This window comes from Pelobates fuscus, chromosome 3 (assembly GCF_036172605.1).
Source record: "Pelobates fuscus isolate aPelFus1 chromosome 3, aPelFus1.pri, whole genome shotgun sequence".
NCBI lineage: Eukaryota > Metazoa > Chordata > Amphibia > Anura > Pelobatidae > Pelobates > Pelobates fuscus.
In genome coordinates this window covers 181,281,115-181,353,203 of record NC_086319.1, presented here as the reverse complement: position 1 = coordinate 181,353,203, position 72,089 = coordinate 181,281,115, and the positions used below count along the sequence as shown (strand labels likewise).

At 45.3% G+C, this 72,089-nt stretch overlaps 2 protein-coding genes across 2 annotated transcripts; one reads left to right on the top strand and one right to left on the bottom strand.

Moving 5' to 3' along the window:
- Positions 1 to 12,137: 12,137 nt before the first annotated feature.
- On the top strand, positions 12,138 to 13,407 carry LOC134600974 (zinc finger and SCAN domain-containing protein 2-like). The gene has a single exon (XM_063445374.1). It carries the CDS (start codon positions 12,169 to 12,171, stop codon positions 13,261 to 13,263), a length of 1,095 nt encoding a protein of 364 aa, XP_063301444.1. The 5' UTR covers positions 12,138 to 12,168; the 3' UTR covers positions 13,264 to 13,407.
- A 2,802-nt stretch (positions 13,408 to 16,209) lies between these two features.
- On the bottom strand, positions 16,210 to 25,175 carry LDHB (lactate dehydrogenase B). Its single transcript, XM_063447790.1, has 8 exons — positions 25,102 to 25,175; positions 22,058 to 22,192; positions 21,018 to 21,135; positions 19,313 to 19,486; positions 17,753 to 17,926; positions 17,545 to 17,662; positions 16,753 to 16,876; positions 16,210 to 16,454 (listed from the first exon to the last, which is right to left on the bottom strand). Exons 2-8 carry the CDS (start codon positions 22,184 to 22,186, stop codon positions 16,287 to 16,289), a joined length of 1,005 nt encoding a protein of 334 aa, XP_063303860.1. The 5' UTR covers positions 22,187 to 22,192; positions 25,102 to 25,175; the 3' UTR covers positions 16,210 to 16,286.
- Positions 25,176 to 72,089: the final 46,914 nt, after the last annotated feature.

Genomic DNA, 72,089 nt, shown 5'->3' with positions numbered 1-72,089 from the left:
AGAGATCCTTCTTTGGTCATGGCTGCCTAAAATGCATCCAAACATTCAGTATCTCCTCCCTCTGCATGCAGACACTGAACTTTCCTCATAGAGATTAATTGCTTCAATTCATCTCTATGAGGAGATGCTGATTGGCCAGGGCTGTGTTTGAATCATGCTGGCTCTGCCCCTGATCTGCCTCTTTGTCAGTCTCAGCCAATCCTATGGGGAAGCATTGTGATTGGATCAGGCTACCACTTCTGTTGATGTCAGCAGACTGTTTTTTTTTTTTTTTTTTTTTTTTTTAGACAAACAGCATGCAGATCTACAGATTCTGGCTTGAATACAGCTATGTTTATGGATGCATGAGGGGCCCACGAGGGCTAGATGGTGGTTTTAACACTATAGGGTCAGGAATACATGTTTGTGTTCCTGACCCTATAGTGATCCTTTAACCATTTATGGACAAGCATATCCACAGCGGCTCACATCACCGAATGAGTTACTTTTTATAGCTTACTACTTATTGCTACATATAGACATAGGCGTGCGCAGCCTATTGCATTAGGGTGTGCACCCTAAAGCACAAACACACGGCGCATGTGTATATATGTAATATATATATATATATATATATATATATACATACATACACACACACATACACTGCTGTGTATGTGTGTGCTGCTCGTGTGCTGTGTGAGGGTGGTGTGAGGGTGCTGGTAGTGTGCTATGTGGGTGAGGGTGTGTGTGTGTGTGTGTGTTTGTTAGGGTCCTGTTACTGTGCTGTGTGAGGGTGCTGTGTGTGTGAGGGTGCCGTTTGTGTGATGTGTGCGTGTGATGGTGCCGTTTGTGTGATGTGTGTGGGTGTCGTGTATTTGTTAGGGTGCTGTTAGTGTGCTGAGTGTGAGGGTGTTGTGTGTTTGTAAAGGTGCTGTGTGTGTTTGTGAGGGTGCGGTTAGTGTACTGTGTGTGTGAGCGTGCGGGCTGTATGTTTGGAGGGATTGTGGAGGTGGGGGCAGATTAGTAAATATCCCCCCTCCCTACCTTATATAGGGAGGGGGGATCCTTGCTGCCATGTGCCATCCCTGGTGGTCCAGTGGAGAGTGAACTCTAGCATGCGGGGCTAGAGTTAACTCTCGCGAGATCTGAGTGTTGCCGTGGCAATGCTCAGATCTCGTGAGAGGAACCTGGCGGAGCTGCTGTCTAGAGCTCCCCGGGTCCTCTACTGCCTCCCTCCATGTTGCTGTGGGCTGGTGAGGTAGATCTTTGATCTCCCCGCCAGCCCATGGAGGCTTAGAGCGGAGCCGGCACTCTGATAGTGCCGACTCTGCGTGAGCCGACAGGGGAGATCCGGAGATCTCCAGTGAAGTCCTGGGGAATAAAGTGTGGGAACTCTTTTCCCACCTCCCAAAAAAAATAATATACACGTGTGTGTGTGTGTGTGTATATATATATATATATATATATATATATATATATATATATATATATGCGTGCACACACACACTGACACACATACACAGACACGCACATATATACGCGTGCACACACATACATTCACAGACACCCACACACCTACAGACACACACCCATACATACACACACACTCACAGACAGACACACACATTCAGACACACACACTCTCAGACACACACACCTACATTCACAGACACACATACACACATTCACAGACACACTCACTCACAGACACACTCACACACACACACACATACATACATTCACAGACACACACACACACATTCACAGACACAATCATTCACAGACACACACACATACATTCACAGACACACTCACTCACACACACACACATACATTCACAGACACACACACACACACACACACACACATTCACAGACACACTCACTCACAGACACACTCACACATACACACACATACATACATTCACAGACACACACATTCACAGACACAATCATTCACAGACACACACACATACATTCACAGACACACTCACTCACTCACACACACATACATTCACAGACACACACACACACACACACACATTCACAGACACACTCACTCACAGACACACTCACTCACACACACACACATACATTCACAGACACACACACACATTCACAGACACACTCACTCACAGACACACTCACACATACACACACATACATACATTCACAGACACAATCACTCACAGACACATACATACAAAGTATTATTTTTTAATTAAAAAATGTCCACCCAGCCTCCCTACCTGGAGTGCTGGCGTGGACTTGTCCCTGGGGTCCAGTGGGCCGGTCAAGCGCCGGTCTCCACTCAGCTGCGGCGAGGGAGCTGTGTGCTCTCTGCTTCCTCTCACCGCGCGGGCTGTCTGCTGTAGCTGGGAGCCGGAATATGACGTCATATTCCGGCTCCCAGCATCAGCAAACAGCGCGCGGAGAGAGGAAGCAGAGAGCACACAGCTCCCTCGCCGCAGCTGAGTGGAGACCGGCGCTTGACCGGGGGGTGGGGGTCCTTCACCTCTTGCCCCCCCCCCCCCCCCGCCCCCCATGACAGGGGGAACATAGGGGGAGCTGAGTGCCTGCAGGAACAGCGTTCCTGCTCAAATAAAAGTGCAGGAACGCTGTTCCTGCAGGACTTAATACATAGGCGTGCCATGGGGATTAGGGTGTGCCCAGGCACACCCGTCACACCCCGTGCGCACGCCTATGCATATAGATACCATTTGGTGGTGTCATTACTTATTGGTATATTATAATTGGGGAATAGCTTATCAATTTTGTATTCTTACTGCTAGCTTCCCAGTTGATTCAAAATTCAATCTGGGGTTTGCTGCTATACACTTCCTTAAATATCGCTCTATTTCTATGTACTTACCTATCACCCCCAAGGGGTGTAATATATATATATATATATATATATATATATATATATATATGTTTGATTCTTATATGGGCAACTAGAGACACTTTTACTTCAAGTCACTTATTACTCTATTCATTATGATGTTCTCAAGTTTGCCTATAATCAAGCATTAACCTATACCAATATACCTCACAGATTAAGATCTGATTCAGTATCAGACACAAACAAGCAATTTTGTTGCAATGATTTGTAACATTCTATAAAACACCAGTCTCAGTTTGTAGTGTAACTGTTGGGATTTAATTGATACAATGGTTGGTCCTATTTTAACCACTTACTATTGTTTTTCCTTTTTATTTTTTTCAACACTAGATTATTCACATTATGTTATTTAGATCTTTTTGTTTATTGCCTCATTAGGGATTAATACAATTATATTTTTCTTTTTTGTTCTAAATAAATAAAGGCATTTTAACCTATCAATGATAGAGCAGTTTCTCTGAGGGTACTAGGTCTGTTAGTGGGTTTGTCTATTTAGCTTACCCCTTCCAGCCCTTCTTTCTATTTAACTCCTAAATGGCAGAGAATGGAGCAGTGAGACTGCAGGGACATAATTTATACACCAAAACTGCTTCATTAAGCTGTTTTGGTGACTATAGTGTCCCTTTAAGTGTATCAGTGTATGTATATGTGTGTCTTTGTATCTTCATGTGTGTCAGGGTATGTATATGTGTGTCAGGGTGTGTCTGTATGTGTGTCAGGATATGTATCTATGTGTTTGTATCTGCATGTGTGTCAGGGTGTGTATCTGCATGTGTGTCAGGGTATGTATCTGTATGTGTGTGAATGTGTTGGGACTGATACAGGTCTGTATTGTGGGGGGGGGGGGGATGGAGGCAAATATAAATACTTATTTAAATTATTTTAATAAATATATATATATGTATTTAATGTTTTAAATAAAAATAAATTAACTTTATATCCCACCCCAACCGTCTTACCTTGCCATGGGAGGTGGGGATTTTACAAACCCTGGTGGTCCGGTAGTGAGTAACTCAGATCTGCAGCTCCTCCAACTGCAGGCAAGAGTTCAGTGCTCTGATCTGGTTTGAGCGTGTCCGCGGTAACTCTCCAACCTCGTGAGAGGAATTTTCAGGACCCGGCAGAGCTGCTGGCTGGAGCTCTCGGGTCCTGCCTTTGCCCTCCTCCTCACAGGATTACATTACCTGTGGGCTGGTGAGGGAGATCTTTGATCTCTCCACCGGTCCTCAAGCCACCCAGCACAGCCGGTGTTCTATCAAATTTCCTTACCCGTGAAAATCCCGTCACTTCCGGTGAGGGGAATCAGCTGGATCCTGTGCTGCACATGCGTGCAAGCACTCCTGCTACTCCTCCACAGCAAGGTTCTGGAAGGTAAGTAAAACTAGTTTTACACTTTCATTATAGTTAGTGCATTCACTAAGCTTAGGACATGGGACATTTAGGGTTAATGTTAGGGTTCTAATTAAGGTTAGATTTAGTGATATTTCACATTAGGGTATTATCACTAAATAGTGATTTATCACACTTTATTTTAACCCTTACCCCAAGAGTGTGAGAGAGGTTAAAATCACTTACCTAACCCTACTTTTTTGTCAATCTTTATTTTTGCAGTGCATGAGTAACATAAACAAGCTTGTATCGCCGCAACAGCATGTACAAGCTAAAACAGTAATACAGTGAATACAGTATTATGGCATGCAAGAATGGCACAATTTTTTTGTTTGTAAATGCAGGTTAGGTACTTAAGTTTTTTAAGTGTCTTAAGTTATAGCCTGTACTAGTTTGGTTAAAAGCGAGGTGAAAATAAGACATATTGGTTGATAATAAAGGAGTACTACCATGAAAAGCGTGTCTTAGAGCTAGCATACTCTTAGATTAAATTATTTCAGGCTAAACATACATAAAGGCTAAAGGCCGCATATTCTTCAGGGTTCGGCAAGACATATATGTAGGAGGCTTAAAAGTTGTAAACCACTAGGCTTTTGGGGCGCGTCTGCATCAAGCTAGGCATGTTAAGAAATAGACCATTGGACTGAAAAAAGAGAAAAATCATACTTTTCTAGTAAAACAAAAGCAGAATATACATTTATGGCATTGCTGGTAACATTCAGGAGGCAACATGTTTCTGCCTGTTTAGAGCTACTTATGAGTAAGTCCTGGTGTGCACGCTGTGGTACTGTATAGGAGTGTGTTTATGCGTTCATCCTATGCCCACGATCGGGAAGCTGCCAGCAGGTTGGTCTAGGGGCTGCATCCAATTTTGGCCACTCCGCCGGCCCCAGGCCTTCTCAAGGGCCCTCGTGCACTTTCCACCGCTCCGGTCACTGTCAGCACCGCAAGCGAGGTCCCGGGCGATGGTGTGATGGAAAAGTCCTGTCCGGGCATGTGGGGTAAGCAGCAGGGTGTTTCAGGCCCTCAGCCCAGGAAGGCAGATGCGAGTCTCGGATTTTATGGGCCGCCTTCTCCGCTTCGCTGGTCTCCGTTTCCTTGGTCTCCGTTTCCCAGGCGTCGTGCCAGCCACTCCAGGCGGTTTTTCCGGCAGTGAGTAATGCGGTCGTGTAGGGTTTAGCGGCTTCCTCTGGGTCTGTGCCCCTTTGTTTTGCATTCTCTGCCAGAAGTTTTCGAGGAGGTTGTCCAGGCGCTGCTCGAGTGTCTGCAGTCGGTTCAGTGTGTCTGCAGCTGGTGCAGTAGCCGCCATTTTGAGGCAGATTGCACCCCTCTATGTCTTTGCTTTAACCCCTTAAGGACACATGACATGTCTGACACGTCGTGATTCCATTTTTTTTTTTTTTTGTCAATCTTTCTTTTATTATGGCATTTGCGTTATGGGGTACAGAATGAAGAGAGGAGGCAATATGGGGTAATACAATTGGTGAAAACAAGATGGTACATAATACACTCCTTCAAAGGACTGCCATATATTTTTTTTTTTTTTTTTGAAACGTCGAGTAAACATTGTTTTACAAGCAATTGTTAATGACATGTGTAAAAGTTAACAGGTTAGTCATGCTACATGTCAAGCTGAACTCTCGTTCAGTATATGTCAACATAGTAAAGGTAGCTTACGGCCTGACAGGTCAAACGCTCTGGGAAAAGTAACTGTCTTCTACCACAAATTAATAACATTAAACATATTCATATTCACACGGGTTAAACTCAGCTGTAGCGTGCTATAGTGATAAATTACTGCTCCTATTCTAAGGCTCGATGGAGAAGAGGCTAGCTTAGTGCATCATGTGTAGAGCAAGTTAGGTATTCATCTACCTTGTCCTCGAACTATAAGCAGGCTTGTGTTGCCCTAGAAAATAGTACAGGCTAGCAATCCATAATAAGCGTGTTAGAGATGTCTAATGTGTTGTGCGAGATATCGTATAGTAAGGCATAAACATACTGTGCACTCTGGATATAAGGCATAGGTAACACTTTAGGCTGGCTGTCGGTTTAGGCTGCTTTAGGGTACATTGCATGCCTGATAAAGACATAAGGGGTCCTCATAGAAATCTGCTAAAATGCTAGGGCACGCTTATGGAGTTGTCGACATGCTTGGCAACAAAAAAAAAATTAACAATAAAAATTAAGTAAGAGGTCAGGCCTAGGTAGCGAAATTAAGAGAGGCAAACATGACTCTAGGCTTACAGTCTCATAGTATCATAGTAGTTAGGGAGCGTCCAAAGTCCAAAACGAAATATTAACTGAGTCACTATACAAAATAAGAAAAGCAGTGTGCAGGGTCTGTACGGCATAGCGGCTGCAGGGTTGTGTAGCAAACCTGCAAGTCAAGTGCAGTCCGAGCTTCAAACAGTTCAGTTATTGCCCCGAAAGGGGTGGTTGCCAGCAGGTGGGTGCTTCAGACCTGGTGTAGGTAAACCAGCGACGACATATTACAGGAATGCAGGTTTGTTCTCGAGCTTGGGCCGTCCGCCAGTGTCTCCTACTAGTGTATCAATTCCAGTCCCGAGTCAGCCGACTCCGCACAAGGGCCATGTGGGAGAGACAGTCCCTGCAACTGGGGAAGGCCACAACTCCACTCCGATTTGTTCGCGTGCGGCAAGAAGCTGTACTGCGGACTGGTAGGTGTTTGTGTTCCGGGATTTCAGAGCATAGGCATGCTGGTCAAAGGTGCTGTGTATGTTGGCCCCCAGGGTCAGGGGATCGCCTCTGGTGGCAATAGGTTGCGGATATGTGGCGGCCGCCTGCCGGCCCCAGGCTTTCGTGAAGGCCTGCACCATTAATCCACCAACTCGGTAACTCTGTGAGGCCGGGTTGATCCTCAGTCGGGAGCCGTGTTGAGCTTGGGTGTTTCGCCACCGCCTGCGGTGGCTTGCTCTCCGGCGGTGTGGTCGATGCTTGGGAGGGTTGCTCCTATTGGTCTTCGGCCCGGGAAGGCTTGTGGGGCGGCTTTTGCCAGTTGCCGCTGTAGCCCCTGACCACTGTCCCCTTTGGGGGTGGTTTGAGAAGTATGCTTGCTTGGTCAACTTCGTTGGTGGGCCATATTTACGTGGGTTGGGGATGTGGAGGGGGTTAACGCCCTGTGGGGTCCCCTTCTCCCTCTTACCCGCTTGTGGTTGCACGCTTTTCTGTTCCCCAGTTGCTGTCTTCAAATGTTCCTCTAGTTTCTCCCAGAATCGGGTGAAGTGGTCATCGATGCGTTGTAGCAAGCCATCTAGTATAGTGCTCCCGTCTAGATTGGGCTGTTGCCTGTTTCTGACGGTAAATGCGTCCGTCATGTTGTGAGGGCTCACTGGGCGGATAACGACCCTAGATGTAGCCATCAGCAGGCTGTGTGGTAGGTGAGGTGTGTTGGTGCGGACCGAGATAACCCCCGTCGGTCCAGGGGGGGGGGGAGGTGTTCCCCGAGGTGTCCAGCCGCTGTTAGTGAGTCCGGGGAGCGGCCGTCTCCCCAGGCCTCTTCCACGTGTAGGCCGCGAACCTCTTTTCAGCAACGATTTGGTCGGGAAAGGTACCGTTCGATTCGGCAGCCTCTCCCGGGTCTTGTGGGATAGTTTGCGGTAGGCAAATGTCGTTTTTGGGGCTGGATTACCCCGGATTGTGTCCCCAGATGCAGGAGCCCTAGCCGGGCACGTCTGGTCTGCTAAGCGGTTAGGCTCCGCCCCCGTGATTCCATTTAATTCCAGAAGTTTGGTCCTTAAGGGGTTAAGACGATGTGCTTGTCAGGGATGAAGCTTGGCTGTGGTGATGGTGTCGGGATAACCCCCACCGGCAGGGGGGAGAGCAGGGACCCGTATAACGTCAGCTTGTTCTGGTCGGAGAGGCAGTAGGGAGATCGGCCGCTTCTCCCAGGCTCTCACCTAGAGGTAGGCCTCAGTGGCGGTGTGGGCTCAATCTGCTTGTCGGACGCCTGGAAACCCTTGTGCTGTAGCAGAATAGCTTGCAGGTAGGTATCAGTGCAAATTTAGCTGTTTGTTTGCTTTCAAAATACTGTTTTTAGGCGTTAATTGTCACTTTTTGTACAGAGCCCACCCTGCATGCAGCCTTTCAGTTTGGCAGCCAGGCACCGCCCCCCCCCAACCCTAATTTGAACCCTCACTTAACCCTAAATGTCCCGTGTGCCTAAGCTTAGTGAATGCACTCTCTTCTTCGCCCTGCTGTACCTCCTCCACCTACTAACTTGACTGCCTCAGACTTTGCAACTCACTTCACTGACAAGATCTCTACAATCAGAGAAGAGATCTCTCATCTTTCTCCTCCCCCTTGCAATACTTCCCCTAACTTCACTCCCTCTGCTGTTCTATGTTTATTCGCACCCGCTACATTGGAAGAGGTTTCTGCTCTGCAGTCCTCCCGCCCCACCACCTGCTCCCTAGATCCAATTCCCTCGCATCTCATCCGTACTCTGTCTTCTTCTCTTTCTCCACCTCTCACTAAAATTCTCAATCTCTCTCTCTCCTCTGGTATATTTCCATCGCCCTTCAAACATGCAACTGTAACCCCAATTCTAAAGAAGCCCAATCTTGACCCTAACTCCCCATCCAACTATCGTCCTATCTTGCTACTGCCTTTTGCATCCAAGATCCTTGAAAGAATTGTGTATGCGAGATTGACAGACTTCCTCGAATCAAACTCTCTGCTAGACCCGCTTCAGTCTGGTTTCCGCGCTAAGCACTCTGTGGAAACGGCACTGACCAAAGTATCCAATGATCTACTCGCTGCAAAATCTTGTGGTCACTACTCTATCCTAATTCTCCTTGACCTGTCTGCGGCTTTTGACACTGTTGATCATCAACAGCTTCTTGTCGTCCTTAGCAATATCGGTCTACAAGATATTGCTCTCTTCTGGTGCTCCTCCTACCTCTCCCAGAGCTCTTTCAGTGTTCATTTCTCTGGCTCTGCTTCTTCTCCCCAACTCCTATCTGTTGATGTCCCTCAAGGTTCAGTCCTTGGTCCTCTACTGTTCTTCATCTATACTGCCTCCCTTGGTAAACTCTTTAGCTCCTTTGGCTTCCAATATCATTTCTATGCAGATGACACGCAAATCTACCTGTCCTCTCCTGATCTCTCCCCGTCCCTCTTGACTAGTGTCTCTGACTGCCTCTCTGCTGTTTCTAACTGGATTGCTGCCCACTTCCTTAAACTAAACTTGACCAAAACTGAAATTCTGGTATTTCCTCCCTCAAGTGTTGTTACTCCTGTGTCTGTCTCTCTCCAAGTCAATGGTGCTACCATCAGCTCCACCACGCAGGCTAGCTGCCTAGGTGTTCTCTTTGACTCCGAACTCTCCTTCAAGCCTCATGTTCACTCTATCGCCAAATCCTGTCATTTCCATCTCAAAAACATTGCGCGCATCCGCCCCTACTTAACGCCAGATGCGACTTAGGTGTTGGTCCATTCCACTGTACTTTCTCGCCTTGACTACTGTAATCCGCTTCTCTGTGGTCTTACGTGCTCCCCACTTGCGCCGTTACAGTCCATAATGAATGCGGTGGCGAGGCTCATCTTCCTGTCCGCCCGCACCTCCCATGCCTCACCCTTCTGTCAGTCCCTACATTGGCTTCCTATAAAATATAGAGCTCAATTTAAAATTCTGGTTCTTGCTTTCAAATGTCTACATAATGCTGCTCCCACCTATCTATCCTCCCTTATACACAAGTATGTCCCGTCTAGGCCCTTACGATCTGCTGAAGACTTACGCCTATCTTCTGTCCGTACTCCCACCTCTGATGCTCGCCTTCAAGACTTCTCGAGGGCTGCACCGTTCCTGTGGAACTCGCTTCCCTCCTCCGTTAGATGCTCAACCAGTCTCCACTCCTTCAAAAAAATCATTAAAAACCCACTTCTTCATAAAAGCGTATCAATTAAACTCTTAATAGCTCCCAACTGATTCCTCTTCTGCAACTGTCACTAGTCTAATACTATCCTTGCCTTTTGTGTCATTTTACCCCACTCCCTCTAGCATGTAAGCTCATTGAGCAGGGCCCTCAACCCCTCTGTTCCTGTGTGTCCAACTTGTCTGGTTACAACTACATGTCTGTTCGTCCACCCATTGTAAAGCGCTGCGGAATTTGACGGCGCTCTATAAATAATATAATAATAATAATAATGCACTAACTATAATGAAAGTTTAAAACAAGTTTTACTTACCTTCCAGAACCTTGCTGTGGAGGAGTAGCAGGAGTGCTAGCAAGCATGTGCAGCACAGGATCCAGCTGATTCCCCTCACCGGAAGTGACGAGGGTAGGGGATTTTCACGATGTAGAATTTGATAGAACACCAGCACTGCTCTGCATGGGTTGGCCTCACCCCAAGGCCAACATGGCCCATCGGGCATTTGCCTGGTGTGCCCGATGGCCAGTCTAGGTTTGGTTTGCATAGTATGCCCTTAGTTGGGCAGCCTGCATGATTGGCAGGCAGCTTGACATGCATTCACGCAAGGATGGCCTTTCAATTCTTTGGCAGACATGATTTGGGCACATTCGTCCTTTTGGGCAGTTATGGTTAGAAACATAGAAACAGAATGTGATGGCAGACAAGAACCATTCGGCCCATCTAGTCTGCCCAGTTTTCTAAATACTTTCATTAGTCCCTGGCATTATCTTATAGTTAGGATAGCCTTATGCCTATCCCACGCATGCTTAAACTCCTTTACTGTGTTAACCTCTACCACTTCAGCTGGAATGCTATTCCATGCATCCACTACCCTCTCAGTAAAGTAATACTTCCTGATATTATTTTTAAACCTTTGTCCCTCTAATTTAACACTATGTCCTCTTGTTGTGGTAGTTTTTCTTCTTTTTTTAGTCTCCTCCTTTACTGTGTTGATTCCCTTTATGTATTTAAATGTTTCTATCATATCCCCCCTGTCTCGTCTTTCCACCAAGCTATACATGTTAAGATCCTTTAACCTTTCCTGGTAAGTTTTATCCTGCAATCCATGAACCAGTTTAGTAGCCCTTCTTTGAACTCTCTCTAAGGTATCAATATCCTTCTGAAGATATGGTCTCCAGTACTGTGTACAGTACTCCAAGTGAGGTCTCACCAGTGTTCTGTACAATGGCATGAGCACTTCCCTCTTTCTACTGCTAATACCTCTCCCTATACAACCAAGCATTCTGCTAGCATTTCCTGCTGCTCTATTACATTGTCTGCCTACCTTTAAGTCCTCAGAAATAATCACCCCTAAATCCCTTTCCTCAGATGTTGAGGTTAGGACTCTTTCAAATATTCTGTACTCTGGCGTGTGAGATCAAAAGTGGAGGTCGCGCATGTGCAAGAATCGCACGGCAGCTTGGCAAGTGACTTAATTGATTAAAAAAAAAAAAAAGAGGTATAATTCTAGGAGCACAGGTCTGGTGCTGCCTGGTGCAGATAGTGAAAATAGTTGCTGTCAGCTCGTGGACTATCATCTACCTACCTCAAGTCACATATATCGATTTGAGTTTACTTTGCCTCAAGTTCAGACATCCACATGGAGCAAAGCCCCTCCTCGTTGAATATGTCAGGCTCTTTGAAAAAAATGATGAAAAAACACAGGGATGTGAAAACACAAAAGATTTTAAATATTACCCTAGAGATTATCTACCTTTTAACTGGAGAGGATTATATAGTTGTCAAGAAGCCTTGCAAACGTGTCAAAAACAGAGGTTCTCATGTATCCGAGGGATCACCAACTCCCTTGAAAAACAGAAGCACTGATAAGAAGATATTGGCATTAACAAACAAAATTATTCACCTGCTGGCTGATGTGTGCTTTGTATCTGTTTTTTTTTTTGTTTTGTTTTTTAGCAGTGGGACTATTTGGAAGGTCCATGGGATGTACTTAAAGGAAAGATGATGGCGAATCAGAAATTTACAAGCTCATTTGGTGACTCGATGGGAGAGGACAACACTGAAGATCTTCATATGCCTGTTTCTTCAAATGATATTATAGGCGAAGATAGTCATGTCTTTCACAGCAATCACGAATCAAAATGCTGGGGTATAAGTAAAATAAGGAAAAGACCGCACAAATCTATAGACAACAAAAGAAGGAAAGTGGATGAATGTTTAGAAAGAAATTTAACAGATGAAAATAATGCCACAGAAAATACACAGCCCGAAAATATATTAACTCATATTAAGGAGGAATCGGACTCAAGTGATGAAGGAAATAGATCAGACACTGACTTTTATTCATCTACAGAACCTCTGCAGTCAGGAAAATCAGTCTTATATGAAGATAGTAGTTTTACAGATACTGACTATAATGCAGCAGGTTATACATCTTCAAAAGACGAATCAGACCTGTGCGAAGAAGATACAATAGAATCTAGAATTTCTACACCCACAGAACATCTCAGCGATGAGATTACATTTCCTATTGGGAAAAACTTTCCTCAGTTAGAGAATACATCCCAGCAAGCAACACATGCCACAGAAAGAATGTTTAGGTGCAAAGAGTGTCACCAGTGCTTTACTAATAACTCAGATCTTGTTCAGCACCTACATTTTCACAAAGAGAACAAGTTGACTTGTTCTGACTGTGGTAAACAATTCACATATAAGTCAGATCTTGTTCTACATCAGCGATATCACACAGGTGAAAAATTGTTTGTATGCCCTGAATGTGGTAAATGTTTTACTAAGAATTCTGTTCTCACCAGTCATCTAAGGATCCACACAGGGGAGAAGCCATTCTCATGTTCTGTATGTGGTAAATCATTTACTGAAAACTCTGGTCTTGTAAAACATAAACGGATTCATACAGGTGAGAGGCCATTCACATGCTCTCACTGTGGAAAAAGTTTTAGCAACAGCTCCAACCTAATAAAACATCAGAGAATTCACACAGGGGAGAAGCCATTTGCATGCACTTTATGTGGAAAAAGGTTTCACCAAAAACCACAGCTTGTATCACATCAGAGGATTCACATTGGACAAAAGTAATATACATGTTATAAATGTGAAGCTGTTTTTCCCCGCAATAGCTCACATGCTGTTCCATGACGTGAGAATCATGACGAGCAGGGGCAATCTCTTGATTGGAATCTTAGATGCTATTTTTGGTTTAGAGTACTTGCTTGGCCTGCATAAAAGCATGTATTAAATATTATGTTAAGTTGCAAAAAAAAAAATAAAAAAAATATTCTGTACTCTGCCCTTGGGTTTTTACGTCCAAGATGCATTATCTTGCACTTATCCACATTAAATGTCAGTTGCCACAACTCTGACCATTTTTCTAGTTTACCTAAATCATTTGCCATTTGGTTTATCCCTCCTGGAACATCAACCCTGTTACATATCTTAGTATCATCTGCAAAAAGACACACCTTACCATCAAGACCTTCTGCAATATCACTAATAAAAATATTAAAGAGAATGGGTCCAAGTACAGATCCCTGAGGTACCCCACTGGTGACAAGCCCAAGCTTCGAATATACTCCATTGACTACAACCCTCTGTTGCATGTCACTCAGCCACTGCCTTACCCATTCAACAATATTGGAATCCAAACTCAAAGATTGCAGTTTATTGATAAGCCTTCTATGTGCAACAGTGTCAAAAGCCTTACTGAAATCTAGGTAAGCAATGTCTACTGCACCACCCGGATCTATAATTTTAGTTACCCAATCAAAAAAATCAATAAGATTAGTTTGGCATGATCTCCCTGAAGTAAACCCATGTTGTCTCTGATCTTGAAATAATGTGTTTTTAGATGTTCAACAATCCTATCCTTAACATGGTTTCCATCACTTTCCCCACTACTGGAGTAAGGCTTACTGGCCTATAGTTGCCCGACTCCTCCCTATTACTTTTCTTGTGAATGGGCACAACATTCGCTAACTTCCAATCTTCTGGGACTACCCCTGTTAACAATGATTGGTTAAATAAATCTGTTAATGGTTTTGCTAGTACACCACTAAGCTCTTTTAATAGCTTTGGGTGTATTCCATCAGGTCCCATTGACTTATTTGTCTTTACTTTTGACAGTTGAAATAGAACCTCTTCCTCTGTAAACGCACGTGTAATAAATGACTCATTTATCCTTTTTTTTAACGGAGGTCCCTTTCCTTCATTTTCAGCTGTAAATACCGAACAAAAATATTCATTGAGGCAGTCAGCTAGACCTTTATCCTCATCTACATACCTTCCTTCTTTTGTTTTTAATCTAACTAATCCTTGTTTTACTTTTCTTTTCTCATTTATGTATCTAAAAAAAGTTTTGTCCCCCTTTTTTACTGACTGTGCTATTTTCTCTTCTGTGTGTGATTTGGAAGCTCTTATAACTTGCTTAGCCTCTTTCTGCCTAATCTTATAGGTCATTCTGTCTTCCTCACTCTGTTTTTTTTTATAATTACTAAATGCTAACTTTTTGTTTTTTACTATTTTGGCCACATCTGCGGAGTACCACAGTGGTTTCTTGTAATTTTTGGCAGATGGATTACTGTAGGATCTGGTACCACCCTTTTACCCAACCCACCGACATCCTGCTTCACTGGACACTGCTGTTAAGGGGTATGGATTTACTTGAGTGAGAGATTAGCATAGGGCATGTGTTTTCTTATAGCTGCATCCTGTGAGCTTCCCTTCAGCACCACCTCTGCCAGATAAATGACTCTAGAGCGATATGACTGTTTTAGTGTTTTCTGTCGATAAAATTCTGTAATTAGGCCTATCATAACTGTCAGCACCAGGCCTAATGAACTCTTAATCTGGCCCTGATTATGGGGAAGGTTACACATCAATCCAAGTGACTGGAATGATGTGTGTGAAAGAGGCCAACTTTTAACTTTACCTAAATGGCTGAGAAAGCCAATAGGGGTGTTTTCTTGGTAATATGGTACCTGTAGGATATATGGATATGGCATAAACTATAGTTTTAGTAAGAATGAATTGTGTTTGGAATGTGCCTTTACGTCTTCACACAGACACTAATTTGCTATTATTTATATGAATGTGCAAATGCACTGATTTCTTTAATCTAGATCAGTGGTCTTCAACAGGTGGTCCGCAAGAATTTATTGCTGGTCCGCGAAAGATTTCACCCGACTATACCGCTACAGTGTAGCGGTATAGTTGGGTGAAAGCTTTTGCGGACCGGCAATAAATTGCCGCAAAATATTTCCCCGGTGCTATGATTATAGCACCGGGAACTGTGCCTCCCTCTCCCCTGCCGGTTCTCTCCAGCCTGTTAGCAGTGTCATGGGAGAGAGGACCCAGGGGAGCTCTAACCTCAGCTCTGCCGGGTTCTCCTCTCCCGAGCTCCGAGCGTTGCCTTGGTTACCACGGCAACACTCAGAATCTTGCGAAAGTGAACTCTAGCAGCTCCTGAGGCTGCTAGAGTTCACTCTCACCACTTAGACCACCAGGGATTGCCTTGTACTGTCCCCCCTCCCAAGCAAAGGTAAGCAGGAAGGGGGGGATATCAAAATTATGTTTTTTTTAATTAAACAAAAATTATATTTATTAATCTACCCTCCAACCCACAATAATTCTCCCCCATACACACACATTGCCCCCTCCCCCCAAACACACACACTGCCCCCATACACACACACTGCACTCCTCACACACACTGCATCCTTCACACAAAACATTGGTTTCTATTTCTGTCTGACGCCGGTCCACAAAATATTTCTCCTCCGGGCCGCGGGTGTTAAAAGGTGGCAGAACACGCATATAGATGACTAGAATAATGTTTTAAAACTGCTAAGTGGTAACTTCTGACCGCAGGATTTTACTTTTAATACACAAAGAATCTTCAAACCCAGAAACCCACTGGTCCCCCCAAATGTTGAAGATCTGACATAGAAAAAAACCTCCAAAAAAATAAAATAAAAAAACATACCACTGAAGAATTTTTCATAAAACAATTACAGCTTTGAGACTGTGCAGTTTTCAGGTTTTTATTCTGACAACTATTTCTCTACAAATCAGTATATAATATTAAAGACAATTATACATTAGAATTACAGATCTTTCAAATCGCTCTGGATAGACCACAAAGTGGCTGCACTCTTCTGCAGTTGGGCAACTTCATCATCCTTCAGCTTTTGGTTAACAACGGACACCAGGCCATTTGAGTTGAGGACACATGGCAGACTCAGGAAAACTTCATTTTCTATGCCGTACATTCCCTAAACAAAAATAAAGAAGTTCAGTGTAACTGTTGTTTACTCTTCCATCTGCATATCATTTCTGCTTCCCACTAGAGTTTTATGTATGATTCCACCAATGTTAATTCAGAATTGACTAGTTGAAATCATACTAGTAAAGTAGTTCAATTCAAATGCAACTATGTGTTTAAAACAGAATAGGCTCATTGTTAACCAGTAATGAGATGTCCAAAATATTCCACAAGAACATCCCAATCAGGTAGGACTGACATAGAACTTGTTACTCATGCGACAAGGCCGGCAACATGAAGCTTCATACCTTGACCATTGTAGACACAGGATGGACTCTTGACAAGTTCTTCACAATGGATTCCGCCAGATCTGCGACACTGAAGCCAATAGCCCAGTTGGTGTATCCCTTCAGTTTGATCACTTCATAGGCACTAGAAGTTAGATAATGCAGTGGGATAAGTTATTTTAACAATATAAAGCAGTAAAATTCTTGAAAAGACAAACACTTCTTTCTGACAGACTGTTTATAATGCCAGAAACTGGACAGTCTTCATTTGATCACGTTTATCCATCATATGCTTGCCTGGGCTCCTCTGACTGATTGACTAAGGCAGAGTTACAGTTCACCTTATGCCAAATCAGTGACAGCCCGAGAGCACCAGCTGAGATTTGGTAATGGGTCAAGTGCAGCATAACTGCTTTAGACATTCCTTTACAGGGGGCCAGGCAGCAGGTACCCAGGGACTCAAATTCATTGATCAGGTATTTGGTTCAATAATTAAACAGCCTGGGGACTAAATATTCAACTCTAAGCATCTTGTGTATTAAAAACACAAACCTTTCAGGTTTTTAGATGGTCCTTGGTTAACAGCATTTAGAACAACAATGGCAATAATAACAAAATGTCAAAAGTTCAAGCAATGTCCCTTTAATATGTACCATAATGTGTTTTAACTAGTTGACCCTAGCATACCTAGTTTGCTCTGCATGCAGCCTTTATATAAAATAGCAGTACTGCTGGAAAAATGTGGGTATTTTTTCCTGGTACTGATCTTGACTCAAGTTTTTATTCACAGGCAGAGACATTTGCATACATTACCTGTCAACTACTTGCTTGTGAACATCTTTCCAGTTTTCACTGTCCTGGGCTGTGCCTAATTCAGGGTTAAGGGACTGAAGTGTCACACCAGCAACATTAGCACTGCTCCAGACTGGCACTGAAATATAAGAACAAACAGAAATGGTAATGTATGCATAGAGTACAACAGATCACAAGTTACACAGTGTACATATGGTACAGTTCTTACCACTGGTATCTCCATGCTCGCCCAAAATATAGCCATGGCAGCTAGTAGGATGGACCCCAAGCTTCTCAGCCATCAGATAGCGGAATCTTGCAGAATCCAAATTAGTTCCACTTCCAATAATACGGTGTTGTGGCAGGCCACTCAGTTTCCATGTAACATAGGTCAGGATGTCCACTGTATAGAGAGAAATGTCAGTTTATCCTGGACTGGAGTAAAAGACCAATACACAGAAAAAAATTAAAAGTTTTACATAGGGGTACTTTTGCTATGAAGTAAAAATGCCGATGTTGATCTACCAGGAGGATGACTCAGTTGAATAGTGTTGTGATTGAACTAGCGGAAAACACTTATGCACAAGTCTAAAACAGACATAAAAATTCCTTTTAATCTAAATTCAAATGAATCGGCCGTCTGGGATTTACCTGTGGTGTCTTACTCAATGGAATGAGACTTCCCAGGTTAATCCTGGACGGAGGCTTTTACCTCTGACGAAGGCGCATTTAGAAGCGCTGAAACGCGCGTTAGGTAGTTAGTCAGGAGTGTTTCCAGACTTTGAGTCTTTAGTCTAGCCAGACTGTTTGTTCTTTTATCGGAACACTTGAGGTTTACTAAAAGGGGTTCCAGGGGTTAGGAGTCTCTGTTGGCTAAACAGTTAGCCGAGTTTAGACTTTTTCTGCTCTATATGGGTGGTCTCCTAGATGCATATTGAATGGAAGTTTGGAGTTTCAGCTGGCGATTTAGTTAACCGAGTTTAGACTCACTGCCTCTGCTCTATGTGGGTGGTCTCCTGTATGTACAATGCATGGGAGCTCCAAAGGGTATAGGGTTTTGCTACAAGTGTATATCTTACAGTGCTACTTTATAATAGAACCCACTTGTTAGCTAGTATGCAACAGTTTTTCTAGATTTGCTAACTTTTCCATCAAAGATTTTTAAAGGGCCAACATAGTACAACTCCGACTTTCTCCCTTTACCTCCCTCCACCTCCCCTTATTTGGGACCAGTTTGGACTTTAGTTCTCTATCTATAGGTGGTTTTCAAGGACGACAATTTGATTTTTCTACGATTGCTATTGTCCATTACCACAGTTATTTAGGAACCACTCCATTTTTATTTTTATTTTTGTTTTCTTTGTTATCTTTATTATTTGTGTTTATATTGTTTTATTGCATTTCCATTAAAGGTTAAGTTTTAGCATTACACTAGGAAGGGGTTTCCTACCTTGGTCGATCTGGAATAGAGATCAGGAGTTTCCTATCTCTCTCTAGATCTTCCTCCCTTGTTCTTTTCTCCAATAACGTATGTAAGGCTTACCCCCTTTCCCAGGTTTCCCCAGGCACACTCATAGGCTGGTTGCCCCAGGCAACTGGCTTTTGGTTTTCTCTAATCCTGGACGGATCAAAACACTTTTGTGCCCACGTCCAGTTTGTTCAGCATTAAGTCTATTACCTCATTCCTGAAGATAAAAAACGTGGACCAAGTTCTTACTTAGACCAGCTGCAGACTACTGTTCTTGGAATGTTTTAAGGTAGATCAATGCATGCCAGTGAACAGTCATACCTGGATTGGAAACCACAATTATGGTGCAGTCAGGGCTGTATTTCACAACTTGAGGAATAATGAATTTGAAGACATTGACGTTTCTTTGAACCAAGTTTAGACGGCTTTCGCCTTCCTGCTGACGAACCCCACCAGTTACCACAACAATTCTAGAGTTGGCAGTTACAGAATAATCTGGGAGGAAAAAACAGCATTATGAATGAAAGTGCAAACTGATTATATAATATTTATCAACTTTATTAATATGCAGCATTTTACAGTTTTCGTAATAATAGCTGTGCAATCACAGAAAAGGCTCCAGCGAGTGGTTTAACCCCTTCAGGACGGAGTCAATAGTGCACGTTCTGATCAAAACAAAACGTAAACAAAAGCTGGAATTTGCGCTATATGTCTGTTCACCCGTAGTTCCCCTCTTTCATATTATATGCACCCACACTTATTATATATCATTTTGTTCAGGAGAAACAGGGCTTTAATTTATCATTAACTATTCATATATGGAACATAATTCATTATGAATAAAAATTTTTAAAAATGTGAGAAAATAAGATTTTTTTTACATTTGTATTTCGGTCTGACATTTTAGCTGTGAATGTCATAATACTGTTAGCTTTTACTGCAAAAAAATGCACATATTTGTGACTAAGTGGCTACTAAGAAAGACTGGACATACCCCACTTGCAATACCTTGGGTTGTCTACTTTTGCAAATGGTATGCCATCATGGGGGTAATTCTCATTCCTGGGCTACCATACGCTCTCAAAGGCAACATAACCAATCTGGCAAATTTCAATGTGAAAAAAATGAAATGCATTTGTGACTCTCTAACTTTCCAACACCATGAAACCTGTACATGGGGGGTACTGTTATTCTCGGGAGACTTCACTAAACACAAATATTAGTGTTTTAAAACAGTAAAACATATTACAACAATAATATAGTCCATAAAAGTGCCGTTTGTTTGTAAAAAATGCAAAAACCTTCACTTTTACTTAAAATATCATCGTTGTAATACAATTTACCAATTTGAAACACTAATATTTGAGTTCAGCGAAGACTACCGAGTAAAACAGTACCCCCCATGTACAGGTTTTATGGTGTCTTAGAGAGTTACAGGGTCAAATATAGTGCTTGCGAATTAAATTCTCAGCACTTTCTCCCTGTGTTGTCAGGTATGTCAATCAAATTTTAATTAATGAAATCACCTAATTATGTTAAAAGATTACTTAAATATACACGTAGAATTTTAATATATATGCATTTATAGGTATTTAAATTCTACGTGTATACTAATATAATCTTTTATGTAATTATATGTATTTATCTATATATATATATTTGCGGTTATTTGCATTTTATATATAGATATATATATATAGAATGTCATTCTAAGTGTATTTTGTTACCAATATATATATATTAATAACAAAATACAGTTAGAATGAAATTACATATGTATATATAATTTATATTAAATTTTGTTTCAATATTTTATTTATTAATTTTATTATTTTATTTATTTATTATTGTAATTATACGTATTTATATATATATATAATATATGTGTATATATCTATTATATATATAATAGTCACAACGGCTTTAAAGCCCACTTAAAGCGTGACGGCACAGAACGTCGTAACGGCGTTAAGGGGTTAACTAAGTAATCTAAGTAATCAGACATTGACCAAGGCCACAAACCTACCTTTATCAGCTACAATCTTGGGTGTTTTAAGGAAAATACCACCATGCTGCAGATCCATCATTTCACCTTTCAGTTTGTCTTCCAATATATCAACCAATGCCAACTCATCTGCTAATTCCTATAAAAGAAAGTTATTTAAGGCAGAGAAGATTGACAGCCCTTCTATAATCTGGATACTTTCATTAAAAGATCAGCAAGCGTCTGGTTTGTAAATAATACTCAAATACAGTTTTTTTGTATTAATTTTAACACATCTGTAGGCTAACAGATTACTTATCTGGAATCTAATGTGTGATATTTACACTCAATAGCAAGCAATGTTGCATTGGCTAATAGCATAGCAGCATGAAATCTGAATACAAATAAGTGCCAAATATGGGCGTGGGCATCATTTATCCAACCATGCAAAGCTGAAAAACCAGAGGGTTTTGCATGGTGCATGGACAGTGTCCATTACAGCAATAAAGTTTCGACCCAGATAAGACATTATATTTTGACTTGGAACGTAGCAACAATACAACATTTTGTCATGTTATTTTCAACCTTTGCCCAAGTAGAGAATGTATAATATATTATTTAATTTACAAATTATCATTCCAAAGGGCATTTCAAACTTAAATGTACTTTTGTTGGTCTCCATACAAAAATAAAGGACTGAGAACTAGGATTGTCTTTTTCAAACACTGCATTGCTCTGCAACACTGGCCACTCAAGTGCCCTGGATACAAACAGCACTTAGAACAGATTTAAAAAAAAAAAAAAAAAAGAAAAGTAGAAGAGTTCTGGCAATGGAGCAATCAGCAAAGAGACATAATGGATGAGTAGAACTTATTTTTTCTTCATGGCTATTGCTCCACTGTTCTGTTATATGCACCACTATATCTCCATTCTAAACTAATCACAAAAGAATGTTTTATGCTTGAAGCTGACAGCTTAGCTTTTTGCTTTCCCTTTAGTGTTTTCAAGGTCACACTGCACATAGACTAGTCACATGCTTAGCATTTGTTCCTCCACACACTGAATCTATATTTGGAACATACCTTCTGAAGGATGCTGACAGCACAGGCCATACCAACTTGGCCTACACCCACAATTGTGATCTTGCTTGTTGGAGAAGCAGGTTTGTCATCTGTAACGCTGGTGATCAGTTTCTCTTGCACAGAAGCCATGGTGAACTGTCAGTGAAGCACACAACAAGTTTAGTGTTAAGTATTCACTTTAATGAATTTGCAATATTTTTCTAGACTCTAAAGATGCCTAATCAAGATATATAATGGCAAAGTACTATGCTGCACCAATAGTGAGTCTATCCATTTCCTCGATTGATCCACACTCAGACTGATGGCATTCCATTTTATATGAGGGATATCTAAATGCTAGATCCCCACCTGTTACCAAGCTAGCATGTACCTGGCTGGTCCAAGTCAGTCCTGTTTTGCTAACAGCTAGAGGTCCTTTAAAACCCACCGGTTTACAATGGATGACATATGTGTTCTGAAGTTTCCTTGTCAAAAGCATGTAACATTATGGTTCATATGGCAATATGGCAACATTAGGAACCTTGTGGATGTTGTTCATGTCTTGTTTAGAGACTCAATGTACCAACATTCATTTAATGTTGTTGGATGTACTTCTGCAGCAGGAGCTACAGGATTACTAAAACTAGCAATCTGGACCAATTCTTAGTTATTAACATTGAAACATCATATCTAAAAGACCCTTTCTAGTTCTGGGATGTGCTACTGATTGACAATACATTACACTTTTGTATATTGGTCCAAGTCAGGGCAGGTAATGGATCATTTAGAAATTAATCCTGAAGACAGATTTTGATTTTATAAGTACAAATGACTAGACCTCTTAATTAGAAAGAAATCTACTCTCTCTTAGTTGATCTTAAAAAAAAAAAAAAACCTCCACTGTCCATATTAGAAGGAAAAAAAATCACTGCTTAGTAGATAGACTCCAATAAATTTCAAGACTTCTCCAGAGCTGCACCGTTCCTGTGGAACTCACTTCCCTCCTCCGTTAGATGCTCACCCAGTCTCCACTCCTTAAAAAAAAATCCTTAAAAACCCACTTCTTTATAAAAGCGTATCAATTAAACTGTTAATAGCTCCAGAATGATTCCTCTCTTTCAACTTTCATTAGTCTAATACTATCCTTACCTTTTGTGTCACTTTACCCCACTTCCCCTAGCATGTAAGCTCATTGAGCTGTAAAGCGCTGTGGAATTTGTTGGCGCTATATAAATAACAACATAACATAACATAATAATGTATTCATTGGGGTGTATCTTAAACCAGTTTGCAAAAGATGTACTTATAAACGGCAGCCTTTGCAAGCCCTCTCCTGCGCGTCTGCTGTGTGCGCGCGAGAGCAGCGCACTTTTATAAATTGCCATTATTATGGGATCCTAAGCTGAATTGCTTTATGGGTATGTTGCGGCCCTTTATGGTGTGACAATGCTAATCTGATTCAGGCATTACTTGATATGTAACATCACTACCTGTGGGCAGTTCGTAACACATGCTTTCACGTGTCCATCTTCTCATACTGATCTGTCTGATAGAACATTCACAAACGTACCATCCTGGCACTTTAATTATCATGAAAGCACAAAGCAGAGTTAGATGTTACTTTTACAACTAATGAATTTTGCAAATCTACATTTCTCTCTGACCCCACCCCAGCAGCTAGTAATTGTACCAAAGTGACTTTATGAAATGCAGCCCTGAAATACTGTGGACTTTAAATCCATATGTTTGAGTAACATAGTGGACTGACTCATTGGATGTCTGGCACAGGATTAAAAAGAACTGAAGACTACAGTAACTGCAACCAGAAGAACGGAATCATCCTGAACGGGTTTACAAAGAAAATTCTGGAAAACCTATAGCAGTAACTAAGTTACTAGTAATCATGGCAAGGGAATATGTACTCATATGTACTGTGTATGAGATGCAACTTCCTGTGCACCTTCAGGAATTCATCATATATGCAAATATGCAACCGCAAGAAAAATAATATATAGTAACAGGAGCTAGCATCACACCCACTGAGCAGAGAGACAGAATCCATTGCTGCACTGCAGATTGTCACATACACATTGAAAGTCTGCCCAAGCCTTCTAAGTATCTGTGTCAATGTTAAGGCACTGAACATGGCCTCACCCTGACATACAGTCATTTGTAAACCATAGCAAGTCAATTTACTGGAACACAGTCATTCCAGAACAGACATAATAAAACGTCCCTTTAACCAGGGTTCAATCTGAGATGGCTGGGTTTTCCAGTAAGGTTTACAGGGCTGGAAATAATGCACCCAGACATAAAATGGGTCTTAAGCTGTCACCCACCCATCACCATACTCAGGTAGAATGTCACGCGTCATGTTCTGTAAAAATAGGCCTTCTATCAGCATGTGAAACATTTTAAACAAAGCATAATAAAGTTGCTTATACTTGAACTTGGGCAATTTATCAACCACAACGAGACTAAAAGGAGGAATAAGCCTGCCCATTTTATATCATATTACAGGGAAATATGCAGCCATAGCTTATGCAAGTTAACACTGGGAGGGGGGGAATACACTAATAGAACATTTTTACAGAGTGACGTGTCCACTGCAATTAAATGTCATTTTACTTTATCGGGTTAATACTTAAATTTAAAGCATTAACCCGATCCCTATATTAATTAAATGTTGCATATAATCTGTTACAGTCAACATGTAATGCATTAAAGACAGGATTAAGGCTGCCACAGTAAGGTCAGGACCATGGCCATGATCTTGGTCCCTACACTAGAGCGCGGACACATTTAACTCTAAGGATAGTGGGAGTCCAATACACAATAGCAGTAGTGTATTAGGCCCGGCTAGCTAGGACCTTTGACAGCTACTGTCAAACAGATCCACACATAAACAGCCTTTAATAATAACATTGCATTTCCTTTTATAGAACGCAGCAGGGTGATGCAACACTCCTACAGTGCCTTTTTAACCCCTGAAGTAATTAATTAGCTACACTATGAGAGCTAGCAGTCACTAATCACTTAATGGTAGCAATAAAAGACATACATACGTTGCCGTAAGGTTCTAAGATAAGAATCCTGCTGTCTTGAAGTTCTCGCAGTCAGTGAAGGAGAGGAGGGGCCAGAGGATTGCTTTAGTCCCTGTGGCTCAGACTACATCATTGTGCTATAGAGACACACCCCATCACCTCACTCAATCCGCTCCAAGGACAGCTCTGCAAGGACAGATAGGCCCAGCCCATCACCACCCCTTTCCTAAACTTCAAGGCCATTGTTATGTCAAGGCATCTCAGATGTTTACATTTAGGCTAGCTTGGCCTGCACAGCCGCTGTGTGCCAGTATTTACATGCAACGCGGGCAGATGGAGTGACCTGTGTGACATGAATTTTCTGTGTGAATACAGAGTTCTGTCAGATTTCAGATTAGTGATTTCGAATTATGATCCTAGATTGTTCTATAAATTGCTGTTGAAGTAAGGCTGCCAGATCCACCATGTTATCCTCTCCATGCTGTTGAGCAATGCAACAGTGTAATGTTTATTTATATACAGCAAAAGGGAAATCAAATAATGATTTAACCCCTTAAGGACAGAGCTTCAGAAGCTTGTCAGAAGCTTGTCTTCCCTTCTTCAGCACCCACATTATTGCATAAATTGGACTTGATATTGCACCCATACTGCTTAGACAGGACTTGCACCTGTACACTGCACCATTATTATTTATGAATAGGGAAATCCATTCAAATCCATTTTTTAACTCTCCAAGTCATTCAGTCACACTAGCATTATTCTCCCCAACCCATTCAGTCCACACTTACTTCAAAAATTGATGTAGGTGTGGGATAATGTTAAAGGACCACTATAGTGCCAGGAAAACATACTCGTTTTCCTGGCACTATAGTGCCCTGAGGGTGCCCCCACCCTCAGGGTCCCCCTCCTGCCGGGCTCTGGGGCGAGGAAGGGGTTAAACTTACCTCTATCTCCAGCGCCGGCCGGGGGACTCTCCTCCTCCCTCTTCTTCCGTCACCCGCTGAATGCGCATGCGCGGCAAGAGCCGCACGCGCATTCAGCCAGTCCATAGGAAAGCATTCACAATGCTTTCCTATGGACGCTGGCATCTTCTCACTGTGAAAATCACAGTGAGAAGCGCGGAAGCCTTCTAGCGGCTGTCAATGAGACAGCCACTAGAGGCTGGATTAACCCTATTATAAACATAGCAGTTTATAAAAAAAAAAGGTTAAACCTAGCTGGACCTAGCACCCAGACCACTTCATTAAGCTGAAGTGGTCTGGGTGCCTATAGTGGTCCTTTAAGGACACAAGCCATTTTTGCATTTTTTGCTGTTTGTATTCAAACGCAATTTGCATCTCTGTCATTTATTGCACCAACACATATTATACATCGTTTTTTAGAGGGAAAACAGGGCTTTAATTTGATGTCACATATACATAGATACATTCTCATTAATTATATAAAAATGGCAACAAATTGAAAAAACAAAACAAAAAAATTACATTTTTTTTCACAGTTTTGGCAATAATAGCGTGTGCATAATATGTCCAGCTTAGAACAAGTAATTCAAAATAAATTAATTTATGTGTCTTTATTTATAGAGTACATCATATGTATAGGATTTCAGCTTATTTTGAAAGCTACAGGTCACAAAATACAAGGACTAAAATAAAATTTTAATTTGCAACAATTGTAGAATTTTTTAAATCATACTTACATTTGTCTCCAGTTATTTTTTTACCATTACATTAAAAAGCATTTATTAATAAAAAAAAAAAAAATGTAATGCTCTTTATTAACAAGTACTATAAGGTAAGTAATAAATTCATAACTTTCCATGCGACCCTCGGATAAATCTTGTTTTTTAATACGGCCCTCGGTTACCTAAGGTTGGACAGCCCTGCTCTAAAACATTCATATTTGTGTTCAGTGAAGTCTCACGAGTACAAAAATCCATGTACAGGTTTTATGGTGTTTTGGAAAGTTACAGGGTCAAATATAGGGCTTGCAGATTAAATTCTCTGGTATTTCTATTCCTACTTGGGTTTCAGGCATGACCCCAATATATAATTAATGAAATAATATAATTATATATAAATAATATATAAAATACATTTAGAATCAAATATATATATGAAGGAGTAAGAATAACAAACCCCCTGAAAGTGAAAAAGCCCTTTCTTGAATGCCTCATTAATGTAAAAACGGTTTGCTTATACTATTTACGATATAGACTGCACTTTTCATATATATGAGATAGACTAAAAATATAAAAAAATGAAAATTATCCATATCATAATCCCCAAAATACCCATTCATAGGACACATTTAAGCAGGCATATCGTTGTACTCCTTAAAGTGCTGCTTTCATAGTTCTTACCATTAACATCTATTAACATGCCTATTTATAGACCATAATACTAATTAGTACTTGATTCATCAATTGGCTTAGTACAAAACTCAATTTATTTTAAAGTGGGGATTCCAAGTCCTATTAGCACTAGCATTTTCTTTTAAATCTCAGTGTGCCATATGCTATTGTTCACACCTCAGAAAATATAAATAATAATAATTGTATTGCACAATAGATTATGGTAATTACTCATAACATCCACACAAAAGTAGATTAATTTCAACAAAGCAGCCCGTTTTCCTCATTCAATCACATGTTTGTTGTCAATCTCTCAATTCTGGCTCACCTTGACACATGGGCAGTAATAGTGAGAGTGACCTTCAGCAGGTTTTGTGAAATGTAAATTACAGAGCACATATAACTGTACTTTTAACTATGCTGGGAGATGCCTGAAGTGTTTGTCAAGCAGCAAGTACTTTAGCAAGTACTTATTTAGAAACACATACAGAGAGAGAGAAGGACTTTATTAATTCAAGTGCCATTTTTTAAAATTATTTTTGTATGTCTGTTAAATTATGGCTTGCCCTATAAAAAAAACTATGGGATGATATTAATTAAGTTTTATATATTAAAGGGACACCGTGGGCACCCAGACCACTTCAGCTCATTGAAGTGGTCTGAGTGCCAACTCCCATCACCTGTAACCCTTGAAGTGTAATTATTGAAGTTTTTATAAAATGCAATAATTACCTGCTAGGGTTAACTCCTCCTGTGGCTGTCTGGGAGCCTGACCCAGTGCCGAGGAACATCAGCGCTGGATTCAGGTAAGTGACTGAAGAGGTTTTAACCCCTTCAGCGATGCGGGATGGGGGGGCACTCCAAGATTCTATAATGTTTTTGACTTTGGCTTCGTTTTTGACTTCCCTGTATTCTGGTATCTCTGACTTCTGGTTTTCCCATATCGTTGTGTCTCTTTGTGTATCCCCTGACCTCGGCAAGTATCCTTACTATTATTTAGGACGTTCAGTAAGTTAAGTACGTTCTAAGGCCCGGTAATACGTTACCTATTAGTCTTTACTGTGACACAATTCTACGTGCTGGATCAAGTAGTAATCCTGACAGAAGTTAAGGAGACGCAAATATCTGTGACAGGGTAGCAAACAAAAAAATGTTGTGTGAGGATTAAAAAGAGCAAGTAAATTGAAAGAGAGACAGGGACACTATAAGATTAGGAATACAGATTTGTCTTTCTAACACTATAATGTTTCTTTAATTTATTTATTAGTTTCAATGTTTCTTTATGTGTGTGGAGGTTTCCGCACGTGACGTATTGGATTTGCCAGGAGATCATCACTAGTGATGATCACCTGGGCAGAGGAGCAAACTGAAGATGGTCTCTTTGCTTTATGAGATAAATAACTCATACGTTAGGACACATGGTGGAAGCGAGGAGTAGGAACTAAATATCAGTTAGAAAAGATACAATCCAATGTTAGAAATTGAACATTGGAGTGTTCCTTAAACTTTTCTAAAGTAAACACAAAGAGTTAATTGATTAAACCAGTGTTTCCCAAACTTTTTAGGTTCAAAGTGCCCTTAACATTTCAATATTTCATCCAGAATCGGATCCAGAACCTAATCTTGGGAGGGGAACTGGTAGATTATTTAAAGAAAAAATCCAGGCACAATACCAGGAGTGCCGTGGTGCCCTCCCAGTGTAAGTACTGAAACTGTTTAACTTACCTGGGGTCTGCCAGGATAGGGGCTGTGGTGTGTGCGTGTGTGTATGTGTGGGGCGTAATGTATGTGTGTGTGTGTGTGAGACGGATGCAATGTGTGTGGGGTTAAGTGTGTGTGTGAGGGGTGCAGTGAGTGTACGGGGGTGCATTGTGCTTGTGAAGGATGCATTGTGTCTGTGTGTTTGAAGGGTGCAGTGTGTGCATGAGGTATACAGTGTGTGTGTATTGAGGGGTAAAGTGTGTGCGTATTGTGGGGGGACTGTGTGTGTGTATGGGGGGCTGTGTGTGTGTATGGGATAATTTTGACTGGGAGGGAGGGCAATACTAATCCCTGGTGGTCCATGGGGAAGCCCTGGTGGTCCAAGTGCTGAGAGTGAACCACGGCAACGCTCCGATCTCGCGAGAGGAGAACCTGGCGAAGCTGCAGGTTAGAGCTCCCACTGGTCCGCTCTCCCTCCCCTGCCGGCTGCCAGCATTACACTGCTAGCAAGCCAGAGAGGGAGATCGCTGATCTCTCCTCCGGTCCTGCAGAGTCAGCAGGGGAGAGAGAGGCACGGTTCCCGGTGCTATGATCATATGATCATAGCAGTGAGGAAATATTTTGGAAGTAGAACAAAAGGTAATGTTTTACACGTAAATGTAAAGGTTTTGTATCTTGAGAGACACATTTCATTTACAGCACAATTCATGGTCAACTTTTTCTTGTACAAAGGTGCAAAAAAGGTAAATTTGACTCCTGGTCCTATTAAAAGAGCCAATAGAGCCTTAAAAAAAATCTTCCGTTGTGGCGGACCTACCTACAACAGGCCAACACAGAACCAACTCAGGCCCTAACCGCCCAAGCGGAGACAGGTTCTCCCAATTCAGGCACCCTCACTGCCCGAGAACAAAACCATTCCAGATCCCAGCCCCAGCCACCCAGCACGACATTTCAGAATAACCCAACAATGCTGTAGACACGGCTCTAGAACCCACCAGAGGTCCCCTGCCCGGTACCAACACCCTCCTATGCCAGCCCTTATAACCACCCATACCTCCTGCCCATGTTCTCCCCCCCTCATGGGCGTAGGAACTGGGGTAGATGGGGGGGACGCATCCCCCCAGAAAATCATGTGGGGGGGACAGGTTATGGGGAAATCCCCCCCTGCTCCGCCGGCCCCCCTCATGCTGCAGTCACCCGAGCGCTCTGTAGAGAGCCTCAGGCGGCTGCAGCTTTGCCCGGGCTGGTGCGTCCATGAGGGCGCACCGCCCGGGCGCAGCATGAGGAGAGGGGCTGACAGGAGGGAAGCGCTCAGCGCTCCCTCCTGTCACTCCCTCACTGTAGCGTGGCCGAGCCCTGTATGGTCCGCGGGTACAGGGAGCATCTGTCTCCTGTACCCGGCCGGACTAACAGGAAGTGCACACTGAGTGTGCACTTCCTTTTAGTCCGGCCGGGTACAGGAAACAAAAGCTTCCTGTACCCGCGGACCATACAGGGCTCGGCCACACTACAATAGAGGTAGGGGAGGGGGGAGGAAGAGAGTAGGGAGGGAGGGAGGGAGGGAGGGGGGGAGAAAAAAGAGAGTGACAAGGGAGGGGGGGAAGAGTGACAAGGGAGAGGGGGGAGAAGAAAAGAGAGTGACAAGGGAGGGAGGGGGGAGAAAAAAAGAGAATGACAAGGGAGGAAGGGGGAGAAAGAGTGACAAGGGAGGGAGAGGGAGAAAAAAGAGTGACAAGGGAGGGAGGGAGAGGGAGAAAAAAGAGTGACAAGGGAGGGAGGGAGGGGGAGAAAGAGAGTGACGAGGGAGGGAGGGAGGGGGAGAAAGAGAGTGACGAGGGAGGGAGGGAGGGGGAGAAAGAGAGTGACGAGGGAGGGAGGGAGGGGGAGAAAGAGAGTGACGAGGGAGGGAGGGAGGGGGAGAAAGAGAGTGACGAGGGAGGGAGGGAGGGGGAGAAAGAGAGTGACGAGGGAGGGAGGGAGGGGGAGAAAGAGAGTGACGAGGGAGGGAGGGAGGGGGAGAAAGAGAGTGACGAGGGAGGGAGGGAGGGGGAGAAAGAGAGTGACGAGGGAGGGAGGGAGGGGGAGAAAGAGAGTGACGAGGGAGGGAGGGAGGGGGAGAAAGAGAGTGACGAGGGAGGGAGGGAGGGGGAGAAAGAGAGTGACGAGGGAGGGAGGGAGGGGGAGAAAGAGAGTGACGAGGGAGGGAGGGAGGGGGAGAAAGAGAGTGACGAGGGAGGGAGGGAGGGGGAGAAAGAGAGTGACGAGGGAGGGAGGGAGGGGGAGAAAGAGAGTGACGAGGGAGGGAGGGAGGGGGAGAAAGAGAGTGACGAGGGAGGGAGGGAGGGGGAGAAAGAGAGTGACGAGGGAGGGAGGGAGGGGGAGAAAGAGAGTGACGAGGGAGGGAGGGAGGGGGAGAAAGAGAGTGACGAGGGAGGGAGGGAGGGGGAGAAAGAGAGTGACGAGGGAGGGAGGGAGGGGGAGAAAGAGAGTGACGAGGGAGGGAGGGAGGGGGAGAAAGAGAGTGACGAGGGAGGGAGGGAGGGGGAGAAAGAGAGTGACGAGGGAGGGAGGGAGGGGGAGAAAGAGAGTGACGAGGGAGGGAGGGAGGGGGAGAAAGAGAGTGACGAGGGAGGGAGGGAGGGGGAGAAAGAGAGTGACGAGGGAGGGAGGGAGGGGGAGAAAGAGAGTGACGAGGGAGGGAGGGAGGGGGAGAAAGAGAGTGACGAGGGAGGGAGGGAGGGGGAGAAAGAGAGTGACGAGGGAGGGAGGGAGGGGGAGAAAGAGAGTGACGAGGGAGGGAGGGAGGGGGAGAAAGAGAGTGACGAGGGAGGGAGGGAGGGGGAGAAAGAGAGTGACGAGGGAGGGAGGGAGGGGGAGAAAGAGAGTGACGAGGGAGGGAGGGAGGGGGAGAAAGAGAGTGACGAGGGAGGGAGGGAGGGGGAGAAAGAGAGTGACGAGGGAGGGAGGGAGGGGGAGAAAGAGAGTGACGAGGGAGGGAGGGAGGGGGAGAAAGAGAGTGACGAGGGAGGGAGGGAGGGGGAGAAAGAGAGTGACGAGGGAGGGAGGGAGGGGGAGAAAGAGAGTGACGAGGGAGGGAGGGAGGGGGAGAAAGAGAGTGACGAGGGAGGGAGGGAGGGGGAGAAAGAGAGTGACGAGGGAGGGAGGGAGGGGGAGAAAGAGAGTGACGAGGGAGGGAGGGAGGGGGAGAAAGAGAGTGACGAGGGAGGGAGGGAGGGGGAGAAAGAGAGTGACGAGGGAGGGAGGGAGGGGGAGAAAGAGAGTGACGAGGGAGGGAGGGAGGGGGAGAAAGAGAGTGACGAGGGAGGGAGGGAGGGGGAGAAAGAGAGTGACGAGGGAGGGAGGGAGGGGGAGAAAGAGAGTGACGAGGGAGGGAGGGAGGGGGAGAAAGAGAGTGACGAGGGAGGGAGGGAGGGGGAGAAAGAGAGTGACGAGGGAGGGAGGGAGGGGGAGAAAGAGAGTGACGAGGGAGGGAGGGAGGGGGAGAAAGAGAGTGACGAGGGAGGGAGGGAGGGGGAGAAAGAGAGTGACGAGGGAGGGAGGGAGGGGGAGAAAGAGAGTGACGAGGGAGGGAGGGAGGGGGAGAAAGAGAGTGACGAGGGAGGGAGGGAGGGGGAGAAAGAGAGTGACGAGGGAGGGAGGGAGGGGGAGAAAGAGAGTGACGAGGGAGGGAGGGAGGGGGAGAAAGAGAGTGACGAGGGAGGGAGGGAGGGGGAGAAAGAGAGTGACGAGGGAGGGAGGGAGGGGGAGAAAGAGAGTGACGAGGGAGGGAGGGAGGGGGAGAAAGAGAGTGACGAGGGAGGGAGGGAGGGGGAGAAAGAGAGTGACGAGGGAGGGAGGGAGGGGGAGAAAGAGAGTGACGAGGGAGGGAGGGAGGGAGGGGGAGAAAGAGAGTGACGAGGGAGGGAGGGAGGGGGAGAAAGAGAGTGACGAGGGAGGGAGGGAGGGGGAGAAAGAGAGTGACGAGGGAGGGAGGGAGGGGGAGAAAGAGAGTGACGAGGGAGGGAGGGAGGGGGAGAAAGAGAGTGACGAGGGAGGGAGGGAGGGGGAGAAAGAGAGTGACGAGGGAGGGAGGGAGGGGGAGAAAGAGAGTGACGAGGGAGGGAGGGAGGGAGGGGGAGAAAGAGAGTGACGAGGGAGGGAGGGAGGGGGAGAAAGAGAGTGACGAGGGAGGGAGGGAGGGGGAGAAAGAGAGTGACGAGGGAGGGAGGGAGGGAGGGGGAGAAAGAGAGTGACGAGGGAGGGAGGGAGGGGGAGAAAGAGAGTGACGAGGGAGGGAGGGAGGGGGAGAAAGAGAGTGACGAGGGAGGGAGGGAGGGAGGGGGAGAAAGAGAGTGACGAGGGAGGGAGGGAGGGAGGGGGAGAAAGAGAGTGACGAGGGAGGGAGGGAGGGGGAGAAAGAGAGTGACGAGGGAGGGAGGGAGGGGGAGAAAGAGAGTGACGAGGGAGGGAGGGAGGGGGAGAAAGAGAGTGACGAGGGAGGGAGGGAGGGGGAGAAAGAGAGTGACGAGGGAGGGAGGGAGGGGGAGAAAGAGAGTGACGAGGGAGGGAGGGAGGGGGAGAAAGAGAGTGACGAGGGAGGGAGGGAGGGGGAGAAAGAGAGTGACGAGGGAGGGAGGGAGGGGGAGAAAGAGAGTGACGAGGGAGGGAGGGAGGGGGAGAAAGAGAGTGACGAGGGAGGGAGGGAGGGGGAGAAAGAGAGTGACGAGGGAGGGAGGGAGGGGGAGAAAGAGAGTGACGAGGGAGGGAGGGAGGGGGAGAAAGAGAGTGACGAGGGAGGGAGGGAGGGGGAGAAAGAGAGTGACGAGGGAGGGAGGGAGGGGGAGAAAGAGAGTGACGAGGGAGGGAGGGAGGGGGAGAAAGAGAGTGACGAGGGAGGGAGGGAGGGAGGGAGGGGGAGAAAGAGAGTGACAAGGGAGGGAGGGAGGGAGGGAGGGGGAGAAAGAGAGTGACAAGGGAGGGAGGGAGGGAGGGAGGGAGGGGGAGAAAGAGAGTGACAAGGGAGGGAGGGAGGGAGGGAGGGAGGGGGAGAAAGAGAGTGACAAGGGAGGGAGGGAGGGAGGGAGGGGGAGAAAGAGAGTGACAAGGGAGGGAGGGAGGGAGGGAGGGGGAGAAAGAGAGTGACAAGGGAGGGAGGGAGGGAGGGAGGGGGAGAAAGAGAGTGACAAGGGAGGGAGGGAGGGAGGGAGGGGGAGAAAGAGAGTGACAAGGGAGGGAGGGAGGGAGGGAGGGGGAGAAAGAGAGTGACAAGGGAGGGAGGGAGGGAGGGAGGGGGAGAAAGAGAGTGACAAGGGAGGGAGGGAGGGAGGGAGGGAGGGGGAGAAAGAGAGTGACAAGGGAGGGAGGGAGGGAGGGAGGGGGAGAAAGAGAGTGACAAGGGAGGGAGGGAGGGAGGGAGGGGGAGAAAGAGAGTGACAAGGGAGGGAGGGAGGGAGGGAGGGGGAGAAAGAGAGTGACAAGGGAGGGAGGGAGGGAGGGAGGGGGAGAAAGAGAGTGACAAGGGAGGGAGGGAGGGAGGGAGGGAGGGAGGGGGAGAAAGAGAGTGACAAGGGAGGGAGGGAGGGAGGGAGGGAGGGAGGGAGGGGGAGAAAGAGAGTGACAAGGGAGGGAGGGAGGGAGGGAGGGAGGGGGAGAAAGAGAGTGACAAGGGAGGGAGGGAGGGAGGGAGGGGGAGAAAGAGAGTGACAAGGGAGGGAGGGAGGGAGGGGGAGAAAGAGAGTGACAAGGGAGGGAGGGAGGGAGGGAGGGAGGGGGAGAAAGAGAGTGACAAGGGAGGGAGGGAGGGAGGGAGGGAGGGGGAGAAAGAGAGTGACAAGGGAGGGAGGGAGGGAGGGAGGGAGGGGGAGAAAGAGAGTGACAAGGGAGGGAGGGAGGGAGGGAGGGAGGGAGGGGGAGAAAGAGAGTGACAAGGGAGGGAGGGAGGGAGGGAGGGAGGGGGAGAAAGAGAGTGACAAGGGAGGGAGGGAGGGAGGGAGGGGGAGAAAGAGAGTGACAAGGGAGGGAGGGAGGGAGGGAGGGGGAGAAAGAGAGTGACAAGGGAGGGAGGGAGGGAGGGAGGGAGGGGGAGAAAGAGAGTGACAAGGGAGGGAGGGAGGGAGGGGGAGAAAGAGAGTGACAAGGGAGGGAGGGAGGGAGGGAGGGGGAGAAAGAGAGTGACAAGGGAGGGAGGGAGGGAGGGAGGGGGAGAAAGAGAGTGACAAGGGAGGGAGGGAGGGAGGGAGGGGGAGAAAGAGAGTGACGAGGGAGGGAGGGAGGGAGGGGGAGAAAGAGAGTGACAAGGGAGGGAGGGAGGGAGGGGGAGAAAGAGAGTGACAAGGGAGGGAGGGAGGGAGGGGGAGAAAGAGAGTGACAAGGGAGGGAGGGAGGGAGGGGGAGAAAGAGAGTGACAAGGGAGGGAGGGAGGGAGGGGGAGAAAGAGAGTGACAAGGGAGGGAGGGAGGGAGGGAGGGAGGGGGAGAAAGAGAGTGACAAGGGAGGGAGGGAGGGAGGGAGGGGGAGAAAGAGAGTGACAAGGGAGGGAGGGAGGGAGGGAGGGGGAGAAAGAGAGTGACAAGGGAGGGAGGGAGGGAGGGGGAGAAAGAGAGTGACAAGGGAGGGAGGGAGGGAGGGAGGGGGAGAAAGAGAGTGACAAGGGAGGGAGGGAGGGAGGGGGAGAAAGAGAGTGACAAGGGAGGGAGGGAGGGAGGGGGAGAAAGAGAGTGACAAGGGAGGGAGGGAGGGAGGGGGAGAAAGAGAGTGACAAGGGAGGGAGGGAGGGAGGGGGAGAAAGAGAGTGACAAGGGAGGGAGGGAGGGAGGGGGAGAAAGAGAGTGACAAGGGAGGGAGGGAGGGAGGGGGAGAAAGAGAGTGACAAGGGAGGGAGGGAGGGGGAGAAAGAGAGTGACAAGGGAGGGAGGGAGGGGGAGAAAGAGAGTGACAAGGGAGGGAGGGAGGGGGAGAAAGAGAGTGACAAGGGAGGGAGGGAGGGGGAGAAAGAGAGTGACGAGGGAGGGAGGGAGGGGGAGAAAGAGAGTGACGAGGGAGGGAGGGAGGGGGAGAAAGAGAGTGGGGAGGGAGTGAGGGAGGGGGAGAAAGAGAGTGACAAGGGGGGACGGAGGGGGAGAAAGAGAGTGACAAGGGGGGGACTAAGGGGGAGAAAGAGAGTGACAAGGGAGGGAGGGGGAGAAAGAAAGTGACAAGGGAGGGAGGGAGGGGGAGAAAGATAGTGACAAGGGAGGGAGAGAGATTGACATCCATCACACACACACACACACACACACACAATCACACAATCATGCAACCCTTACACACACAGAAACACACAATGCATTCCTTACACACACTCAATGCACCCCTTACAGACGCACACACTGCATCCCGTACATACACAGAAACACACCTTGCAGCCCTTACACATACAAACACAGATTCACACAATGCATTCCTTACACACATATCAGGACATCCCCTACACACTCCACCCCCTGTGAACAAACTCATTGGTGGAACATGAAGGTGGACCCTGGGACCCAGACCTTGAGCTGTGTAAAGGGCCCCCAAAAAATGGAGCTGCTTCCCGTTCTCCCAGAACATTGATTTTTGTGACCACAGTTACAAAAAGCCTCCAGAGAGCCTGTTCTACACCAGACCAGTGGAGCCAGACTGCAGCTAGAGCCCATCATCATTCTCATCTGGTTGTAAGTAGGCAATCTAGCATATTATTCGTGGCACTAATCTCTAATTTACCTCACATTAAAGAAACACTTTAGTCCCCAGAACCACTGCAGCTTAATGTAGTGGTTCTGGTGTCTATAGCCTGTCCCTGCAGGCCTTTTAATGTAAACACAGCGGCACTCCAGCACTGGCGTTAGTTAACATGGCATAAAAATAATTGGAAAGGGTTAGGGGGGCTACTAATAAGGATAGGGGGAGAGGGGTAGGTAGAAAAATAATTGGAAGGGTTTAGGGGGGCTACTAATATGGATGGGAGGAGGTAGAAAAATTATTGGAAGGGGTTTGGGGAGTACTAATATGAATGGAAGGGGTAGGGTGTGTTCTAATATGCATGGAAGGGGGTAGGGGGTACTAATATGCATGGAAGGGGTTAGGGGGGTACTAATATGCATGGAAGGGGTAGGGGGTTAATATGCGTGGAAGGGGCAGGTGGAGTTCTTTTGTGCATGGAAGGGGTAGGGGTGGTTCTAATATTCATGGGAAGGGTAGGGGTGGTTCTGATCAAGAGGATCCCGGCGCTGTATCCGGGTAAGTAAAACCCCTTCCCTGTAGTGACCCTTTAATGTTATTATTTAATCATTTATATAGCGACTGCAAATTCCGTAGCGCTGTACAATGGGATAAACAACTCCTAGTTTACGGAATAAGAATATACCCGACGAGTAAAAATGCTATCCCCCCCAGATTTTTTTGGGTTCCTCCGCCCATGGCCCCAAGACAGGTCCCATTACAAGGCAAGACCAATACGCTGAACATTGACAAACTTCCCTAGAATCCAGGGATTACGACTTACAACGGCATAACAGGGTATACTGCATCCTCATAGCTGGGAATATGGTTAAATATCATGCCTACAAAGGGCATCAACCGTGTAATGTAACCCACAATGCAATGTGACAGTACTATATGCGATGCATGTTAAGTTTTGTGGAAACTGAATCTTTGGTGACACCCCTCCATTCTTCCTTTCTGTACCCCCTCCCCCCCTTATTATATGAAACCATAAAGAACAAATTGAAAAAAAAAAATCTTACATTTATTCTTAAACTTTACCGGTGATGTGCACATCAATTATATTGCATACGTTTCTAAAATAATATTAAAGTGTATGAAAATTTCATTTAATCTTCATGTCACCTTTCACTTGCAATTTATGCCAATCTTTTTTGACACTAGTAATTTACAGTTTATCTACAGCATCTAAATGCCTCATGTAACTCATTAATTTTTCACAGCTTGACCTTAAAGGTTTAATTTTCTGACAGACAGCTTGACCTTAAAGGTTAAATTGTTGGGCTTTCCTAACCAGTTCAACAACCATGTACCAAGTGTGAGCAGAGACTGTTTCCCAAGGGACAGAGAGGAGAATATAAAAAAATAAGGGAAATTTGCAAGCACCATAACTACTACAGCCTGGCTATAGTGGCATGAGTGCCCTGTCACCATTCCTGTGTAATCTGTGAAACCGTTTTAGAACAGTTTTTTTTTTTATCAATCTTTCTTTTATTGAGGCATAGAGTTATATGGGAACAGAATAAAGAGAGGGAGACATTTGAGGTACATTTCAAAAGGGTCATAACAATGCTGTAGGTAACATCTCCAAGAAGCGTCTGCCTCATTTTTTTTTTTTATATGACAAGTAGATTACTGATACATCCATATCTGCATGGTACAAACATTACGTCAATATTCAGGCTGCGCAAGTAACAGTTTAGGCGGTGGGGGCACAACATGTTAGGAGCTGATACAGGCTAGAATGGTTGCGTAAGCTCATAGTAGTGGACCTATGGTGTATGTAGACTGCTTATCCAAAATGTGCCATAGTCTCATGTTAGAACCAATGGTTGTATACTTAAAACTTTCGCTCCAATTTACGTTAGCATAGGGGACATAAAAACATGCGAAATGTCGGTAGATTAAACTAGAAGTAGGTAAAGAAATTGGTCTTGCTTAGCAAACAAGAGTATTAGAGTTATATGAGGGTCGCCATCTAAGTTTAGCATACAGGATATATTAACTCATGAAGTAAAACCTAGTTCTGCATCAGTAAACATACGTGGGTCACATAGGGTGCCCTGTCATGCGCCGAGAGGCTAAAGGAACATTACTCATCTAATGCCCCCACAAAATACAAATACAACTGATAAAAGGTGCAGTAAATAGTAAAACAAAACATAAGGTTAGGTATATCTCTTAGGTAGATTGCTTAGGTAATATTGTGCCAAGTTGTGAGTGTCCATCAGCTTGTGGTCTGGCCTTGTATGATCGGGGTCTAGGTGTCATTCAGCCGATCCCTGTCAGTCTTATGGTTGGTGGTGAGCAAGGGAGTAATCGGTAGTTCAGCAGCGAAGGTGTCAGGTGGGTCAGCACGGAGGTGGTTGGAGTACGGCGCGGAGCTTCACCCCAGCTCCAGGCTTGAAGTTGGGCCCACACCTTGTGTCCACAGACTCGGATACCTCTCGGGGCCGGGTCTTTCCCATTGTGGGTGCTTTGGAGGGCCCTGGTGGTTCTCCGCCGCCGGCGGCGGGCGACCCTCCTGCGGTGTGGTCGGCGTTTAGGAGGGAGTCTCCTGTTGGGCCCCTGCCTAGAAGGGCTCTCCGCCTGTAAGCACATGGCGGTTTTGCCCGGGGAATGCCCGCTTTGTCTCGCGGCCTCCCGCCTTTCCCCCATCTCTGGTCGGTTAGGTGGTCGTTGTGCCGTCCGCTGCTCCAGTTTTTCCCAAAAGCTTTGCAGCAGGGCATCCAGACGTTCGTGGAGGGGCTGATGGAGAGCAGGCTCAGCGATTAAGTTTGTGGACGCCATTTTGTGGGGCACTGCTTGCTGGTTCGGAGCATGCTGTGGAGTGTTGTCCCCGTTTGCAGCATTTGTGGGTCGATGATATCTGCTAGTAAGGACCGGGATAACCCCCACCGGTCCTGGGGGGGGGGAGGAAGTCCGATACTGCGGGTGCATCATGATTTGGTGTGCTGGGAGAGCGGCCGTCTCTCGCCAGCCCAGTGAGGTGTAGGCCTCGGTCCTCCGGTTCAGCGGTATGGCGGGCATATTGTCTCGGAAGGTGTCCCCCGGTACCTCTGCCCCAGTGTAACAAGGTAGGGTGAACCGGGGTGCAGGATTTGCGGAATGCACCGTTGATTTCTGCCTTTAACCGTGATCGGGATCCGGAGCTCAGAGTAAGCACGTCTGTGCAGCTCCCCGGTCAGGCTCCGCCCCCCCGTTTTAGAACAGTTTAACAACTTACCTGGGTCCTGCTGGATGTTTGTTGTCAAAGCATGTTACTTAGAAGTGCATGACCACACTCATTGACTGAAAGTCTCAGATGAGCGCTCTTTGAGCAGACCTGTATCAGCCATGCTTACCTGCGAATAGACATCTGGTTTCTCCTGCTGGATGTGGGGGGGATCTGGTTCCTGTTCCCCCTCCCCCCTTTGGACCGGTAGGGGATATCCCGGTCCCCACTGGTAAAAGACAGTGGTCTCTTCAGTGTGCCCTTACATTTTTCAAGCAGATTGGAAGGTTGAGGTCTACCCTCAAAGATGGCCGACATACCAAGGTCCTCTGCTTCGCAAGCTTTCCAACAGCCTACTACCCCTAGGGACAGTCTGCTAAGAACTTTTGACCACCTGTGTACTCAATTCTGGGTGAAACTACGTGACTATACGCTGCATGATCGTCACATGTCCGCTTGGATCCAGATTGCTCAAAACATTAAGACTTGTCGTGCTCAGTTACTGAGATTAACAAAGGAATATGTTTTTGAATGCTCATGGATTTTACAGAATAATTTTAACCCTGGTGGGTCATGTGACATTTCGCTAGCATGTTAAGACATATTAAAACCAGGGTTGCTTTAATAAAATATTAAATAAAACCTGTTTCTCAGCTGTTGGCGTTGGAACTGCGCCTCTGCTGTTACGTACGCAAGTAACGTTAAACTTTATCCTATTTAGCACTAATTCACACAGCTATAAACAGTATGAACAGAAACTTAATTAATGCGTTTTTCAGCTACCATCAAACATAGCGCATTACATCTGTAAAAGCATAACCCTATACTTTATTGCATAGTCTGATTATGTCTATTTGAGCATGCGATTAATCTTTCAGTATAAGGAACCGTTTATGTATTTGAGCTAGCATTATCTTCCTATTGTTCGCTTATGATATGTCAAAAAGTGAACGGCTAATTACCACAGTGTGACAGCCTTTAGATTCATCCATGAGTCTATATATATATAAACTAACAAATTATATAAAATGCATACGGGCTCCCCCAATAAGGAGAGGTGGCATGTTTAACTCAATTAAAGCGCACTTAATACAAAAATATGAGTCACTACACTGGAGGGGGCGATATAACACCCGGCGTGAGGGTGGGGGGGATCGTGGCCGGGTCCGACCCCCTGCATGTCCCCTGCATGCTGCGATCCCCGCTCATGCGGCGTGCCACAGGCCTCAGGGGCTTTCTCTGCTCCGTTTGCGTTGCCCGCTTAGATCATGAGGAATCCATCCAGCACGAAATTCTCAACCTCCTAGATCCTCCCTCAGGTATAGCCTCCCTGGAGCTCCAGCCCCGTCCTGCCTCACCCGTTTCCGGTCTCGTACATGGCGCCGGCGCGCGTCCCCCCGGCCACCGGTCCACCGAGGGGCCCGCGCGCCCCAGCTCCACAGGGCTCACAGATTTGGGGGCATTTCTCCGGACCACCACCAAATCCGAAGATCGGGGCCGGCTCCGCACTGGTCGGTTCGCCGCCCGGGGGAGTCCAGTCGTGGGGTCCATCGTCCCGGGGCCCTGGGTGTCCCAGCCTGGGTTACTATCATGTGTGCATGAGGCGCCCCCCCTGTTGCTGTGTAGGCGTGGAGTGTCGGTCTACTGTTTTGGCTCCGTGAGGGAAGATACCACTCATCAGGTGGGCCCCCACCTCCAGCCTCCGAAGCTCGGACTCTTGGGCCGGGATCACCCCCCGGCCGGATGGGCTCATGCGGCGTGCCACAGGCCTCTGCTCCGTTTGCGTTGCCCGCTTAGATCATGCCGCAGCACTTCACTCCCGGGTTCTTCACCTCCCGACTGCTTGTCTTTTCGTCAGTGTTTAGTGGGTTTTTAGGTCAGATTGCGGGTATTTTATGCAGCTTATAGCCTTAGCCGGCGAGGATGGCTGTCGCTCAGCTTGGCGGCCCAGCCCCGCCCCCCCACTCATAAGTTTATTTCCATGCTATGCTGTAGCCTAATTAACACCATCCAGTGGAATTTTGTCTTGCTAACCTAGCCATGTATATCCGTTTTTCAGTTATTTTAATATGTTTTAGTTCCCACCAGTTTAATCAAAAGCACTAAGTCTTTCAGTAAACTCACTTGGTGGGCCTTACCTCGTGTACTCTACTCTGTGTTGTCAGCTAGTCTAACAAGATTGCTTTATTAGCTTATCTTGCATATTATCTAACATACACTTGTTTGAATTATCGTGTTTAAAAAAAAAGTGTATATAATATAGAATGCACACTATGGCAACTGCAAGCAGCAGTCAATATAATCTTACTTTATTATGTGAAAAAAGTACTATAGTGAAAAAATAAGACAAAAAATAAACACAATAACAGTAGCAAAGGCAATACAATAATACACTGGTACAATACCAAGAATTCTTACAAGCCACAAGACAGAAACACGAGTCACCAAACCCACGTTGTCATAGTGTGCATTCTATATTATATAGATATTCAAACATTTGAGTGTTTATATGGTTTACACCTAGCTATGTAATACAATTGTGTTTTTGGTTTTTGGTTTTTTAAAAGTTTGCATTCTTGAAATATCAGGCATTGTCTACATAATTTCTCTTGTCTCTTATAATTTTTCTGATAGGTCACTTTAAGCTTGTGTGTATATTTCTGCAGTGCAAAAAACTAAAGAATGTAAAAAAAACAAATCAATAATATTCCTTTAATAGAATGTGGTAGCATACTGGAAGATTGGCGCATTAGGCAAGCAGCCTGTAAATGCATTTAATATGTTTTGGTCTCTTTAATGTGACATTTTGTTAGTTGAAGGAAGGCATATGTTGCCTTCCTTCCACTAACAGGCAAAAAGATCCAGATGCAATAGAGATGTAGAATTTTGTGAAGGACATTGCAGTGTAGTTGCCAGTTGCTGGAATCCTTGAGATAGCGAGAATTACAATCGGTGATAGTATTAGTCAGTCCAGGGATATGTTCAACTCCGTAGGAAAGAATAAAACAACAGTATTTTGGGCCCCCACCCACCACTCAGGGGTGGGGGCCAGGGAGAGGACAATAGGTCCCCTCCCCTTATTTTACTTTAGGGCCCCCACCCGCCATTCAGGGGTGGGGGCCGGGGGGAGCAATAGGTCCCCCCTTCAGTTTAAAAGCCCCCACTCATACGGGTGGGGGCTCGGGAGGGGGGCACTTTTTTTTTTTCCAACAGTGAGCAGCCACAGGCTGCTCACGGTTTACTAGACATGCCCCTACTCGCGGTATAGCGAGTAGGGGCAGAATTTACTAGTACCAAGTAATCCTTACTTAGTATTAGTACATTTGGCTGAAAGACCAATTTAGGTCTTTCAGCCTTTTGGTAGATAGCTCCCTAATACCGTGGGAATTAGGGAGTTATCTACTTATTCATTCCCATCCATTGACTGGCTAAGTAACTAACATGTTATAAGAATGTGTTACTTGATTGTTGTAAGTGTTGCAAATGCTTACAGCTGAATCCTGGCGATGTTTGTATACTTTTTATCTAAACTGGTATACAGTGTAACATTCTTCATTCTTCCACTGGGTATATTAGTACTTCGGCAATTCTGTGCTTCGGAACTTCGACACTTCGGAACTTCAGCAATTTCGGAACTTCGGCAATTCAGCTATTCGGAAGTATCCGAATGTCCGAATTGCCCGAAATTAGTCCGAATTGACATTTGGAACGAAACGAATTGCATATGTCTAATAAGCTGAATCCTTGGAAGGATAAAGAGAAAAGGTGCAGATAGTGTAATACTGTAAAATGTAACAAAGATTTATTCACTGATTGCACTTACATCAATGTTGAAATCAACTGGCATATTTCCACTAGCAAGTGGGACAAGATGGTGTTTTCATCAGGCAGGATGATGTGACAACAAAGTTGTAATAAAAACAAAATAAAAAACTCACAAACAAAATAAATGTAGCAAATAAGAATGGACTTCATAAAATAAATAAAATGTCCAGGCTGCAGATCCAACGCATTTCGTTGAAACCTTGACTTCCTCAGGGATGTAGAAGATTTGGAACTTTTCTTATACCAGTCTGCGAAGGGGACACTTTCCCAGGTGATAGCGCTGTCTGTTGTTGTGTCACATATATAGTAAACCTTTTTATTTACTCTTCTGGGATATGTTCAGCCTGGACTGAGAGATTTGAGGCTAGACAAAACTGCCAGAATTCCTTTGACAGATCTGTCAGAATTCCCCCTAGATGATTCACATATTATAGAATAATTCACTGATTTATTGTGAGATTGCTAAAAGAGAATTAAACTAGGCAATTTATGTGGTGACCTCTCTGCTCGTGTGACCATTTCCCCCGTGTGGAGCTATTTCTACAGTGTTCACCCGCACCGAGTGAACTTGTGTCCAACTCTATGACAAAATCCAAGGTTATACCAAATATCGCTCTTCCATTCAAGGGGTCAATAGGTAGGAGTCACCCTGCAAGTTCTTCTGCAGCTATGCAATCACTCAGAATGACATGATCGTACGTGAGCCTTGATGCAGAGAATGGTTCTTCAGGTGTTAAAGATCATGCTAGGGTAACTGACCCGAGAAAATGGCCTAAATTGAAGCCGACAATAAACAGATCATCGTTGTCAGATGACCTTTTGTGGTCGAGTTTGTACCCATCTGATTTATTTTTTGATGGCCTTTACCTGGGAGAATGGTAAATGGAACAAGCCACAAACAGAATCTATGGTAAACCCCCGGAAAGCCATAAGTTGCGATGGGGTGAGGATCGACTTTTCCCAGTGGTGGAGAAATTCCAGTCGCTGTAAGAAAGACATTGTCCATGAGAGGTATTATCTATTTACTAAGATATCATTAACAAATTAGACGACGAGGCGAACATCTTTCCTGTGCAGGGAGCAACTACTGGTCCTAGAAGCTTGGTAAAGTACCATGAGGCTGAGGTGTGTCAAGAACTCTATGCTGTATCCGATCATGGTCTGGAGAATCCACACATCCGTGGTTACATGCATGAAAAAGGGCATTAATTCTCGGGATGAGAATATAATTTTGCCTCTTTATAAATCACTGATAAGACCACATCTTAAATATGCTGTGCAATTTTGGGCACCTATTATAAAGAAGGATATTATGGCACTAGAAAGAGTGCAGAGGCAGGCTACAAAATTAATAAAAGGAATGGAACATTTTAGCTATGAAGAAAGGTTAAAGGACCACTCTAGGCACCCAGACCATTAGGCACCCAGACCACTTCACAGTGAGAGCACGCAAGCGTCCATAGGAAAGCATTATGAATGCTTTCCTATGTGACTGGCTGAACGACGGGGAACGAACGTCAGCCGACGGGGAGGAGAAGAGGAGGATCGGAGGAGGAGAGCTCCCCGCCCAGCGCTGGAAAAAGGTAAGTTTTTACCCCTTTCCCCTTTCCAAAGCCGGGCGGGAGGGGGTCCCTGAGGGTGGGGGCACCCTCAGGGCACTCTAGTGCCAGGAAAACGAGTATGTTTTCCTGGCACTAGAGTGGTCCTTTAACAAATTTAAACCTCTTTAGTTTAGAAAAACGTCGCCTCTGAGAGGATATGATAACATTACATTGTGTGAAACCATTGTGTGAAAATCTATATACAAACAGGACTTTACATAGAACATAAGGTTATGCGTTTAGACTGGAAGAAAGAAGATTTCGTCGAAGGCTAAGGAAAGGTATTTTTACCGTAAGAACAATAAGGATATGGAATTCTCTACCTGAAGAAGTGGTTTTATCAGAGTCCGTACAGATGTTTAAACAGCAACTAGATGCATATTTGCAAAAACAGAATATTCAATTAAATAATTTTTTAACTGTAGGGTAATAGTTTCTTGATCCAAGGATAAATCTGACTGTCATTCTGGAGCAAAGAGGGAATTTCTTTCCTAGTTTATTGCAAAATTGGAAGTGCTTCAAACTGTTTTTTGGTTTTTTTTTTGCTTTCTTTCGGATCAACAGCAAAAAAACTGAACTTGATGGACACTTGTCTCTTTTCAGCCTATGTAACTATGTAACATGCGCAGAGGTGGCAAGTTAATGAGCAAAACATGGCCACACTCTTGGGCCAAGGAATGTGGCCTAATAGTGGAGGAAAATGTGCATGGATCTTATTTTCATTCATATAATCTTAATTTCACCTTTCACTTGCAATTTACGTCAATGTTCTTGGCACTAGAGTTGTATAGTTTATCTACAGTAACTAATTTCCTCACTTAACTCGCTGATCTTGAATTTACCACAGGGTCTGACATGCAGCTTGACCTTAAAGGTTAAATTGTTGGACTTCTCTAACCTGTTACACAAGCATGTACCAATTGTGATCTTGAATTTTCCACAGAGTCTGACATGCAGCTTGACCTTAAAGGATAAATCGTTGGACTTCCCAAACCTGTTTTACAAACATATACCAGGTGTGATCAGAGACTGTTTCCCAAGGAATAGAGATTAGAGTATTCAAAATTAAATGAACCTTCCAAGTACCATGACATAGAAACATAGAATGTGAGAATGTGACCACTACAGCTTGCTGTTTTGGCAATAGTAGCAGGAGTGCCCAATCACCATCCCTGTGCAATTTGTCAAACCATTTTAGCATAGTTTAACTACTTACCTGGATCCAGCTGTATGACTGTGGCCACATAGTCTGCTTCTTATCTCCATTGAGCTAAGAAGGGCTACGCATGACCATGCTCATTGGCTGAAAGTTGGCAGTAAGCGCTCACCTGCGGAGAGACTTCTGGCTTCTCCTGTAGGAAAAGACTGGATGTGGGGGAACCCTAAGAAGATGTCAAGCCATTGATTTGACAAATTACACTGGGATCGTAGAGTATTTCTGGCAACATAATGGCTATGTTGCTCGTAATGTTCCTTTAATAGAATTTGGTGTCAGATTTTAATGCTCCATACTGGAAGATTGCAGCCACACAGGAATTGGTCACTGTTATTAGGCAAGCATTGGCTTGGCAGCCTGTGAATGCATTTGATCGTTTTTGGCCTCATTATTATGACAAGCCAAATGGCAAGCAAATGAATCTTCATTTCTTTTGACATTTTCTTTGAATCGTCAAGACTTTTGTTGTGTTTGTAGAAGAGAATCCTATATGGAGCAGTTGTTTGAATAAGGGGTGTCAAGAACTCTATGCGGTATATCATCACAACCTGGAGAATCCACCCATCAGTGGTTAAGGACCTCTATGCACTGTAAAAAAACATTAGTTTGCCTCCTACTTTTCGGATGGGAAGAAGGGTGCATCAAATTTCGACTTACCAAAAGGTCGTCGGCCATGAGGCGTACCCCTGGTGCCTTGAGTCTGCCAAGTGCAACCTCTATGGGCAAAGAAGGCATATGAGGGTGGTTAAGTTTATTGGAAGGACCTCATAGACTGTCCGGAGATGGTCCCGCCACATCCGTCTTAAACTTTTTTATGGCAAGTTTGACTTTGTAGTGTGATTTAAAGGTCACTTTATGACCAGGGGCACTGAAGTCAGCGGCATTTCCTGTAGAAGAATGGCACCCTGTTGACATGGGACATTGGGCAATGGGCAGATAGCAAAGCTGAGGAAATAGATTTGGAGATTTTGGTGGACATAATGTTCATGGTGGCATCCAGGATAGTGTGAGAATCCTTTGAGTATATCTGATCAGCAGAGGGTTCTTTCGCATCAGAAAACTCTCTGTTTTTAGGTATGGGCTGTATAATGGAAGACATTGCAGCAAGTGGGCAATATGTAAAGTAGGTTGAGGGACAATAGGGGCTCTCCAAAGATCCCCTTAGGAATGTCACAAATGATTTCTGAGAGCAGCCCAGCCACAGTGGAACAAGGAAACAGCTGCCACACACTTTGTGACCCAAAATGAGCCCAATTGGCGAGGCTGCACTCGCAGGCCAAATTTAGTGGCGTAATACTGGAGGTAAAGGAGCATGAAGACAAAGGGATTGACGGTGGAAGACATAACTAACCCCAATAAAGAACTTAAAGAAGTATAGAGATACTGAGCGAGCTATCCAGTGCCTGAAGTGTCAGGACAAAAAACTAGGTACAAAAAAAAAAAAACAGACACAAATCTGTACCAGGGAATAGCAAAACCACAAGAAAGCCCAATAATATAGGACAATTGAAATAATGAGATGTACTTATCCAAGGGAAGTAGCTTGGGATGTTCTGATTGGCTGTGGTAAAATGTTAACTAGTAATGTTCTTTGTTGTCAAGTTAAAATGTTTTTTCTCTCTCTTTGCTGCTGAGTGAATAAACAAAGAGTTAAGGATATCAGCCTTCTTATCTTTATAAAGTCACAATACTAATAAACATTTCCAAAACAGAACTCCGTCATCGGATGGAATCACCAGACGATCCTAGGTTCTCTAATTAAAATCTTCAACCTGCCAAATGGAAAGATCTATAAAAAAAAACAAAAAAACAGAGACTGAACAAAAATAATGATAATGTGAAGTAAAATAAATCAAGTCAATCAAGTCAAGATATCAATAGAAAAATTCCTATACAGTTCTCTGCGCCATCCAGGGCCAGATTAAGAGCCCAGTGGGCCTGGAGCTGACAATTATGATGGGCCTAATTACTAATTACAGAATCTTATCGACCAAAAACACTAAAACAACCATACCTCCCAAGCATCGTGTATCTGATGGAGATGGTGTTGGAGGGAAAGGATGCAGCTATAAAAAGACATACTCTATACTAATCTCTCTCTAATTTATGTTTTCATCTTTGAAGTAAATCCATACCCCTAATAGTAGTGTCCAGTGAAGCAGGAAGTCAATAGGCAAGGTAAAAGGGTGTGCCACTGGTGCGAATCACGTGACCAGAACTGCCAAAAGTGGCGAACATGCTCAAAAAGGGGGCATGTCTGTTCAAAGAATTGGAAGGCCAGCCTGGCATGAATGCATGTCAGGCTGCAAGCAAATCATGCAGGCTGTCCAACTAAGGGCATATTATGCAGACAGCACCCTGAGCTTGACATAAATGCATCAAATAATGCGCTTACTCCACGCTTTCTAAGGACTGTCCCCTAGCACTCAAATGTCCACTTGTCTCCTTACCGTCCTACTAGCAGGCAGAAGTTCCTGGTATATAGTCTGGGACAGAGTAAAGGTGTATATAGTGAGTGTAGAAGAAAGGGGACATGCCACAGAGAGACCAAAGTCTGCATTACCTAAACTAATTTTATTGTCAGCCAGTCTGCACAAGTTTTGTTGCCATACATCCCTCTTAAACTTCCAAACTTAAAGGGACACTAGTCACCAGAACAACTACAGCTTATTGAATTTGTTCTGGTAAGTAGAATCATTCCCTTCAGGCTTTTTGCATTAAACAATGTCTTTTCAGAGAAAATAACTCCACTAGCCACTCCTTAGATGGCTGCTAGAGATGCTTCCTGGGGCAGTACTGCCTAGTGTGCAGCACTGCCATTCAGTGTCTCCAACCTCTGCATGCAGACACTGAACTTTCCTCATTGAGATGCATTGATTAAATTTATCTTCATGAGGAGGTGCTGATTGACAAGGGCCATGTTTGACTTGTGCTGTCTCTGCCCCTGATCTGCCTAGTTGACAGTCTCAGCCAATCTTATGGGGAAGCATTGCAATTTGCTCAGACCACCACTTCTGATGTCAGTTCAGAGGCAGAGCCAGCATCTGCAGACTTGAATACAAGTAAGATTTTACTATATTTAGGGAGGCAAGAGGGGATCAGGGGGGCTAGATGGTGGATTTTACATAATAGGGTCAGAACATGATTGTGTTCCTGACCCTATAGTGTTCCTTTAAGCAAGAGTATGTGAAGAGTAGTTAGGGTTGCCACCTTTTTTGGAAAAAAAATACCAGCCTTAATCATTTGTATAATTAATTAGTTATCACAAGGAGTGACATAAGAGAACATTCTGTAAAATCCCCAACAAACTACTCAGTTTGATTCTGCTGTATAGATGAATTGCTCCCAGTGTCTCAGTCTCGCAAGTCACCCAGTGTCTCAGTGTCCCTATGTATCACAGTGTCAGTGCCCCCATGTCACCCAGTCCCATAGTCTCCCAGTGTCCCTATTTCTGCCAGTGTCCCCATGTCTCAGTGTGTCCCCATGTCACTAGGATACTAGGGGACACAGTAAGATATGGGTACACAGAGACCCGGGGACACTGGGAAACATGGGGGCACTGAGACACTTAGGGACACTGGGAGACATGGGGGCACTTGTGCATACAGACATGGGGACACTGGGAGAAATGGGGACACAGACACTAGGGACACAGAGACATGGGGACACAAACATTTGGGGAGACTAAGACACTAGGGACATTGAGAGACATGGGAACACAGACTCTGGGAGACTAGGGGACACTTGTGGACATAGATATAGAATGTAAGCTCGTTTGAGCAGGGTCCTCTTCAACCTATTGTTCCTGTAAGTTTATTTGTAATTGTCCTATTTATAGTTAAATCCCCCTCTCATAATATTGTAAAGCGCTACGGAATCTGTTGGCGCTATATAAATGGCAATAATAAATAAATAAATATGGGGACACTGGGAGACATGGGGACACAGATATTTGGGGACCCTGAGAGACATGGGGACACAGACACTGGGAGACTATGGGAAACTGGGAGTCATGTGGACACTGAGCCACTAGGGACACTGGCTGGGGGACATTGAGACACTGGAAGACATGGGGACACTGTGTCCCTAGTGTCTCCATGTCTCAGTGTCTCCCAATGTCCCTATGTCTCACAGCGTCCCCATGTCTCACAGCGTCCCCATGTCTCACAGCGTCCCCATGTCTCACAGCGTCCCCATGTCTCACAGCGTCCCCATGTCTCACAGCGTCCCCATGTCTCACAGCGTCCCCATGTTTTCCAGTGACCACAAGTATCTCAGTGTCCCCAGGTCTCCCAGTGTCCCCTAGTGTCTGTGTCCCCATGTGTCCCCTAGTGTCTCAGTGTCCCTATGTCTCCCTGCTGTCTTCCCCCCATCCCTCACTTACCTGAGCTGCTGTCTGGACTCTGTGCTGTGTAGCTGCTCCCCCACTTAACAGTGTGTAGTAGAAAAAGGAATGGATATGCTGTAACTTCCTATCCCTGCCTCTCTCCACACACAGTGACCCCTACTGGCCGGTGCTGGTATTGCAGAGTAATCTCCGTTTATACTGAGAAAAATACCTGCATTTGTGTTGTCGGTATTACTGCAATACCTGCATAGCCAGGCAGCCTCAAATACTGGCTGTGCCAGTAAAATACCAGTCAAATGGCAAACCTAAGAGTAGTGTGTAAAAAAAATTGTTTTATTTTTTTTAAATGGGCCTGGGCCTGGGCCTGGAGCTGCAGCTCCATCAGCCCCTATATTAATCAGGCCCTGGCGCCATCGGGTATCCAGAGTATGAATCCAGTTCTGTTGTTGGAAATGTGTATTAGTATTGTGATTTTATTTAATAATTATTTTTGTATACATTTGTTTTTGCAGCATATTTCTAAAATAATATTAAAGTGTATGAAAATGCAATTTAATATTCATTTCACCTTTCACTTGCAATGTATGTCAACCTTTTTTTGACACTTGGAATTTACAGTTTATCTACAGTATCTAAATGCCTCACTTAACTCTCTCTCTGATCTTGAATTTACCACAGGGTCTGACATACAGCTTGACCTTAAAGGTGGAATTGTTGGACTTCCCGAACCTGTTTTACAAACATATACCAAGTGTGACCAGAGACTGTTTCACAAGGAACAGAGATGAGAGTATTCAAAATTAAAGGAACCTTCCAAGCACCATATCCACTGCAGCCTGCTGGTTTGGCTATAGTGCCAGGAGTGCCCTGTTACTATTTCTTTAGAATATGTCAATTTTAAAATAGTTTAACAACTTACCTGTGTCCCCCTGCATGCCTGTGGTCACATAACTTGCTACTTACCTCCATTGAGCTAAGCAAGGTCATGCATGATCACACTCATTGGTTGGTCCTGTATCAGCTGCACTTACGGGGGTAAAAATCTAGCTTCTTCTGCAGGGGAATTCTGGATATGGGGGGATTAAGATAAGATGTCAAACCATTACTTTGACAAATTACACGTGGATCGTTCCAGGCTACTCCTGGCAACATAAACACTACAGCAGGCTGCACTGGTCCATGTAATGTTCCTTTAATAGAATTTGGTAACAAATTTTATTGCGCCAAAACAGTCATACTGTAAGATTACATCCTTATTGAGATTGCTAACTGCTATCAGGCATGCATTAACTTCGCAGCCTGTGAAGGCATTTGATATGATTTGGCCTCACTAATATGCCATTTTTTATTATTTTCCGAATGCTCAGATATTTATACTTTTTGCAAAATCAAGTGTTTTGAGAATGCGGCACCATAAGCCTGCCCTCTCATGCCAGAAAGATGGCTTTATCAGTTTACCGAGCTCAGCCTCTAAAAGCAGTGAGAAAGCTATTTTTCATTCACAATCTGGCTACATACAGTCAGATAAGCTAGAGTCAAACAGGTAGTCACATGCGCACTATATGTCTCCCTGGGAGTCCTTCCCTTCTAATGCAGGTTGCTTTGTGACTGTACTGTGCGCATACATTTGATAAAGAAGTATTTTTCTGGAGTGAGGGTGTGACTAATCTGGCAGGTTTATGGTGCACCATTCTGCAAAAAATTAATTTGTGCAAAAACTATAGAGATTGGAGCATGCAAAAAGTCAGCATATTAATGTGGCCAAATCATATCAAATGCATGAAAGTTGGATTATTTTCCCCAGAGTATCCCTTTTTTTTTTTTTTTTTTTGCACGTTTCCTAAAACTTCCCTGAAGTTTTAGTTATAATGAAACAGTTATTTGACACTTTGGGCTATAGCCTGTATAGTTTAACTACAACAAAAAACCATTGTGTACCCAAGTAAAGCTTTATGGTGATAGGAACCTTTCCATTCTAGTGAATGCTACTTAACCCCTTTACATCTGCACTCATGTATAATTAGCAGGGAAGATGTAGATTAGCAGAGAAGGCTTTCATACCCTGCAATTGTTTACACACAATTTGTATAATTGCAAATTAAATGTATTATTGCAAACTAATTTCATTTGCAAATTTTGCATATTGTAACTTCTAAACGTCACACAGCTCAACGCAGAGACTAGCTCTCTGTGTTCCGTTCTCTCATCGCAGCTCTGGCATTCTGTGGGGAGGGGTGAGCGGAAGATAGATCAGCAGCCTGTGTCTGAGCTGCTGCTGTCTAGTGAGGGTGCTAGGTGGGATTTGAGGCCAAGGGTGACGGTTTTGCAAGAATACAGACAGTGCAAAAGTCGATATACTTTTTTTCTTACTGTGCTCCAGCTTCCAAGGTCACTCCAGAGTGCTGAAGACAGAATCTGAGCCAAGATCTGCATCCCTACCTGCCCTGGCCTGTCCATCCTACAAGTTTAATTTATTAAATAATAAAATGTGTTCCATGACATGCTTTCAAGGAGTGAGAGTAGTGAAAGAAGGGAGGCTGGAGCTAGGAAAGTGCCCTCACTGTATTTTTTAACCCCTCCCCATCCAGCAGACATGATGTCTTTGCACGTTAACACAGGGCCCTGAGATGCCGAAGGTCATGGTGCACTATTTGTTATAGGGATTCAGATTCACCTCTTCCCCTGGCTGCCAGAGGCTCAGGTTGTCATTTGGTTGTAAATTGAAGAGAAGATTCAGACTAGACAGCAAGAAGCATTTTAAAATTGCAAGGTGTGCTCACAGGGCGGGCTTTAGGCCTTAAGGCGACTTGTACAAAAAAGTCTTCACGGCACCCCCCCTCACTCCGTCATACTCCTTTATTCATGTATAGTGTGTGTAAACAGGTGCAATGTTTGTTTTGAAGCCCACGGAACAACGCAGAGGGGGAGTGGGCCTTGACAGGGCCAGAGAGTGGGCAGGGTTAAGAAGTGGGGGTGGGCTTAGGGTAATGCAGCGTGGGGGTGGTCTAAGAGCAAGTTAAATAGCGGCCATCTTAGAGAGGAGCCATTTTAACAGAAATTCACTTACCTGTTCTTTGTCAGGTCTGTGGGTTTCCTCTGCTTTATCGTTTCTGCAGGTATGGCGTCGTTAGAAGAAATCCTGGAGGGAGTCCGAGCGGCTGTCAAGGATCGGGGCAAGGAGTGGCTACATCAGCAGCTCGGCGCTGCTGCAACTTCCCGGGAGCCGGAGCGGAGGCCTACACGGAGGACGAGGCCGCCGCAGCGTCTCAGCCCGGGTGTGGCACCCGCACCTCGTCGTCGGAGGAGCCCGTCGGTAGAGGATGGGGATATGGCGACTGGTTCCGGCAGCGGTTTGTCGAAGCAGGCGGCGCCGGTCACTGGGACGGCTAGCCAGGCGAGGAAGGCCACGGCGAAAGGAGCGCGGGGGAAGATGGCGCCCCGCGGATCTGCGGTTGGCAGGAAAGCGGGAACGGAGCCGGTTTCCAGGACAGCTGTCGGGAAGAGTGGGTCGGGAAGCGGCCAGGTGGCCAGGGAGCCCGGAGTGTCGGGAAGCGGTGAGTCGAACACCAGGGGGGGTTTGGGGAGTCATGGAGAGAGTGTTGCTGCAGGCTCTTCACTAGCGGTCCCGTCTCAGGAGCATGGGGATCGGGTCAGCAGTGGTCAGAGGGCGGCCTTATCGAGAGCCAGGTCGGGGAGCAGGACAGAGGGAGGAGAGAGGGGACGCTGCGAGCTTAGCCACAATTCGAGGAGAGCGGCAACAGCCAGGGATGCTTCTCTTAGTCAGGTAGTAGTGGTCAGCGGAGGACAGGAGTCGACGAGTTGCGGTCAGCCGGGCGGGGAGGGGCCGGGGCCCATGACAGCTGGTGGAGGCAGGCGAGGCGGAGAAGTGCGGGAGGGCCCGGTAGGCAGCTCCCAGGGGGGTATGACTAAGAAGCCTAGTGTTTGGAGGGGAAGGAGCGAAGAGCGGCGCAGCGCTAGCGCCAGGCACAGCAGAAGTAAGTGCACGGACAGAGGTCGGATGAGTGTGGACAGGAGCCCGTCACAGGACAGGCGTAGCGACTCCAGGCACAGTTGCGGAGTCAGGCAGCGGAGGTCCGCTTCAAGGAATTGGAGGGGGCGTAGTCGGCTGAGTGTATCCGGTTCTTCAGTTGGGAGTGGCCGGGATCGGAGGCTGAGGTCTGTCAGCAGGGACCGTGGGGCGGCTAGGAAGAGCCGGGACTGGGACAGAAGGGAGGAGCGTAGGGAGCACGGGCGGGCAGGGGACCGATCGGACAGACTGCCCAGGTTATCGTCTCCTTACAGGTCGCGGAGTCACACGCCAGCGGTTCCGAGGAGAGACCAGGAATGCAGGAGTCGGCGATGTGCGGAAGCTCCGGGGCCTGACAGGGCCGGTGGAAGGACGGCATCCCCTGGGCCTGAGGCGGCCGGGGGCAACAGTGGTGAGTCGAGCTCTGCATTACATCCAGGCACACTCATAGGCTGTTTGAAATCTTTCTTGGACTCCTGGGAGGAAGGTAGGGAGTCACAGCAGTTTGGTAGAGTATGGGCCACAGACGGGGACCACGGTAAGGTAGTTACTAGTAGAGGTTCGTTATCGGGGGGGGTTGCCAGTGGGGACGCGAATGCCGCGCTTCCGCTTGTGGGATCGACGGAAGGGGCGTCTGAACAGGAGGCAGGTTTTGGGGACATCTCGGAGGCCGCGCGGCAAAACGTGCACGTGTCCTTCGCGGGTCCCCTTGGCTGTCATTTAAAAGGGGAGGTGAAGGAAAAGATATGGAAAGGTGAGTTCGTAGAAATCTTTTCCCTTCTCCCCGTAGAGGAGTTCCTAGACCTCAAGGAGGAGGACAAAAAGGACGCCAAGAAGGAGGAGGAAGAAAAAAGGCGTAAGTATAGGAAGATCCCGAAGACTTTTGGGAATTGGCTGCGGGCATTTTGTATTTTGGCCAGTGTTATCGGGAAAAGCGACCGGATTGCTGTTCACAGTTATTTTGCTATCTCGACGGAATAGGTGATGCGTACCGGACATATGGGGGGCTGGCATGGTGGAAGTACGATGAACAATTTCGTCAACGGCTAGCAGCGAATGCATCCATGCGGTGGGACCAGATGGACCTGCCGCTATGGATGCGGCTGATGATGGCGCAGAAATCTGCTCCCTTTCCGGGGACAGCCGGCGCGGCCACTGGGGGCGCTGCGTCGGCGGGTCCGAAAAAAGGTTTTTGCTGGGCGTTTAACGAGGGCCAGTGTAAATGGGGGGCTTCGTGTAGGTTTAGACACGAGTGTTCCGGTTGCGGCGGTAGCCACGGGGTCAGTCGATGCTTTAAAAAAGGGAAGGGTAGCACAGGGGGAGGTACGACAGGAACCGCTGCTACAGCGACTACCGCTGGGGCGGTCCCCGGTGAAGGTCGACGTGATGTTGCCTTGGCTAAGGCAATACGATAGTCAGCAGGATGCAGAGTTTTTATGGAGGGGTTTCACGGAAGGCTTCCGGATCCCCTTCAAGGCAAAAGGTCCGAGTGGGGTTAGCGCAAATCTTAAATCTGTAATGGAACATCCGGGGGTGGTTGGGGAGAAGTTGTTGAAAGAAGTGTCCTTGGGCAGGATGGCGGGCCCGTTCGCGGCCCCGCCATTGGCCGATCTGCGGATATCCCCTTTGGGTGTGGTTCCCAAGAAGGAACCTGGGAAATTCCGTATGATTCATCATTTGTCGCACCCGAAAGGGGGTTCGGTGAATGATGACATTGACGCGGACTTGTGCTCGGTCTCCTATACATCATTCGACAAAGCCGTCGAGCTGGTACGGAGAGCGGGTCGGGGGGCGTTAATGGCGAAGGTGGATGTGGAAGCAGCGTTTCGGCTGCTCCCCATCCATCCGGATTGTCATCACCTCTTGGGTTGTCATTTCGAGGACGGGTTCTATGTAGATTTGTGCCTGCCTATGGGTTGCTCCGTGTCATGCGCCTATTTCGAGAAGTTTAGCACGTTCTTGGAATGGGTGGTGCGCAAAGAGTCGGCGGGGGGATCGGTGGTGCACTATCTCGATGATTTCCTATGTGTCGGCCCTCGTGATTCGGGTAGGTGTGGTCAGCTGCTAGGGACTCTGCAGTGGGTGTCGCATGCATTCGGGGTGCCTTTAGCTGCGGAGAAGACAGTGGGCCCCACTACGTGCATTTGTTTCTTGAGTCTGGAGATTGACTCGTGTGCCGGTGAGTGCAGGTTGCCAGTAGATAAGCTGCAAGATTTACGACAGGTGGTAGGCGCGGCTGCAAGGGCAAGGAAAGTTACGCTAAGGGGCTTGCAATCTCTTCTAGGGAGCCTTAACTTTGCATGCAGGGTCATTCCTATGGGGAGGGTATTCTGTAGGAGGTTGGCTCAGGCAACCAGCGGGGCGCGGCGGCCGTCTCACTATATTAGAGTGTCCGCCGACATGAGGGAAGATCTAGAGGTGTGGGATCATTTTCTGACCAATTTTAATGGAACTGTGTTTTAGGGAGCTGTCTGTGTCGTCTGAGGCGATAGGGTTGTTTACGGACGCGTCGGGCAGTATTGGTTTTGGTGCCTATTTGGCGGGAGAATGGTGCGCGGAGGGGTGGCCGGACACGTGGTTGTCATCCCCGCTTATCAGAAACCTGGCGTTTCTGGAACTGTTTCCCGTGGTGGTCGCGGTGTCACTCTGGGGCAAGGAGCTGGCCAACAAGAGGGTCACATTTCATTCAGACAACATGGCGGTAGTGCAGGCGATTAATAGCCTGTCTGCTAGCTCGCCTCCGGTGGTGCGATTGTTGCGGCGGTTGGTTTTGCTCTGTATGTCATCTAACATTGTGTTTAAGGCTAGGCACATTCCGGGGTGTAAGAATGTGGTGGCTGATGCTCTATCTCGTTTACAGTGGGAACGTTTTTGGGAAGCGGCTCCTGGTGCAGCGAAGGTGGGGCAGGTGTGCCCAGTCGAAATGTGGCAACTCGGGATGGCCTGCTTGGCGAGTACATAAGGAAGTTGCTGGCGCCAAGCACCTGGTCGGCGTATGTTAAGGTCTGGAAAGTATGGGAGGAGGCGGTGCTTCAGGTAGGGGGGGAGCTTTCCGCGGAGCGGAGGCTGGATATTTTGTTGTGGATTCTTTGCCAATTGTTTGTTAAGCAGGCCTCGCCGGCCATGGTCGACAGGCATATGTCAGCTCTGGCTTTTTTATTTAAGTTCAACGGTTGGGGAGACGTCACTAAACATTTCTTGGTTCGGCAGGCTATCAAGGGCTTCAGGAGAGGGAAGAAAACGGCTGACTCGAGGCGGCCGGTGTCTTTCGGAATGCTTCAACAGTTAGTGGAGCTGTTACCCTCGATATGCCGCTCGCCTTTCGAGGTTGAATTATTTGCAGGTGCATTTGTGTGGGCCTTTTTTGGGGCGTTTAGAGTCGGCGAGCTGGTGAGTGTGAACAAGGCGGGGGTTGGGGGGCTGCAGCAGGAAGACGTGGTAGTCAGCGCTGACAGGGTGAGTATCAGATTGTGCAAGTCAAAAACTGATGTTTTTGGAAAAGGCTGCACGGTGGTATTGTACGGGTTTCCGGGGTCCAAGGTGTGCCCGGTGTTGCGGGGCGCTAATTATTTAGCGCTCCGGCCTGAGGGTAAGGGCTGTTTTTTCGTACACGCTGACGGGTCAGCGCTGTCACGTTTCCAGTTTACCAGGGTCTTCCGGATGGGACTGGGGAAGATGGGCCTGGAACCCTTGCAGTTTGGTACTCATTCATTCCGTATAGGGGCCGCGACGGAGGCGGCGAGGTTAGGTCTGGGTGACGAGAGGATAAAAAGGATTGGTAGGTGGGAATCCTTGCGTTTCCGATCGTATGTGAGGCCGGACAGGCTGGTGTAAGTTCAAAAAAAAAAAAAAAAAAAAAGACATTTTGAGAGCTAAGTATTTTGCGTGGTGGTGTTGGTGTCGAGACGGTGGTTTGGAGGATGAAGAACTAACTTTTATTTCGTTTCAGGTTGGACGGTGTGGGTGATCGGCCATTCGTTCGTGTATTGGGCACAGAAGAGAGCTGCAGCTAGAAGGAGCGGAACACAGCTGGGCTTTCCTCGGGAGCGGGTGGCGATCTCATGGTTTGGTTTTAGGGGATTTAGCTGGCAAGGTTTGAGAAGTGTTTTGTTCAGGAAAGTGTATGGGGGGGCGAAGCCTGATGTGGTAGTGTTGCATGGCGGGGGGAATGATTTGGGTCTTGTCCCTCAGAGGGAGTTAGTGAGATGGATGAAGAGGGACATGGACCGGCTGGTAGGGCTGGTCCCTGGCGTTGTAGTGGTGTGGTCGGAGATGGTCCCCCGATTTGCGTGGAGGCACGCTAGGGACTTGGATGCGGTAGCCCGTTGCAGGGGCAAGGTGAATAGGGCAATGTCAGCATTTATTAGACGTTTGGGGGGAGTAGTTGTCCGACACAGGGAGTTGGAGGGCATGTTGCCCGGTTATTTCAGGAGAGACGGGGTTCATTTGTCAGATGTAGGGACTGACTTGCTGAACCTAGGATTTCAGGAGGGTATTGATAGGGCCCTGTTTTTGTGTGGTGGGGGTCGCGCATGTCCTTAAGGGGTCAAGGCATGTGCTATGGCGGAACAGGGCATGGTAAAGTCGGAAGTTGGCTGGAATTGGAAGTGGATAGGCCAAGGCCTAGGCCGGAGTAGGCCAGGTGGATAAGAGTGTTGGTAGGTTCAAGCTCTTCGGTGGCTACGAACCTAGGGGGTAGGGGTGTCTGGGTACACCCCTACAGTTACGTTTGGTTGGGGCCTCTTTGGTAGGCCGTGTGTTATAAGTTAAATGTTATTGAAATGTTATTTATTGTTTAAGTGCTAGGGTCATTGTCAGGGGTATTGTATGGGGGGATAGTAACAAAATGTCAGAAATGACAATGACCCTAAATTTGTTAATTTGTTTGAAAGTTAATAAAGCTGTGGACGTTATACTCCAACAGAATAACTGGTGTCCGAGTCTTATTAAGGTAATTTTAAACTAACACCTGCCGAATAACGACAGTGCCTATGTCATGAAGCCCACGGAACAACGCAGAGGGGGAGTGGGCCTTGACAGGGCCAGAGAGTGGGCAGGGTTAAGAATTGGGGGTGGGCTTAGGGTAATGCAGCGTGGGGGTGGTCTAAGAGCAAGTTAAATAGCGGCCATCTTAGAGAGGAGCCATTTTAATAGAAATTCACTTACCTGTTCTTTGTCCCACCCACCCTCCCTTTAGGTTTGGTTGTGTTCCCGTTTGGTCACAGCGGCGGGAACAGGGCATGGTAAAGTCGGAAGTTGGCTGGAATTGGAAGTGGATAGGCCAAGGCCTAGGCCGGAGTAGGCCAGGTGGATAAGAGTGTTGGTAGGTTCAAGCTCTTCGGTGGCTGCGAACCTAGGGGGTAGGGGTGTCTGGGTACACCCCTACAGTTACGTTTGGTTGGGGCCTCTTTGGTAGGCCGTGTGTTATAAGTTAAATGTTATTGAAATGTTATTTATTGTTTAAGTGCTAGGGTCATTGTCAGGGGTATTGTATGGAGGGATAGTAACAAAATGTCAGAAATGACAATGACCCTAAATTTGTTAATTTGTTTGAAAGTTAATAAAGCTGTGGACGTTATACTCCAACAGAATAACTGGTGTCCGAGTCTTATTAAGGTAATTTTAAACTAACACCTGCCGAATAACGACAGTGCCTATGTCAAGGGAATTTATTAAATGCGTGTAAGAAGTGTTATGGCTGTGTGTGATATGTATGCTATGTACTGGCTGTGTGTGATATTTGTAATTGGTTTATTGGCTGTGTGTGATATATGTGTGCATATATTTCACTGGCTGTGTGTGATATATGTGCTGGGTTTAATGGATGTGTGAGTATTTAATTCAATAAAAATATGCATGTGTAAATGCAAGTGTGTTTTTTGCATATTCACATGCACAGTACCACAGTCCGGTGCATAGTTATACACATATACTGTAAAATGCAGCCACATGCACACATTCTCAGGCACATAGTCACATACAGTTACAGGTATATAGTCACACACACAGGTACAGGCAGCCACACACAGTTAAAGGTAGCCACATATACACACATTTATAGGTAGTCAGTCTCACACACACACACACACACACAGTTACAAGCAGTCACAGACAGTCATACATAGTTAAATGCAGACAGACACACACAGTTACAGAGAGTCACACACAGTTACAGACAGTCACACACACAGTTACAGAAAGAGAGTCACACACACTGTTATAGACAGAGAGTTACACACAGTTACTGAGAGAGAGTCACACACACAGTTACAGACAGACAGTCACACACACAGTTACAGGCAGGCAGACATTTACACACAGTTACAGGCAGAAAGTAACACACAATTATATGCAGTTACAAAGGTACAGATAGACACACAGAGGTATATTTGTAAAATTAGCTAAAAAAGATTAAAAAAATGGACACAATGTCAGCTTAGAGAAACAGCACTGTGTTTTTGTCACCTTAGAACCACATTAAGAATGAGAAGCACACATGCCCGGAGACAGCTATGCAATGTAATGTTATGATATTTCATTTTAAGCCTATTAAGTTACATTATGCATAAGTACTGTAAACTTAATTATACCTATATGCAGATTAATCAATAAATCAATTTAGAGATTCTTTATTTAGTTGTGAATAATTTCAGGTTGTTCAGCAACTAAAAGGAATATTAATATATTTTCACATTTTTTATCTTTAGTTAAATAAAATATTTCCACCCATTTCTTTTACTCCATGAAACCTGGAATGCAGGAGCACACTAAATAGTAAGAATTTCTTCATACTCTTTCATTTGAAAAGAGTAATACAATCTAGATCACTGGGTGTATAATACTGGTTTCAGAATCACTGCTTTAGTTCAGGACTTGTCAATATAACATTGAAATAGAACTGTGTAATCCTAACTCTAGACTGTTATAAAATTCTTCTCACGGTCCGATTAGAATAATACTTTTTCTTTACCAAAAATGAAAACTACTTTGCAAGAACACTAAAACCAGGAGTCACAGATACACATGCAGTGGTGTATCCTGGTTTTGTGCTGCCCTAGGCATGACACAACTCAGGCGCCCCCCCCTGCGTCCGCCCGCGACCCCCCCCCCCCCCCGCCCCACCTTTAAAATACACATATACACTCAGTGTCAGACACACACATTCACTGACAGACAGACAGACACACATACACACATACACTAGCTAACAGATATACACACTCACTAACAGACACATACACTCTCACTAGCAGACACACACAAACTAACAGACACGCACTCACTAACAGACACATACATAGTAACACGCTCCCTAACACACACTAACAGACAGACACACACACACACACTCACTAACAGACACACACTCACTAACAGACACACACCCACTCATTCACTCACAGACACACACACACACACACACTAACAGACACACTCCCTCACAGATACACACACTTACTCACTCACTAACAGACACACACTCACCCACTAACAGGCACACACTCACTAACAGGCACACACTCACTAACAGGCACACACACACTCACTCACTCAGGACCGGTGCTAGGATTTTTAGTTACACAGGCGAAGATGCATTTTGGTGCCCCCCACCCTCGTTTAAAATAAGGTTCATACAAACACAGAAATAATAATACAGAGACATACAGACACAGACAGAGACATACATGCAGGCATATAGACATACATACAGAGGCATACCGTCATACAGACACATACATACATACAAATATAGACAGACATACAGAAACATACATACAGAGACATCCAGGCATACAGACACATACACGCATACAGAGACATACCGTCATACAGACACATACATATATACAGAGACATACTGGCATACAGACACATACGTACAAAGACATACAGGCATACAGACACATACATTTGTACATACAGAGACATACAGGCATACGGACACATACATTTGTACATACAGAGACATACAGGTATACAGAAACATACAGACACATACATGCATACAGAAACATACATACAAAGACATACAGGCATACAGAGACCTACATACATACATACATACAGAGACATACACACATACAGAGACATACACAATTACATACTTACATCAGTTCAATCTTGTCCCCTGGATGCATGCTGTCTGGCTCCTTGGAGTCCTGTCCTGCAGCCCAGCCCCATCACAGGGCGCCAGCCGCGCTGTGTGGTACACAGGGAGCAGGGATATGATGTCATTCATATCCTCGCCCCCTCCAACACATGGCGGCGGGCACCTGGTCGCAGGGGTTGCAGGGCTGTGACCCCTGCGACCGCGGTATGTACGCCAGTGCATGCAGATGCACACACAATTAAAGGACCACTACAGACACCCAGATCACATCAGCTCAATGAAGTGGTCTGGGTGTCAGGTCCCTCTAGTTTTAACCCTGCAGCTGAAAACATAGCAGTTTCAGAGAAACTGCTATGTTTCACCGAGGGTTAATCCAGCCTCTAGTGCAGGGGTAGGCAACCTTTTAGCAGCACTGTGCCGATATAGGATTGTGATGTCCCGTAGCGTGCCAGTCCTATTTTTTAAATTTAGGTGTGTATGCTGCCGTATTCTGTTTGTGTTATTTTTACTGCAGTTGTTTTGCATCATTGTATTTGTGCGTATATGAGCTATTATATTGTATATGTTCATTAGTAGTTTATGGTATTGTGTATGATGCATATGAATGTGGGCTGTGTATGAGGGCTGCTTGTGGAATTGTGTGTGGATGGATATGTCACATTGTGTGTTTGGTAGTGTGTGTGGGCTGTTTGGGGTATTGCATGTGAAAGGCTGCATGTGGGGTTTGTGTGCATGTATGTGGATTGTTAGCGGGTTACGTTTGTGCAGATTGTGTGTATGTTTGTGTGTGGGCTCTTCGTATTATTTGTATAAGGGGAAGGTTATTCTTCATTTCTGTGTTATGAATGTAAATTAGTGATAGTAAAAATGTCTATTTACTGTGTATACCTGTATTCAATATCTACTCAAAATGGCTGCTAGAGCACCCGCTCCCACCGACTAACTACCTTGTGTAACAAGATGGCGCCTACATCCGGAGTAAAATCCCGGGATGATGGTGACATCACGCCTCGTAGGATGTGCATTAGATAAGACACTTAACCAATTAGAGATGTATTCTCTCTGTTATCTACATTTTTGCATATGATGTATTTTTGCCTTTATAAGGGGCTTGCCGCCCCCTGAGTAAACATTCCAAAGTTTTTTATTAACCTGATACCTGTGTCTCAGTGTAATTTACTTCAAAACGTGCACGCATTCATTTTAACAATTTGGAAAGGAGCAGATACTCAGATAAACACTTGGTTTGATCCACAATATCTGTGTATATCTAGCAGTATGGTTGGCTTCCCTGGGTTCCAGTGGGGACCAGGCTGGCCTGGTACAGGTCAAAGACAGGAGCTGCAACAGCAGCTGCAGGCTGCTCTACTACGTTGTGGATTCCCATTCACAAGTGCTTGGAGGAAGTGATCTGAGATCATTTCCTCTATGTGCTGCAATGCTTAAATTGAGGATTGTCCTTCACCATCTTTTCGTATTAGCAGATATTTGAAGTTTTACTGGGACTCCTGATAGGCCAGAGCCTGTTTGGCTCTAGCAGCCTTGAGTGCCGTGCAAAGACACCTCGAGTGCCGTGCACGGCACTAGTGCCGTAGGTTGCCTACCTCTGCTCTAGTGGATGTCTCACTGACAGCCGCTAGAGGAGCTTCCGCTATTCTAAAACACTGAACGCCCATAGGAAAGCATTGAGTAATGCTTTCCTATGGGCGGTTTGAATGCGTGCGCGGCAAGAGCATTCGGAGCTGAGAGGCGGGGATCCCCAGCGCCAAGGGAGTCCGGCGCTAGAGAAAGGTAAGTGCTGAAGACACACACACACTCTCACGAACAGATGCATACACACCAGCTAACAGACACACACATTTACTGACAGACACACTCAGCGACAGACATACATACACACTCACTTACAAAACATACACTCTCACTGACAAACACACACTCACTAACAGACATCAAACAGACTCACTAATACACACACAAACACACTCAGTAAGAGACACACAGTAACACACTTACTGACACTCACTAGCAGACACACTCACTAGCAGACACACTCACTAGCAGACACACTCACTGACACTCACTAGCAGACACACTCACTGACACTCACTAGCAGACACACTCACTGACACTCACTAGCAGACACACACTGACACTCACTAGCAGACACACACTGACACTCACTAGCAGACACACTCACTGACACACTAGCAGACACACTCACTGACACACTAGCAGACACACACTGACACTCACTAGCAGACACACTCACTGACACACTAGCAGACACACTCACTGACACTAGCAGACACACTCACTGACACTCACTAAGCAAACACACACACTGACACTCACTAGCAGACACACACACTGACACTCACTAGCAGACACACACACAAACTAACACTCACACTAACACATGTTTTTTTTTTAATTTAATCCCTCAGCCTCCTTACCTTTTTGGAGTGCTGAAGGGATTCCCTGGGGTCCAGTGGTGCTGCTGGGCTCCTGGGCTGGCTGACTCCCTCGCTGGCTAGCTGGCTGGCTGGTTAGCTAGCCTGGCTGACTTGCTGACTGGCTCCCGTGCGGGCGCGAGGGAGCACTCTCCCATGTGTGCTTCCTCCTCAGCTCCCTCGCGCACCGCGTAGGGATGCCGGCGCCGGAAGATGACGTCATCTTCCGGCTCCGGTATCAGTATGCGGCGCGCGAGGGAGCTGAAGAGGAAGCACACATGGGAGAGTGCTCCCTCGCGCGCCCGCAGAACCGGGCGCTCGGCCACGCTACAACAGGTCGTCGGTTGGAGGGGAGCGCAGTGCCCTTCCCTCCTTCCGGTCAGCCTGATTTTGCGCCCCCAGGGCCGGTGCGCCCGACGGCGGCCGCCTGGGCCGCCTTATGGTAGCGCCGGCCCTGCACTCACTAACAGACACACACACACACTCACATTTAAAAAAACAAATTCATTGGATAAGCCATCGATGGCAGCGACTTTGCTTAAGAAATAGTTAATCCTGTTTCCTGCGCAGAGCTTACCTATTCACAGTAACAAGTACCCTGTTACATCCCTGTTGATTTATTAAAGTTAGCATGTTCTACAACACCCATTTTATTTTAACCTACATTTAAATGACCCATGCTATATGTTTACTCTTTTAAGCACCTGTGTCTTACATGTACTAATTGTTCACACACTGATAGCTCAATTTTTAGGTGGACATACCTGACTAGTCTGTGTATTCATACTCTCAAATGTCTAGAATTAGCAAATATAGTTTTATCTTTGCCACATTCGTATGTTTATTTAAGTTGTTGTGGCTCTGACTTTCATAACTTGACTTATATAACATTTAACCACACGCCTGTATTTGCCTTAATTTAATTAAGCTTGAACCCCAAAAAAACAAACAAAAAAAAAACTTCATGCATGGCTTAAACATTGTTGATCTATTATTTATATTTGTTTCATTATACAGTCAGTTCTACATTGATACATTGAACCATAGACACATACCCAGTAAAGCAACTGTTTTAGCACAAAACTCTGACGTTTGACCTAATCTGTGCATGAACAACTCTGACTTGAGGCTGCTATACAGGACTGTATAGCTCTCACTACTCTATATGATGAATAATGTGTAGCCCTAAGATGTTACTGAGCTGGGCCCCTGGGTATAGCACACTGTCTGAATCCATTAACATAGATAAAATAAAGAAAAAAGCTGCGCCAAACAAATCAATAAAAATAAATAAAATAAAATAAAATAAAAATAGTCCAAGTGAGAATAATCCAAATAGAATAAAGTAAAAGTCAGTCTTAACTTGATGTATCTTCTTTAAGATAAATTTCAGCAGTGGTGTAGTCCTTGTAGTCCTTCCTCAGGTATTCCAATGATATGTGAAGATAAAACAGATATCCGAAATAGTGTAATAAGTTCTCTAAGGTATAATATATATAAAAAAAAGGAAAATTATGTAGCACTCACATTTGGTAGAGCTATGACCAGCTCTAGCGTAGAAAGCGTACAGCGGTACAAATCCCTGCTTGTGGGATACAATACAGTTTTTTTTTTTCTTCAGGGGTAATATAAAGAGAATATAAAAGAAACCAATAGTGGTCTCTGTATAAAAGCAGTTGGAGAATAAAATAAATAAATGAAATGGTACTCACAAAGGTGGAGCAGGCTGACTGCTCCTTGGTGACAGCGTAGGTGGAATAATCCCCACCAAGGATTTCTTGGAGTCCAGTAGTATAAAATACCAGGTGAAGAAATGTATATAAAGATTCTTGGCACAAGCAAAATAGTGACCAAAGAAGTCTTTAATAAATAAAATATACAATTAAACAACCATAAATGCGTTTCGCCCACAATGGCTTTATCAATATGGAATAAAACATATAACCTGGCATGGTGACTTTAAATAGGGGTACAGATGTTTGTAAATGGCGCCTAAAACAGAGGTTAGCCAATCAGATAGCAGAAAATTCGATTACAATAAAACATTAATACATATACTTAAAATACATATATATTAAGAGTTTACAGTAATAAATATTGGTAGCACTTTGAATTAAATATAGAACTTTAAAAACGAGCGTTATATAACATCATATAACATTATTAATTGCGGTCACATGACTGGCTGACAGTAATGGGTTATGGGGATTGTAGTTTTAGAAGTAGTGTGCGCGCATGCGCACATCCGTGCGTGCGCGTATTAACGTGCGTGCGCGCATGCGCATTGGCGACCGGCAAGGAAGTAGATGCAAATGCCGGCCGCCAGTTAAGTGAGCATGCGCACTAACGCGCATGTGCGCATGCGCATTGGCGGCCGGCTGAGTACAAACGGCGGCCACCAATAAGAAGAGGGTGGGCGGGTATTATGTAAATAGTATATCGGCACACGGTAATTGCGGCCGATAGAAGGTAAAATAGATAAGAGATAATGATGATAGATAGATGAGAGGAGATAAAATAAATAAGTAAAATTGACAAGATTATAAAAGACAGAAAATCTAATGGGACATAAAAAAGTAAATATAAAACAAGAGATGAGACCATAAAAGGAACATTGGAATAGGTGCCTAAACACAATAATAAAATAAAAAAAAACAATAAAAAAAAAAAACAAAGAACATCAGATAAAATTAGATAAAATTATACAGATCAAAATCTGAATTTAAACCTTGGGGTATCAGGGTCTTTAATTCAAATACCCACTTCATCTCAGTTCGTCCCAGGATATTTTTTATATCTCCTCCTCTCCAAGGGACAGAGCATTTCTTGATGCCCATACATCTTAACATTTTGGGATCCTTATTATGAATGAGAAAGTGTTTCGACACTGAATGGTTCAGATAACCATTTTTTATGTTTCTGCAGTGTTCAAAATTCTTGTTTTGAGACACCTTGTGGTCATTCCAACGTATTGGAGACCACAAGGGCACTCAAGCAGATAAATTACATTTTTAGTCATACAATTAATAAAATCATCAATTTTATAGACTTTATTTGTTATTTTAGAGGTAAATTCAGTTACTTTGGATGGTAATGATGGGTCAGTGGTTCTACAGACTATACATACTTTACATTTACAGAAACCTTTGATTTTGGGGAATAGAGATAAAGACGATTTGGTTTTGGTTTCTCTAGTAAATTTTTTTTTTTTTTTTTTTTGTCAATCTTTTTTTTATTGAGGCAGGAGTTAAATAGGGTACAGAATAAAGAGTAGGGGATATACAGTGTTTGTACAGGATGGGATCGCTCTAACACAATAGTACATCTCCTACAAATAACAGCCTCATTTTATGTTTTATATTAAACAAGCTTTGCAGTAGATTAATAGCATGCATGAAGTAACAGTTATAAAGGTATTTTACACTAGGCAATGGAATCATCAGGAGTTAAATGAAGTAAACAAAAGTAAAACTAATGAAAAACCCATCTTCGCTAGTTGTTGCTAGACTGGTCATGAAAGGTAGATAAATCTAAACACGTAGGTACACTCCAGTTGGCTCGTTGCTGTGATCGCTTTAGTGGTTGAAATGTTAGTTAAGGCATCGATTTAAACTCGCTAAGTTAGGATAGACAGATATCAGGTGATACATGGGTAAATAGCAAGCTAACAATGTAAGGGAACATATGAGTCAAAGAACGCGGAATGTGCTAGGCCAATGCATCAAGCTAAGTAAGATGATATGGGAGCAGGTAGTCTAAACACACGCCTAATGAGTGTAGGCATAAATTACAGTATACTAGATTCACCGCTAGATAGGTTACAGGCTTTTCTACTTTGAGTTATACAAGTATGGTTGTAGTTAGTGCTAGTGGTTAGTACTAAGCTTGACTGTGAAACAAATTAGCTTATATTAATTATGCGATAAATGATAAGTAAGAGTCCCAACATGTAAATTTGTGAAACTTATGTGCTAGTCCTCCGACCTGCCTGTGCCTCATGGTTGAGGACCAGTGCATCGCTGGTGGGTCGGTTTCAGCCAATTCCCTGCTTGCAAGGGAGTGTAATGGCCGGAGAAAGCGCCTGACTGGGATCCGCTTTGGCCGTCGTTTTGTGTGGCGGTTCGGTCTCTTGGGCATGAGCTCTCAGGGGCGCAGTGGGCGGTCGGTGGGGTTCCGCTTTGAGTCTCTTGTGTGTTTTCCCCGCCCGGGGAGCGTTGACCTTCTTGAGGGATGCAGGGCTACGAAGGGGTATGCTCTGCACGGGGGCAGGACGACTCACCGCTGGTCTAGGTCTGTGGTTGACATGTTTGCGTCGGGTCGACCGCTTCCTCCTTCCCTCCCTCTTAGCTTCACCAGAGCCCCGGTCGGGAGCCGCAGGTCTCAGCACGTCCTCTCTTTGGGTCACTGCTGGTGCGTTCTCCTCGTTAGTGCTTCCCTGGCGATATATTTTTGCCCAAAAGGCGGCAAATAGGCGATCCAGCCTTTCCTCAAGGGGCGGCAGCGGGTTACACGTGGTGACTTCCATGGCGTCAGGCACTGTTTGTTGCAGGCTTCGGTTACCGGGATATCCCTCACCGGCAGGGGGGGGGGGAGAGAGTGAACCGGGGAGACCTCCCGATTAGTGGGCTGCAGACAGCGTAGGGATCGGCCGCCTCCCCCGCTGTAGCTGAGTAGGCCTCAGGTAGGCCTCAGTTCAATCCCCGGTTAGGAGCCGCCGGTCGCGGTCAGGAAGCTATGTTTTGTATCCTGCAGTCTAGGGCTACATACTCAATGTCTTTCAAACGTCGTTTTGCAGGGTTTTGCCCCAATTCTGGCTGGATATGAGCAGTTTTGCACGGAGCTCTTCTCCTGTGCGACCGCTCAGCATGGCTGCTTGGCTCCGCCCCCCTAGTAAATTTTTTTGTTAAGATAGTTTTAAAATTAGGAGCTCCTCTAAATATTATGTTGGGATGTTCTGGTAGGATTTTATTAAGGGTATCATCTTGTTTTAAAATATGCCAATGTTTTTTTTACAATCTTTTTTATATTGCTACTTTTATTATTAAAATCAAAAATAATAGGAAGGGACATATGTTCATCTTTATCTTTAGTTTTATATGTTAAAAGTTCATCTCTGTCTTTCTGTTGAATATTATTAATTGTGTCTGTTAAAATTGATTCGGAATAATTTTTTTCAATAAACTTGTTTTTTAAAAAGTCTGCTTGTTCATTAAAATCTGTCAGTTCTGAGCAATTTCTGCGTAATCTTAAGATTTGGCTCTTAGGAGCACTATCTAACCATGGTTGATAGTGACAGCTGGATTTATCAATTGCGGTGTTTACACAAACTTTTTTAAAAAATGTTTTTGTGTTTATTTGTCCATTATTAATAAAAAATATTGAGATCCAGGAAATTAATTTGTTCTTTACTGTATTCATAAGTTAAAATGATGCCTCTATTATTGATGTTAAGATATTTAATAAAAGAAATAAGACAATCTTCTGGGCCTTCTCAAATAAAAAAGAGGTCATCGATATATCTAAAATAGGAGACTAGGTTTGCCCTCCATGCATGGTCACCAAAGATGGCTTCAGACTCCCAATGTGCCATGAATAAATTAGCATAGCTGGGGGCAAACCTAGTCCCCATAGTTATACCCCTTTTTTGGAGATAAAAAGAGTAAAGAAACCAAAAGTAATTATTCTTTAAAATAATATTAATACCTTCAAAAATAAAATCTATTTGAACATCGGCTATCTCTTCTATTGTTAAAATCTCTTTGCTTGGCAACCTATATCATGAGGTATGATGGTATAAAGAGATTGAACATCGCATGTAACAAGAATAAAATTAGATTTCCATTTAAAACTTTTTTTAAATTAAGTAATGACATGGAATCTTGTAGATAAGATGACATTCTTTTTACAGAGGGTTGAAGAAGAGTATCGATATATTGTGAAAGGTTACAAAGTAAGGAACCAATACTAGACACAATGGGTCTTCCTGGGGGTTGTGTTTCGTTTTTATGTATTTTCGGAAGGAAATATATAACAGGTATTTTGGGAGATGTTTTGTTTAAAAAGTTAAATTCTTGTTTGTTTAAAATTGCCAGATCTAAACCTTTCTTTAAAAATTGAGTTAAATACCGGTTTCCTCATGATCAGCCCTACCACCACACGCTCACGCAGAGTGCAAACTCCAACTAGAATATCGCACACGTATATAGCAAAAGCACACTGTGCCTTAATGAACACCCAAAACACAGGACAACATACCACTGTTCTTATCTCTACATATTGTTCAATTGTTACTGTTATACCTGAATTGATGATGCTTGTCCCAAAAGGTGCATAAGTCTCATAGAAAGATCTTTGTCACGAATGTATGAAAAAATGATTTGATGCACCAAAACGAAAATAAAGAATTAAAAAAAAAAAA

Bases quoted from the DNA above. Each gene is read 5' to 3' on its own strand.
- LOC134600974 (XM_063445374.1), top strand. From the start codon at position 12,169: ATGATGGCGAATCAGAAATTTACAAGCTCATTTGGTGACTCGATGGGA.
- LDHB (XM_063447790.1), bottom strand. From the start codon at position 22,186: ATGGCTTCTGTGCAAGAGAAACTGATCACCAGCGTTACAGATGACAAA. The intron at 21,136-22,057 runs GTATGTTCCAAA...TTTCTTTTATAG, and splicing joins CTGTCAGCATCCTTCAGAAG to GAATTAGCAGATGAGTTGGC. The intron at 16,455-16,752 runs GTATGAAGCTTC...ATTTTTGTTTAG, and splicing joins CTGTGTCTACAATGGTCAAG to GGAATGTACGGCATAGAAAA.